The sequence below is a fragment of the Haliotis rubra genome, unplaced genomic scaffold, assembly GCF_003918875.1.
Source record: "Haliotis rubra isolate DU_JTF1 unplaced genomic scaffold, ASM391887v1 Scf302, whole genome shotgun sequence".
NCBI classification, from domain to species: domain Eukaryota; kingdom Metazoa; phylum Mollusca; class Gastropoda; order Lepetellida; family Haliotidae; genus Haliotis; species Haliotis rubra.
In genome coordinates this window covers 694,698-766,786 of record NW_025766972.1, presented here as the reverse complement: position 1 = coordinate 766,786, position 72,089 = coordinate 694,698, and the positions used below count along the sequence as shown (strand labels likewise).

General features: G+C 41.1%; 1 protein-coding gene across 2 annotated transcripts; it reads left to right on the top strand.

The window, feature by feature from the left end:
• Positions 1-12,729: 12,729 nt before the first annotated feature.
• On the top strand, positions 12,730-60,802 carry LOC124282747. Of its 2 annotated transcripts, XM_046718770.1 has the most exons (16): positions 12,730-13,102; positions 13,994-14,693; positions 16,711-16,755; positions 17,767-17,879; positions 22,657-22,724; positions 23,781-24,013; positions 27,130-27,180; positions 28,100-28,219; positions 31,268-31,435; positions 32,150-32,485; positions 33,369-33,701; positions 44,658-44,807; positions 45,681-46,019; positions 48,617-48,937; positions 50,167-50,334; positions 59,028-60,802. In XM_046718770.1, the coding sequence occupies exons 1-16, from the start codon at positions 13,019-13,021 to the stop codon at positions 59,237-59,239; spliced, it is 3,441 nt and encodes a 1,146-aa protein (XP_046574726.1). In that variant the 5' UTR covers positions 12,730-13,018; the 3' UTR covers positions 59,240-60,802. The 2 variants fall into 2 exon arrangements, with proteins under 2 accessions (XP_046574726.1, XP_046574727.1); XM_046718771.1 differs by lacking the exon at positions 27,130-27,180.
• Positions 60,803-72,089: the final 11,287 nt, after the last annotated feature.

Below are 72,089 nucleotides of genomic sequence, written 5' to 3'. Positions count from 1 at the left end.
AAGAGCATACAATGACATGTGTCAACCAAGTCCCCGAGCCTGACCAGCTGATCCATGTCTGGACCAGACAACCAAGAGCCTACGATGGCATGCATCAACCAAGTCCCCGAGCCTGACCAGCTGATCCATGTCTGGACCAGACAACCAAGAGCATACAATGGCATGCATCAACCAAGCCAGCGAGCCTGACCAGCTGATCCATGTCTGGACCAGACAACCAAGAGCATACAATGACATGCATCAACCAAGCCAGCGAGCCTGACCAGCTGATCCATGTCTGGACCAGACAACCAAGAGCATACAATGACATGCATCAACCAAGTCCCCGAGCCTGACCAGCTGATCCGTGTTTTGACCAGACAACCAAGAGCATACGATGACATGTGTCAACCAAGTCCCCGAGCCTGACCAGCTGATCCATGTCTGGACCAGACAACCAAGAGCATACCATGACATGTGTCAACCAAGCCAGCGAGCCTGACCAGCTGATCCATGTCTGGACCAGACAACCAAGAGCATACGATGGCATGCATCAACCAAGTCCCCGAGCCTGACCAGCTGATCCATGTCTGGACCAGACAACCAAGAGCATACAATGACATGCATCAACCAAGCCAGCGAGCCTGACCAGCTGATGCATGTCTGGATCAGACAACCAAGAGCATACGATGACATGTGTCAACCAAGCCAGCGAGCCTGACCACCCGATCCCGTTGTCGCCTCTTACCACAAGCATGGGTTACTGAAAACCATTTCTAACGAGGATCTTCACGGATGACCAAATATACCTATAAATAGCCTTACCTAGGAAGGAATATATAACCCATCTGTTGAAAGGATGCTTGGAAAGGCTCATCTTCAGCCTCATCAAGGTTGAATCAATTTATAGAAAAACATTCTATTCTTATTACAGCTCATCTCTCATGATGTAGATCAATCTTGCAGATCACCTTATTTTATTAGACAGAACGTATTCAAACTGTACTCTTACAGGGTCCTCTTACTGTAAGCTTGAATTAGCGTGTACAGTCTCTGTCGAATGCTTGGTGTTCATAGGCTCCAGTACGTCATGTCATTCTCTGATATCGACACATGTTCTTTGAAGATGATTGATGCGTCAAATGTGAGTCGAGCTGTTGACATATTGGCAGTGTTCGCCGTGGCCTGCTTGTTTCTGAATATCTAGGAGACGACATGGTACGTACAGGTGTGTGAATTTCGACAATTTGTGTGTTTGTTGTGTTTATGTGTGTTTATGTGTGTGGCGTGGCGTGGCGTGGCGTGGCGTGGCGTGGCGTGGCGTGGCGTGGCGTGGCGTGGCGTGGCGTGGCGTGGCGTGGCGTGGCGTGGCGTGGCGTGGCGTGTATGTATGTATGTATGTATGTATGTATGTATGTATGTATGTATGTATGTATGTATGTATGTATGTATGTATGTATGTATGTATGTATGTATGTATGTATGTATGTATGTATGTATGTATGTATGTATGTATGCATGTATGTATGTGTGTGTGTGTGTATGTATGTATGTATGTATGTATGTATGTATGTGTGTATGTATGTATGTATGTATGTATGTGTGTGTATGTATGTATGTATGTATGTATGTATGTATGTATGTATGTATGTATGTATGTATGTATGTATGTATGTATGTATGTATGTATGTATGTATGTATGTATGTATGTATGTGTATGTATGTATGTCTCTCTCTTTCTCTCTCTCTCTCTTTCTCTCTGTCTTGATAGGTGGATATTTCTACCTTGCTCTTTCCATCCAGAAATGAGCCCTAGGTAGCCTGTGATTGGGGGCAATAGTTTTTACCCCAGCTCCCAGGTGGCGCATTATGCAGATCTACATCCTTTAATCGCACCATAATCCACTGTCTGACATTTCCTGTCAGTGCGTGTCCTTTTAAACCAGGTAAACATCTCTGACCTAAATATCTCTGACGTCGTTCCAATATCGCACGACTTTAAAACACTCAAAAGTGTCGTTAATCCCAACAAGCCAGTCACCAGTAGGCGTGACATTAAACCTGTACAGTGTTTATCCTGTACAGTGATTGTTGGGTTCAGTATACAAAAAACAACAACTTTCCATTCCATAAACAAAAAGCCTATAATGTGCATAATAATGAATGCCTATGAAATTAACAACTATAGTAAAAATGCCAGGACGCCCAGGCGCTTAAACAAATTATTACTTCAGGCATAACGTATATAACGCAACATTTTGGATCAGTCAGATGTTATGTAGTTTTAATAGGCCTTGTACTCTTCCTCAACAACCGTTGTTTGACGCAGTGCATTCCATATGTAAAAATTCTACCTTTGATCTCGTCACTATGGAAACGAATAAGTGCCACAGTCTAAAATTTGATTATAATCTTTGAAGAACATGATATAAGCTTGTTAGGCTTGTTATGATCTAATATCAAATTATCGACTTGAATTACATAATTATTTTATTTTTGTTTGTTTGTTTTGGCACTAATTGTTTGGATTTTGAAATGATTACAGCTAGTCGTGAAAATACAGAAAATGCCAAATGAAACTATACGATTGACATGCTGTCATAATTTAGATATACATTGTATTATATTTATATCTGTATAAACTATGTGCGACGTTTGTATAAACTCTATCCTGCTACAGCACAATATCACGTTCTCAGAAACAATTTAAAATATGGCGATGAAGGTATACTCGACGTAGATGAAAGTAAGTAGATAAAGTATATTCTATGTAGATGAAAATATCTTCCATATTTGTTTCAGGATATGCAGTGTTTTCACAGTACCACCCGGTCTGTTCCATATATACTGCATATATGAGAGTAGTTTCAACATATTTCGTTTTTAGTAAACATAACGGTAAAAACTGTGTCCGTGACAGTGACTCTGATTTTTCCTTTAGACTTGCCATCCGGTGACATTCGTACGCCAAGAGCCGCTGGAACCTCCTGTAGACTACAACCGAGATTGCACGAGAGGAAGACTTGGCTTGTGTGTTCTGATTGTGCTGGGTGTCATGGCCATCCTGATGGGCATCTCAATCATTGTCATGGGCTTCCTGGTGTCTACTGGAGGTAGGTGGTGTCAATACTTACTTGCTGGTGTCGACTGGAGTTAGGTGGTGTCAGATCTTACTTCCTGGTGTCTAAAGGAGGTAGATGGTGTCAATACTTACTTGCTGGTGTCGACTGAAGGTATGCGGTGTCAGATCTAGCTGCCTGCTGTCCAGTGGTGGTAGGTGGTGTCAGATCTAGCTTCCTGGTGTCCAGTGGTGGTAGGTGGTGTCAGATCTAGCTTCCTGATGTCCAGTGGTGGTAGGTGGTGTCAGTTCTAGCTTCCTGGTGTCCAGTGGAGGTAGGTGGTATCAATATATACTTCCTGCTGTCTACTGGAGGTAGGTGGTGTCAAAACATACTTCCTGGTGTCTACTGGAGGTAGGTGGTGTCAGATCTCGCTTCCTGGTGTCTGCTGGAGGTAGATGGTGTCAATACGTACTTCCTTACTTAGTCAGATCTTACTTCCAGGTATTTACGTTTATAACGAACATGGTAGTAACGAAATGTTTTGCCACTGCCTACGGTTATAAGGTACTACGGGTATAACGAATTACGGTTATAACGAACTACGGTATAACGAACTACGGGTATAACGAATTACGGGTATAACGAATTACGGTTATAACGAATTACGGTTATAACGAACTACGGTATAATGAACTACGGGTATAACGAATTATGGTTATAACGAACTACGGATATAACGAACTACGGTTATAACGAATTACGGGTATAACGAACTAAAACATGTAGTCCCTTTTAGTTCGTTATACCCGTAGTTTGCTGTGTTTATGTATGGTTTCGGTGAACAATATACACATACATACGTTTGTTTATTTCTCTTCAGTCCCCTTGTTTATAAATAATGCAATTATATAAATGGAAATATGGAAAAATATAACTTTATGTACGAAGGCGATCTACTTTGTACCCAGTTCCTGAGAATATGAATAAACCCAACTCATATATCGACAGAATGTCTCAACACATACGAATCACAACACAACGTCTCAACACATACGTATCACAACACAATGTCTCAACACATACGTATCACAACACATGTCTCAAAATATACGTATCACAACACTATGTTTCAACACATACGTATCACAACACAATGTCTCAACACATACGTATCACAACACAATGTCTCAACATATACGTATCACAACACAATGTCTCAACATATACGTATCACAACACATGTCTCAACACATACGTATCACAACACATGTCTCAACACATACGTATCACAACACATGTCTCAACACATACGTATCACAACACAATGTCTCAACATATACGTATCACAACACAATGTCTCAACATATACGTATCACAACACATGTCTCAACACATACGTATCACAACACAATGTCTCAACACATACGTATCACAAGACTTGTCTCAACACATACGTATCACAACAGATGTCTCAACACATACGTATCACATCACAATGTCTCAACACATACGTATCACCACACAATGTCTCAACACATACGTATCACAACACACTGTTTCAACACATACGTATCACAACACAATGTCTCAACACATACGTATCACATACGTGGGACGTTTCGATACCGATTCTTATACCGTTGTCCTGCTAGAATCTGTATCGAAACGTCGCACTCCCGAAATAAAAAAAAGTTGTTATCCATGAAGCATGTCAATATCGTATCCCAACTTCTAAAGTGCCACTCCGAGATGTTATCAAAAACACACCCATCACACAACCACTGTGTATCTATGATTCGTTACCTCATAACATCTGTTCCAGCTTCCTGAGCTGACCAGTGACCTGCACGACCCGAGGGTATATGTGTGGCGGATATGTTAATTCGGGGCGGATATACGTCGGATATGCCGTCCCGTGGTTGGACGTGGAGATATCTGAGTGACATAAAGACAGTTTGTGTTCTTCATCTTTGTTGAATCTTCACATGTACATTTTTCACAATGTCAATAAACATTCCTTTATAGAAACACACTTTCATGTTGTGTTTGAATAAAGAGTGATCGGGTATGCTTTTATGCCGCTTTTAGCAGTATTCGATCACAATCACGGCGGGAGACACCAAAACTTAGGCTCCACAGACTGTAACCAAAGGGGAATCAAACCCGGGTCTTCGGCGGGACGAGCTACGCTTTAATCACTAGTCTACCCAACCGCCCCTTGAAGTAATAACGACAACTCCTGAGCGTATATTCTAGGGATTTGCAGATCTTATTCAACATAAAAAGCGCCTTCAGTTGTGTCAACCTGCTCATGATACCGATCACATTATTACCTGGCCCAGACACGACTGTTTTAAACGATCATGTTATAGCAAGTGTACTACCGAGGCGTGTGGCGTGATGAGCGAGCTGGCTAAGGCGCCAGGCTAGTGATCCAGCGGGCATGAGGTGCCGGGATCGAGCCCAACTGTGATTGGGTATAAAAACCTTGGAGTCAACATTGTGTGCAGACTCTTTAAGTGTTGTCACAACCCCTGGTGTACAGTACACAACCCCGTGCACTTAAAAGAACCCACGAATCCGTTGGTATATGACCAGATGGTGGCCACATGAATACGTGCAAGCACCTAGTTGCGGGTACAGCAACGTGCAGTACACTTGGACAAAGTACTGTGACTATGTGTCCCAGTCCACACAGCTGTGAATGGATACCTCGTAATGATGGGAAAGCCGCAATAATCTCGGTGCGCCTTGTGGCAGCACGAGTTGTATGATCTCTAAGGAACTGAGATTGATAATACAATGTGCCGTTGAGATCGATATCCAATGATCGAGGGGGAAAATCCGAGCGCCTTGAGCATGCACTAGTGCGTGGATATGTGCGCTATATAAAATTAATATCCAATAATAATAATAATAATGATTATCGCATGTGGCAACAAACAAACGTAACTGTGTAAGTGACAGGTGTCACCGGTCGAGTAGGACACCGCAACCCTTTTCGCGAACACCTGGTGTCACAACTGACTGTCAATGATTCATTCATAAAATTGTTGGATTTTGAACTTTGACATGTGGACAATCGAAACGTCATTAATCCTGAATATACTTTTATTGAATTGCCCATGTTTTAAAACGGCATCATCATCATCATCATCATCATATTAATGAAATATAGAACGGGAAGGATAACAATATATGGATGAAATGTCAACGACAACGACAACGAAACAGATTCAAGTGGTTGTTAAAGGCAAATAGTAGTGAAACCGATGTGAATGGTACACTGGAAAATCAATGCTGACACCGGGTGTTCCTGAAAAGGATGAACACATTCCTTCATACCGTCACACAATTAAAAAGAATAGGCTTTTGTGTCTCATTTGCTTGACACACTAATATCTCACATAGACAAGAAACACCTTAAACTAACTACAGTAATATTTAATGTTAAAAACATCGTTACACAAAATGGCTAGAGGTGTCTCTCTAAGCATTTGGAAGCCACAGAGCACTAAATTATCATTTTTCAAGTTCCTATGTGAAACAGACCAGCCGACAAAGTAAATCTGTAAACCACCCTTGTGAGTCAGCCAGCGCTCGGACGGAAAACAACATCCTGTCTGCTGAAGATATGATCTCTCGTCAACACCGCATTTTTATCCTCATTGTGTTTTTATCCTTTTAAATGAATTGTCCTCTCAGTGTTTGTGCCTGTCACAACAGAATCTTACCTTTATTATCATTCCAGGAAATATTTTAAAACTTTTCGAGCAAATGTGTGATGTATGCAAGATACCTTGTTTTACTACTAAGATTTATGGTTTACCTGTATAAGATATATGGAACGGTTTCACCTAAACCGTAAAAATGATATATATTACACGTATAATGTAATAATAAAATAGTTGCTACATGTTAACAATGTAATATTAAGGTAGACGATTGCATGTATAATGTGAAAAGGAGATGGTCGTTACATCTATACAATGTAATATACTACTCATACTTTGCTAAGGATCACAAAAATTCACAACTGTACTTAAACGTAGATTCATAATTTGAAATTGTGTTCATTTAAAACCGGAAAAATAATGATATGGTAACCCCTCTTTAGGCAAAAAGTCACTTTAATCTAACCTTATGCACCTGATATATGAATAACCATAAAAATGGTTTTCATGGCACCAATCATTTGCACAGTCATTGATAAGTACACAACACCTGTCAATAGCAGGTATGGGATCCACAAGATGCAATGACATACTGAAACCTAGGGCCCATGCTTACAATAAGCTTAGATATTTAAACCAAATTTGACCCCACATCATAGTTTTCTGTTGAATCCATGATTTGATCCTTAGCAAAGTGTGAATAGTATATAACAAGATAGTCGTTACATGTACAATGTAATAATCAGACAAGAATCGTATAATGTTATAATCAGTTAGATATTAGATCTATAATGAAATAATCAGTTACATGTATCATAAATAGTACGATAGTTGGTTCATATAGGCAATGTAATAATGCGATAGTCGACACATGTATAATGTAATAACGAGATAGTCCTTACATTTATAATGTAATAATGAGATTCCATTACAGGTATACAATGTAATAATCAGACATTAAATTGCATCATGTAATAATGAGATTCCATTATAGGTATACAATGTAATAATGCGATAGTCGACACATGTATAATGTAATAACGAGATAGTCCTTACATTTATAATGTAATAATGAGATTCCATTACAGGTATACAATGTAATAATCAGACATTAAATTGCATCATATAATAATGAGGTACACATTACATGTATAATGTAATCACCAGGTAGACATTATATGTAAATTGCGCACGGGTACATATACATCTAATTATAATTATTTATTGAGTGTTAAATTAGATACTTCGTTCTCTGGTTTTCATACACATGATTTTATAGTGTACAAAATGACAAATTTGAGATAAACACATTGAGACAAATGTATGTTAATATTGACATTAATAGCTGCCATCATGATACATAAAGATCGACACGACTTATACACTATTGACGTACACTTTTTGTACTTGTCACAAAACAGCCATCACATGTACATGGGGATATGATGTGGACAAAATCTGTTTACCTCTTCATCACTACTTCTTGTAGAACTTGTTAGCTTTAAGAATATATCAGTTGTAATAATGAAATTGCTTTTGAAATATTAATTATCATCTGACTGTACATTAACCTTGGGGTTTGTCATGTGATTATCTTGTATGATAATTTCGGTTTATTTACCTCTGTAAATTGTATTGGAACGGCATTAATATAAGCTTGTAGCTTGTTTGCCAATTCATTTGTTTCACGAATAAATATGTTTAAACCATATGATGTGGACGTCATCGCCTTATGTACTTCTACAGATGTACTTTTCAAAAGTTAACAAACACTCATTATTTTAATGAACCTAAAGCTATTCTGTCATGACTGTCACACCCTTCCAATCGTGGATGTTCTTTAACATGTTTTTAGGATTATATGTCGTCATTTCAAATAAAATATGATCCTTCTTTACGGTTCCGTCTTAAGGACAGCCGTTGTGACAAGTCCCTTAAAGACAACATCAATCATGCTTAAGAATACATATGTTGTTTACAACTCCCGATAAGTGATAAACAGGAAGCACATAAAACATAACAAATGCTCCAGTGTCCTATTAGGCTGTTCAGTGACACCAGGTCAACGTCGTTGATGTAAAAATACTTCGAGTAGTTCGAGACAAAGAATTTGGCAATACAGTGAATACATAACGAACACACTTATGAGGAACTCCTTAATAGTACGAGTTATCCTTTTTAGTCCAGGGTATATTTAGGTCGAGATGTGTATAACGAAATACGGTTATAACGAACTAGAATTAGTGATAATTTTGAGTTCGTTATAACCGTAGTGTACTACAGTTTGACCAAAGTGTACCTCGGGGTTGAGAGGAAATGAATTCATTCTGTTGAATTCATGCTTAAAACATCTTAAAGAACCACTCATGTTGTTACTATCGTTCATAACGTCAGTGTCGAATGAAATAATAAACATTACCTTAAATAGTAGTTCGAGGTGAGTGAAGATGGTTTTACGTTCCTTTTATCAACGGTAATGTGACAATAGGACACGGTATGCCAAAGCATAACGGAGAACCACTAAACAAGACGGGAAATCCGTACTACTGACTGACTGACTGAGTTTGGGTTTATGCCGCTTTTAGCAATATTCCAGCAACATCACGGCGGGGGACACCAGAAATGGTCTTCACACATTGTACCCATGTGGGGATTCGAACCCGGGTCTTCGGCGTGACGAGCCAACGCTTTAACCACTGGGCTACCCCACCGCCCGGAAATCCGTACTAACTACAATATACAGTAAAGTATGTTTATAACGAACACGCTTATGACGCACTGACGGATATAACGAACTGTAGGTCTGGTCCCAGCCACTTGCTGTATTTTTTAGAATAAATGCTATGACGAACTGCGGTTATGACGGACTGTAATTATAATGGTCCCTCACATGAGTGAGTGAGATTTACGCCGCTTTTAGAAATATTTCAGCAATATCACTGTGGGGGACACAAGTAATGGGCTGCACATACTGTACCAATGTGGGGAATCGAACCCGGTTGTTCGACGTGACGAGCGAACGTTTTAACCACTAGGCTACCCCACCGCCCGATTTCGTAATAACCGTAGTTACATGTTAACAATATAAAATTAACAAACTCCCAGATTGTTGTTTGTTACATTTTATCTTCCTCACGAATGGACTTCTTTTGTAAAGAATCCTTTATGCGATGTTAAAGAGGTGTCTGATTCAGAATAATTGCCCTGTGTGTATGTGTGTTTGCGTAATCTTGTTAAGCTCTACGCATGAGCATTCGAGGGAGTCCGCATGCAGTAGCGAGTGTGCGTGTGGCATGTGTGCGTGTGCGTGTGTGCACGAGCGTGCTTGCTGCGTATGTGACTGTACGCGTATGCTTTTTAGCATTTTTGAGCACTCAACACAGTCACGGGTTGGAACAGAGGTTTGGTTTGGTGAGGCACGGTGAAGGTTTGGCTTCTCATCAGACAGCGATAATTTATGCCCCTCAGAAACCGGCCCATATTTTAAAAACACAAAGGTTTCATTTGTTCACGAGGCACTATTTATAACGAGATAATATCAGTAGATGCAAGAATTTCAGTCTCGTAAAGACTGAGACAAAAGTGCGTGTAAATCCGAGAGGTGATGTATGGAGGTGTCAGGTCGCACCTTAGTTAGATGTTGTGTACTGACTCCTACAGACACGGTAGTGCTTTATTGTTACCTGCCCTAGTGTCCAGCATACTGATGGAATAAGCAAGGTGATAGTACAGGTACTTGTCACATCACCGGGGACATTTCCATTCTGGTCACGTGTCTGTTCTTGTAGTGTTGATCGCGTAATGATGTGCCTGTGTGCGCGCCTCCCCCCCCCCTTTCTCTCTTTCTCTCGCTCTCTTTCTTTTTTCTCTCTCTCTCTCTCTCCTTCTCTCTCTCTCTCTCTTGTGCATGTGTCTATTCATATGCGTGTGTATAACGGTGTACGTTGTGCCTGTCTGTTCACATGCGTGTGTATAACGATGTACGTTGTGCGTGTGTCTGTTCATATGCGTGTGTATAAAGGTGTGCGTTGTGTCTGTGTCTGTTCATATGCGTGTGTATAAAGATGTACGTTGTGCCTGTGTCTGTTTATATGCGTGTGTATAACGGTGTACGTTGTGCGTGTGTCTGTTCATAGGCGTGTGTATAAAGGTGTACGTTGTGGGTGTGTCTGTTTATATGCGTGTGTATAAAGGTGTACGTTGTGCCTGTGTCTGTTTATATGCGTGTGTATAACGGTGTACGTTGTGTGTCTGTTTATATGCGTGTATAAAGTCTACGTTGTGCCTGTGTCTGTTCATATGCGTGTGTATAAAGGTGTACGTTGTGGGTGTGTCTGTTTATATGCGTGTGTATAAAGGTGTACGTTGTGCCTGTGTCTGTTTATATGCGTGTGTATAACGGTGTACGTTGTGGGTGTGTCTGTTCATATGCGTGTGTATAACGGTGTACGTTGTGCCTGTGTCTGTTCATATGCGTGTGCGTGTGGATACCGGTGTATATGTGCCTGATGTCTGTGTATGTGCATGTGTCTCTGCATGGACGTGTATAATGGTATGCACGTACGTGTGTGTGTCAGTGCGTGTGTTTGTAACGGTGTGCGTGTGGGCGGCAAATCGCCTACCTGCATGTCTCCTTGACATATGCCTGTGTATAAAGGTGTCCGTGAGTCTGTGCATTTTCGTATGTAAAATGGTGTGCGTTTAATTTGTGTATAGATATCTTTCTGTCTATCTATTTATCTATCTGTGTGTCTCCTTGTGTGTGTCCTTGTGTGTCTGTACGTGCGCGCTCCTTTCCGTGTGTGCTCCTTTCTATCTAACTATCCTTTCCGTGTGTGACCCTCGCCGACACTACAAGCGTACCATTCGTAATGACACGGGAGAGATAACGGGAAGGTGATGCTTAAATCATAAAAACCGACGTGGACAGCTGTATATCTGTTTGACAGACGGTGTGTCCAATGTTCAGGTATGCGTGACGATGAATATAAGAACCTGTGACAGTAAACGACAAAACTCCAAGCCTGGTCAGGGTGTCCGGTGGACGGGGTATACATTTATATATACTCATGGAAACGAATAAGGGAACACCTGAAAGTACAAAGTGACTGCACCAATATACATGAATTTCGAAAAACATCCATCAAAAGCAAAAAAAACAGTGTAGTTCGTGTGTTAAGGCTAATGATTCACATGTTGTGTGTTTGGTATATATCATACCGACCACAGATTTCAAGTTTACATTATGGGTTTTCAAAAAATATTTTCGAAATTACGGGTGTAAAGTTTCTTTTGTACGTCAGTTTATAAACATTTGCTTAAATCTAATCCTCTTTGAAATTGTCTGGCAAAACATACATGTGCTCTGTAATAAAGTGACACACTCATATTGAGCGAGTAATGAAGATGTCCTAAGGCAAGCTCAACGGGGATTTATACCTTGCGTCGTGGAGTATAAAGTCAAAGTTTAACCTTTTGTTTCAACTTTGAAGCAGATGTGGTTGATATGATTCAGGGACATTTATCAACATTAGAAGCATTTTAAGTGTAGATATCTCCTAAACACATGGTGCAAAATATATAAAATTACGGAGGATTCACACTTAACATTTTTAGGATGAATATAACCACGACTTTCACGCCTATGATTTATGTACCTTCTCAAACTTCACTTCTAACTGAATATAAATACGTATGAATTTAAATACACAGCGCTAATTAAACCATAATAAATACATCAAAGATACATGATTGTCTCTAGGCTTCCAATTATCCTCCATCTAGAAAAGCTCATTACCTCTTACAGAGGAAGGTCATCATTTCGCCAATAAAAGTGTCACACTGTTTTTTGTCCACGTCTCCTGTCAGCCTTAAAAAAACTGTGCATCGTTGCTTCAACACATTAAACAACGAATCGTAGTCAGCGTTCAAGAAAGAGGAAGTTAAAAAAATATGCATGCATTTAAAGTATTGATGCATTCGCTGGCGCTGTCAGATTAAATGGGATAGTGACGTCAAGCTGAATAACTGGTTTGCAACTGGCGTGCGCCAAGGAGGATTTCTAAATGCGGCACATTTTACATAGATATGTAGCCACGAAGAAAGCAGTACATTAGAATTCAGAGGACGCGTGTGTTACACGGGACTACATGGTCCGTGAGTTACCTTTGGCAGAGACGTATGGTGGGTCACCTCAAGTTAACAAGAAGGATGTTTATGCATTTCAGAGGATATACACGACACAATTGTGGACATGTGCCGCCGGGGATTTGAATATTTCACAAAGTACATAATTATACAAGATGGAAATACCTCGTTGGATTCGTTTCTTTAGTGATGAGGATTTTCGAGATTACCAGCAACAAGCAAGGATGTACAGGGGTAAGGTAAGCGAGGGTATTTTACTTTCAGATCAAGGTATTTACTGACCAGATATTCCAACTTTGTGAGGCGTAACTTATGTGACAGCGGTTTGGTTTTTTTAATGTCAAATATTCATAATGTTAAGAAGAAGAAATGAAATAATTTCACAGGCAGCGCAATTAATTGTGCACGAATAATGCACGGGGACGTTGGAGGGTGTGACGTGTTTATGTCACTATGCCACTGGTCTGCACAGTGATAGACCTCACTGCTGCCGTCTTCCATTGTTGCCGTCTACCGCATTTCTGACGGTATGCATTGCAATATCCGGTACAGTACCTACCTACCTACCAAAATACATGCATGCATGCATCCAACCATGCATGTATGGATGCATCCATGCATGCATGCATACATACATACATACATACATGCATACATACATACATACATACATACATACATACATACATACATACATACATACATACATACATACATACATACATACATACATACATACATACATACATACATACATACATACATACATCGAAGGTGCCTACTTACATACCTACGTTTCTTTCAACATATTCTAACTCCTCGCCTATCTATCTACCTACCAACCAACCCCAGCCACCTATCCAACACACCTAACAAACTAGGTCGCCGTGATATTGCTGGGATATTGCTAAAAGCGCCGTGAAACCAAACTCACTCACTCAATCACTTGGTCGCCTACGACCTGCATACTTTGATCCATGTCTTGTCTATTTCCTGTTTATAGTCACCATATGACTGCAATACTGTCGATGTCACTAAATTTTAACTCACTCACTCACTCTATGTTCTGTTGACGTAAATACATGTCTACCTATCAAATCTATCGCATGCTTACTTAACGCACGATCTAGATTTGTCAGGCGATGGAGGAAGACTGCAGTGAGTATCAGCTAAGTGCCATCACTTCTTTGGGGGAGTATTCCAACACACCAACTCAGGCAGAGTACACTTCGTCCTGCACAGCGCCCCTCAAGGACATGAGAAATGAAGCACAGCCTACAGTCAACAGGAGATGGGGTCACCTGGATCAGGGGCATGAACGCATCTCCATGACACACAAAGCTGAAAGACCTGGGCACCAGTCAAATTCCAAAGGAGGGCCCGAAAGCAGGACACCTTCCAAGAAGGTTTTGGCACGTGAAAGCCACTCTGCTCCCCACAAGGAACGTCGAAGTGAACGTCGAAGAGAACGTCGAACAACGTCATTCAAAGAGCGGACACAAGAACGTCACCAGATTCCATACATAGAAGGGGGAAATGAACGTCGTTCAACGCCCAAGACGGGAGGACATGATCGTCACCCATCGTCCCTCAAATTGGGCGGACAAAAACGTCATCTAACGACCTTGACACTGAACAAGGGAGATAAATCAAATGGCCAGGAATTGGACCATAACTCGAACGAGACGTCAGGCAACTCCACCTTAGAGCTTATCAACTTTAAAAACCCAAAACGAAATCCAGTAGTGCTGTCTTGCCTAATCCTACTCGTCGTGTTGATCCTTGGTGCGACAGTACTGGTCATATATTTTATCCTGAATCAAAAACAAGGTAACATATTTCATTTGCAAAACAGTGTAAAATGCAATTAACAGAAAGATTACAAAGACCGTATTCTGTAGCAAACGCTTAATTTGTTCATAGGAGTCACCTTTTCACCCCCAAAACCTTTTCTTTTCTTCACATTTTTCTTCTTTTTCGTCTTTCTTTCGTTCTCATCTTTTCTTCGTTTTGTTTTCTTTCGCTCTTTCCTTCTATCTTTTCTGTTCTGTTTCTCCCCACCTTTCATTCCTTTTCCTTCTTTCTTGACTTCTTTCTCAAATGTCCTTATTTATTTCTTTACTCATCTCTTAGTTCTTTCTTTCCCATATTTTTATATTTTTTTCGGGGCGGCGGGGTAGCATAGTGGTTAAAGCGTTCGCTTGTCACGCCGAAGACCCGGGTTCGATTCCCCACATGGGTACAATGTGTGAAGCCCATTTCTGGTGTCTCCCGCCGTGATATTGCTGTAATATTGCTAAAGCGGCGTAAAATCATACTCACTTACTCATTATATTTTTTTCTTATTTTCTATCTCATTTCCTTCATATTTATTTCTCCTCATCTTTCTTTCTTTGCTTTCATTTCCTCTTCCTTTACTCCTTTCTTTTTCAAACCCTTTTGATGAAATAATCTAAAGTGGCTACAGAGTGTACATATAATGCATACATTATTATTTTTCATTTATCAAACAACCTTTGTATATGAAGCCATATCCTGAAACGTTTGGCCCGTCATTCGGTCTGTTCCAGTCGCTTGTTGAGATATATTTGACAATTTACACGGAAATCCAGCATTACGAAGCTGTTGTCGTAAACTAGATATTTTTTTATCAGGAATGAATCACAGGGAAGCAAGTCTTTTTTGTCAATCTAATCCGTATTAGGGAAGTATGAATCATATCTATAAGTATATGACATATATGCATAGCTTCTGACATGCTGTCTATCACATTCCATGGATGAAAATGAGTCATTAATTTAAAAGCTTGTCATAAGCTACATACCCAAAATAACGTTTCGGAACATTAGTTCGGAGACTAATAATTTTCTTCAAAAGAACAATTTCTGGTACTTTTCTAACAAATACACAAGTGACTGTTATCACACGACGAACAGCTATATTTCCATGATTGGAAGACCATATAAAGAATATTTTCTTTTCAAAAACACTTTTTTCATTTTTATTTTTTTCGAGTTGATTTAGTTGGATTGTATGAGTTTGCACTGTATTACGCTCGTGTTGGGGTTTCTTCAAATTGTTTAAGTGAGGTTTATATATGCTGAGGGAAAAAAATAAGGCAACATATGAACGCACAAGTGTTCCTTTTTTTTTCCAGGTTTCTTCACAAGCTATACGATTCAAAACTTGTGAAGAAACTTTGGAAAAGAAGGAACACTTGTACTTTTATGTGATCCGTTATTTTTTTCCCTCAGTAGATAATGATTAGTGTTTCAACTTGTAACGTGTCTTGAAGTAATCTTGGCTCCAATGCGTTATTAGAAACCAGACGTCTTTGTGCAGTTGGCCGCCTCCGTGGTGTAGTGGTTAGAGCGTCCGCCCGGAGAGCGGAAGGTCGCGGGCTCGATCCCTGACCGCGTCATACCAAAAGACGTTAAAATATGGCACTTGTTGGTCCCTGCCTGGCGCTCGGCATTAATGGGTACAACAAGGACTGGTCGGCTCGGAGTCAGTATAATGTGTCTGAGTGGAGTATTCATGCTTCACTGCGGCATGGTATCTCAGTGGGCTAGCACTATAAAACCAGCTTAAGTCTGGGCTAGTACAAGCAGCCGCACATACACATACACATGCATGCACGTCGTCATATGAGCGAAATATTCTCAAGCACGACGTTAAACCCAATTTCACCTCACCTCACCTCACCTCACCTCACCTCACCTCACCTCACCTCACCTCACCTCACCTTTGTGCAGTTAATATGTAAGTTATTAAATGTGGGATTAAAACAATTTTTAATTTCGAAATGAAAATAGAATTTCTACAAATGTTCCTCCGTTGTCACCAGGACTACCACAAGTGCCATCTGAAGTTGAGAAGTTCAAAGGAATGCGTAAGTGTACATTACGATATCCATTTCTCACGTAAACTGTCGAGCTCCAGAAAGTGATGTGTAAAACTGAACCAAATAAGACGCCATCATGTCATAGTAATGTGATGGTTATTATATCATAGTTGTGTTGTGTGTTGTGTTGAGGTATGTATGTATACTATTCCAAAAAAGAAACGCACTAACCCAGAAATCTGTTGCAAAAATATTGTATTTTCAAACATGTATAACTCGTCCATATTTAGACTTTAGTACATGAATATTTACATCAGTTTAGAAGAAGGAAATGCCTATACAGCCAAGTGGATAATTTTAGATAACGGAGACCCTGAGCGCGATGGTGACGACGTAGCACGGTACCGACGTCGGGTCTCCTGGCTCTCAGTCCAATCTCTCTCAACCTGTTCCGTACAGTTTGACCGGATATCTTCCGAAGTCCAGGCACCCTGGCTGCTGTGCTCTCACCCATGGCAGTACGATCGCGCAAATGTAGTACCCGGATGTACCGATCTTGGGCTGCAGTGGACTCGAGGTCTGCCTGTACGGGGACGGTCATTTGTTATACCTGTTTGGTTGTAACAAGCTGCAAGCCGTGATATCGTGCTCAGACTAACATTCAGACGCCTGGCTACAGAAAATTGGTGATCTCCAGCGTGCATTCTTTCAATGGCGATGTTAAGTGTCGCAGCGTCAAGACGTGGCGTAGTAATTTGACCTTGAAACGCCTATGCGTTTCTTTATTTGGATAGTATATGTATGTATGTATGTATGTATGTATGTATGTATGTATGTATGTATGTATGTATGTATGTATGTATGTATGTATGTATGTATGTATGTACGTACGTATGTACGTACGTACGTACGTGTGTATGTATGTATGTATGTATGTGGGTGTGTGGGTAGGTGTATGTACTGTGTCTAGAGTTTCGAATCGTACATGTTACATATGTACAGTTTACTCTATACTTATACTGAAATATATCTTTTCGTTGGCTGTCTTCCCTGTTTTAGCTGCTGTAACGGCAACTGTCAGACTGAAGATTCTCAACAAGTCATACAAGCCATCTATGAACCAATCTATCTCTGTAGAGTTCAAGTCCATAGCAGAGCCATTCGCCACAGAGGTAAAATCTCGCCCTTTCTATGCTCATGCCAATAATGGTTGTCACCCCTTCAATTTTTTTAATTGGAGAGGGGTGTGGGTGGGGAGTGTGAGGTGTGTGGGGGTTGGGGTGGGGAAGGGAGTGACAACCATTATTGGCATGAGTATAAATAGATTTGTTACGTGGTTGTTGTCGAGGTTGCAGTCGTTCACAGTAGCATCATTCCGGACCAGCAACATATCTTAACGACGTGCCTTCCTACTGTGAACGTGGGCTTTTGTGATGTAAGTTTCCAGATAGTGGTGTTTCTGGATTAACGGGGATCGCGCTAAGGAGATTTCGCTGAATGTGATTCGACAGTTTGGGTTTATTTTCTCAACAACATTCCATGACGGCGGTCTGTATGATCGACTCGGGAACACGTATTTCCAATGACTGATATCATGAGCATCTGTCTACGCAGCTGGGTCACGATGACATGTATTTGTTGTATACAGGCCCTGTATACAACATGTATTTGTTGTACACAGGCATACAACATGTATTTGTTGTATACAGGCCCTGTATACAACATGGATTGACCAATCATTGGGTGCTGAAGACCCATTCTAATACAGATCACGGTATGCAAGTATGGACACAGTAGGGTGGTGACGTCAGTGCGCTGTGTGGTGAAGTGATATTGAAATTCCATACTGAAACCCATGCTGGGTCTCCTTTGGCAAGTACCCGTGAACATCCGGGTTAGAATTGGTGTTCAGCAATGTCTGCTTGTCGTAAGAGGCGACTAACGGGATTAGGTGGTCAAACCCTCTCCAAATGGCGTGGATCGATGCTCACGATGTCAATCACTGAATTGTCTGGCCCAGATTCAATTATATACAGACCGCCGTCATATAACTGGAACATTGCTGATCATACAAACAAACAAACAAACAAACAAACAAACCTTTGAAGAGTGAATGGATACGAGCAAGTATAACGTTATCTTCATGACGCGGCTAGGCAGAGTTCTAATCCCCATTGGGACCTGATGATAGAAAATGCTGAAACACTCCGAGCCATCGTGTAAATAATGCATCGCTTTTGATCATGCTTTAAAAAGATGGTTAAGGCGCACCATAAAAGTAAACATTATTACATTCTTAAAAGAAAAAGATAATCCACCACAGATACTGAACATTTCCTATTCTTTTGTCTAAAATAAATAATTTAGCCTCAGTTTGTAATATGTATAATTGCTGCTTAAAGTGAGATCAAACTCACTCACCCACAACATAACTACCTAGCCGAACCGCCATTTTGTTTCGATTTACTGTCACACCTTTTTTTTTTTCTGTGTGTGTGTCGCATACTCTCTCTCTTTCCTTCTTTCTCTCTCTCTCTCTTTTTCTCTCTCTCTCTCTCTCTCTCTCTCTCTCTCTCTCTCTCTCTATATATATATATATATATATATATATATACGCGCAAAATGTCCAAAATAGTACAGGTGTTCAGTCATAAATATTACATAGATAAATATTACATAGATCTCCCTGAAGAGTAAAGAACGAAACATGTTGGAGAAAAAGGCATTCTGTTTTTATTTATCTATGTAATATATATATATGTGAGTGTGTGTGTGAGTGTGTGTGTGTGAGTGTGTGTGTGTGTGTGTGTGTGTGTGTGTGTGTGTGTGTGTGTGTGTGTGTGTGTGTGTGTGTGTGTGTGTGTGTGTGTGTGTGTGTGTGTGTGTAATTCTTATAAAAATAGGGCGCCTTTGGGTAATACAAGGAGATTCAAAGTTAAGGTACTTTGTCGTCATGTACCTCAACAGTCAAGTCCTACGATTTTTGTCACCATTGATTTCATTCGAAGAAGCAGTAAAATCTCTAATTTGCAAGTGAACATGAATGACAGTGACTGAGTGAGTCAGTGAGTCAGTGAGTTTAGTTTTACTTCCAGCTGCATGGCGGCGGAATATCACAGTGAAAATTGTTGAAAGCAGTCTGATGTCTGAAAGATGTCTGCCTTTGATAAAAATCTGTGATGACACTGTGGATTAATGAGTGGATCTTTTCATACACTGATTCATACACACGATCCTCGAGAACCAATTGTACAATATAATTACGAAAAATCACTTAGCAAAGCATTATAAGCTTAGTAATTTGGTTTACGTAGTATTGCTGATTTTGATTGCTTGTTATTTTTTAACAGTCCGTGGTCGGAAAACTGATTAAAAATAAATATTTTTTCATGTACAAGTCCTTTCTCAAATTCTTTTTAATATGTATAGACCTAATAAAAAGAGCGTGTTTTAAAACGAGTCAAATGGATTGCTTCTTTCATATTCGATCAAACTTCAAGTGGTATCTGATTTTCATTACTGAACAGACCAATGCTTGTCGTAAGAGGCGACTTACGGGATCGGTGGTCAGGGTCGCTGACTTAGTTAACGCAGGTCATAGTATCCCAAATATGTAGATCGATGCTCAAATGCTGATCACTGGATTGTCTGGTGCAGACTCGATTTTTTTACAGACCGCCGCCATATTGGTGGAATATTGTTGAGTGCGACACTAAACAACAAACAAACAAACAAATAAACAAACATTAGTGAACTAATAACGTATGATACATTTGGGATGAAACATTCTCAGTAAAGTACAGATTCTAAAAAGTACAGATTCTACAAAAAAATAAGAATGATGGATGAGTGGGTTAGACCTCTGACTTTGTGTTTGTTTCTCCATTCTATGACATCCTATACATGTAGATTTGACCCATTATCTGTCACAGCTTCGATTCACAAATATTCACATATATCCTTCTCACCTGCCACATACCTGAACTAAACTCCCGAGACTGGGATTTTTTGAATTCCAAACCACGCACGAAATTTGTCCTCGGGCTAGACAAAGGCGTCAAAGCCCCTTCCATATGCATAAGAAAGCTCTGCAGAATGCAAGTATGATTGTAAGACTATTGTTCCGACTATATTGTGAACCTGTTTACGAATCACTGTCAAACTGAGATGACACCAGGTGTTGGCGAAACAGTGAACATAACCTGCCACCCGAGATACTCGTCAAAAACACATGAAAAGGCAAGTCAAGTTTACAATTGAAAAAAAATGTGGTTCAAGTCAAAAATGGGAATTGTTGCGGACGTCATCTTGTAACTGACGCGTTAAACGCGGAAATGTCTGAACACCATAAAACTTTCTGAAAAAGGAAAACTACTGAAGCCTTGTAACGTTGATCAGAACATTTATTGTCAAGAATCACACGACGCTCCTTGAAATCCCCGCGTAAAGAACATTCTCCATCGTTAACTGGTGTCTCCGATTTTCATGTGGTCCATACATATTGCTTCCTTTCTGATGTCAAGAGTTGGCATTCCTTAACATTGGCGGATCCAGGGTAGGGTGGGGTGGGGTGGGGGTTACTTAAGACCATATTGAAGATTGTTTTTGCGTTGGTGGAGCTAATGGCAGGCTCAGAAAGTGAACACCCCCCTTTCAAAATTTCTCGATCCGCCCATGCTTAACACGGGTGTGTTATGTATATTATATGCTTGTTAAGCACTGACTTATATTATCATCTGTCATCACTGTAGAAGAGGGTCGGTCAAAAAGTACGTAGCCTAACTATATTCTCGATGTCCAATGTTTGAAAAGCTTCCATTTTAGTTTGTAGGAATCATTAGCAAAGTCGTAAAAACAATTTCACATATGTGGGTAATGTGATTAACGAGATATTAGTCGTCACAACACATTGGGGTATAATATTTCTAGAAAAAATGCAGAAAATGAAAAACGATCCGTCATTTAGTACCTCTTGGATAATGGTATGCCCTCAGATAATGTCATATAAAATATGTTAGTATAGTATTGGATGACTTCCCGTCATAATCAACATTCAAAGATTTGGATTGCTTGATTTATGTTTAGACAGGGCTGTTTTTTTAAGGACACACCCATTTTAGTCTTTCAAAAATGGTGTCCAGATATTCAAGCTGGCCCTGTTTACAATATACTGAGAGTTGACACTTGTGTGACCATTCAGTATTTACTTTGAACCTTTAGCATCATGTGTGAAAAGCCGGTTAGTGAAAACATTAGAATAAGTTATGTCCTTATGAATTCGTCATCTGAACGGGGGTGGGTAGTGTCTCCAAAACAAGCTGTTTCAGTAAACATGAAAGGGGAATCACTTTAACAAGCGATTGTACTTTCAAATTGCTTTTTTATGCACTTTAATATCTAAGTTTGATTCTAGAGGACGTCTACCTATCTCAAACACACAAAATGTTTCTTGCATATTTTGTTACCTGAAGTTTGTGGTGCATTTATTGCAGATTTTGCGCTTTTGGGGGGTACCAAGATAAAATTTCAAACAAAATGGGGATCGTAAGGCTGGAACGTAGCAAAACCAATTTGCTTGAGGTTGACAGATAATATGTAGAAAAATAAAACATAAAAACAGCTGCATTTGTATCATTTACTATGTCAGGCTCACTACTTTTTGACTGTCCCTCGTATCTGAAAGGAAGGTCACCTATATCAGTCTGTTTTGAAACCTTCAGCAACAACGTTTGAAATTCCACATACATTTACACTGTGTGTTTGCATGTTTGACCATTGGTATATTTAATAAAATAAATCAGTGATTATAACGAGGTTGGTCCAGTTGAAAATTAAAAAAGTTCAACAAAACTGGTGAAGATGGAGTTGAAGTCCTCCGTAAAATGTGTCGGGATTTTAGTGACGGAATTTGAAAAGATACTGTCTATTGTAACCATCTTGTTTTTTCAGCTCGACAAAATCTTCCTACTTTCCTCTCTGGAAGAAGCCTATTACGGAGCCAGAGTGCAGAGATTAAAGTGGGTGTTACAAGAAACAAACGAATCACAAAACAGTTGTAAATGTGAATGAATGCAATTTTGAGGCCAGATTAGAGTTCATAATCATTACATCAACATATTTATACCTAACACAATAAAACAAAATGAAACAAAAACAATCAGAAACCGAAAAAAACCCCATGCCAATCAAATATAGTCTTGAAAAAATATAATCAGATATTGTTGCTCTATTAAATAAACACGTAACATATTATGATAACAGTAATGACACACATTTGCTTTTCATGCGGAGATAAAGGATTTCCATAAAAATGTAGCAGCATATTTTATAGAACGGAATACGAGACATGTCACTTACGGCCATATGGTGCACATGACAACTGGCTGATTAGGGACCGTTCATAATTTATGGCTAGGGTTTTGATGATGATATAATCATGAACATTGTTGACAACTATTAAATATACACTTTATGTATAAGTAAGTGACCACTGTGTATGTACAAAATCAATGACCCCCTGCTTTTCACGTTTTAAGCATGAATTTTTTTCCATCAAAATTGTAGCGGCTACCTATTTTAGAACAAAATGGGTGATACACCACCACCCCATTTAAAATCATCATCACCCCCTAGCACATAAACTATGAACGGTCCCTTAGAGTCATTGCCCTCTGGTTCCAGAGGAGTGGACCAATCGCCATAGGCACAGTAACTCGCAGCGCTGGGTTGTGTCCATTTGGCACGCCAGGAACCTAAGATTGAGGATTCGAATTCCGATTACATTTCCGAGTTAGTTAGGTAAAATACCATGCTGTTGGGTTTGACTCACTCACTCACTCACTCACTCACTCACTCACTCACTCACTCACTCACTCACTCACTCACTCACTCACTCACTCCTCACTCACTCACTCCTCTCACTCACTCACTCCTCCTCACTCCTCACTCACTCACTCACTCACTCACTCACTCACTCACTCACTCACTCACTCACTCACTCACTCACTCACTCACTCACTCACTCACTCACTCACTCACTCACTCACTCACTCACTCACTCACTCTACTTTCAGTCCAGGGAGTATCCGGACTGACACAGATCTTCTCCTGCTGGACACAGGACTTGTAAAGGATGCTGAGATGATCCGGCGCACCATCACCGACTCAGCGAAGACAGTCACATACCGCGAGGTGCCGGCCGTTGCTATTGGGGATTTCATCGTGTGCGCAGACTGCATCACCGTGGACATGCACAACATCATTCTAGACGTGCTGCCACCAAAGCCTCGATATCCAAATACCAGAGGTGAGAACTGCTTGATCACGTTTCTCTAACGTTTAGATGCCTGTAGGGTTAAGCGACCGACCATTTACTCCAGGAGGAGTGAGTGAGTGAGTGAGTGTGTTGAGCTGAGTTTAACGCTGCTTTTAGCAATATTCCAGCAATATGACATATTGTACCCAACTGAGGAATCGATTTACAGGAATACTATATATAAAGACATTGCTATCAGCAGCAAGTTTTTACAAAAAATAAGAATTATTAACCAATATCCTGCATAAATTGTACTGCTGCTATGAAAACTAATACATGGACGATATATACTGAGGGAAACAAATAAGGGAACACCACTTCATGGCAGTGTTCCTTTATTTGTTTCTCTCAGTATAGTATTAGATGCCGATGTTGGAGATCAAATTCAAACATCGGCTAAAATCACCCCAGAGTGAGTGAGGCTGAAACCGCCTTTAGGAAGCGACACGTGTCATGTGTCAGTCGTCATGAACAGGCACGATTTTATAAAACTCTTTTTTAAAACTTATGCATAAATCAGTCAGGATATTTATCAATGTTATGAAAGCTTACAGTATGTGATCATCATGTTTTCTGTACACGGGCTGCGTATTTCGTTGTGTCCTGACCTGTGAAGATCCGGGTTAGAATGAACCTTCAGCAACCAATGCTTGTCGTAAGAGGCGACTAACGGGATCGGGTGGTCAGGCTCGCTGGCTTGGTTGACACATGTCATTCGTTCCCAATTGCGCAGATCGATGATCATGCTGTTGATCACTTGATTGTCTGGTCCAGACTCGATTATTTACAGACCGCCGCCATATAGCTGGAATAGTGCTGAGTGTGGCATAAAACTAAACTAACTCACTCACCCGTTGTGTCCTGCCTTTTAGGTTGGAGTCCCTATCCGCATCGAATATGCTGTTCAACACAATTATGTCCCTGAGTTTCAGAAACATCAGAAACAACGGGTAGTTCACAACCTCCAAAAAACTTTGGTGATGTACTCTGATCAAGCAAACTAAATCAATCATTATATTTTCGCCATATAATATTAACTATGACATACCAAGAAATACTTAGTCAAGACCTTTCATAGTCTCCACGAAAGATGCATACACTGGTGCTGCCATTTTATCACGCGTGTGAATGCACCAACCCAACACTTGATAATAACCCTGTACGCATGTATGCATATCGTCCCATGTTTAGGACGCACTTTTGCGGTGTTAAGAAAGTACGGTAAAAATATTTACTGGTAAAATGACACCCTATTGCTTTCATTGCTTGCCAAACGAAACAAGCTCACAAACCTTGATGAAAATCTAAGACCTTATGCATATGGGTTAATCCAAGTTCTGCAGCTGTGGTTTAAAATAAACCCGGGAAAAAACAACAGCATACTCTTTAAAACCTAATTTGAACAAATCTTAATCTGACTGAAAACAGTCGCCAAAAAACTGAAACCCGAGATACAATACACAATTATGATTGCGATTTCAATGCATCCCTTTTAATAAACATTTATCATTTTTTTTATTTTTCGCATAAATGTAATTCTGTAATTTCATTTACCAAAGACCTTACAGAATTACGTCAGAAAGAAATTTTGTCTTTGATACTAACCATTCCAATTGTCCTTCTGTGAAACGATCCGGGTAACGTCACAGCATATTTTTTACACAGGTTTAACACAATTCCTGCTTAGTCCGTTCCCTATTGGCAATGTCACGCGATACAGTAATTCCTCCAAACAGATGGTCTCCTGGCAATATTTGACCTACATTTGCGTGTTTGATGTGAAGCGAGGATTTCTTTCCGCGATCTATTTTGATTGATCTATTTCTATTAAAGGGAAAGATTTTTTACGAATTTCCTACTGCTTTGGTTGTCATAGAAGTGAACTGATTTGGGAAATGACAAGAAAGAAATGAACTAAAATACAGAACTAGGGCATGTAGCTCCTAGTAGAAACTAGGACAAAAGACAATACGTGAAACAGATTAGATCATGCAAAAGGAGATATATAAATAACTGCAACGCATACTTTCTACTGCAACAATGCTAAAAAATATGGACATGCCATCAGTATGGAATCCTGGAAGGGACATTGTCGCGTTATCGACCCTTCAAAAACAAGCAGGTGTCAAATTTAGGAAAGTGCGACATTTGTTGCATTGTTACAGTGTCGCATTGTCGCATTAAAAAATATTGTTTTATTCAACCAAAGGACGATTATGCGACAATGTCCCTTTTGGGATTCCATACCCAGGTGACGTGTGCAATCGTAAGCACGAGTATTATACAACTTGGTCAATCTCTGGGGTCTCTAAGGGGGTGGGGTGGGTGGGGTAGGGGATGGGGGGTGTAGGGTTGTGTCGTGGGGTAGCCTAGTGGTTAAAGCGGTATCTCGTCACGTTGAAGACCCGGGTTCGATTCCCCGTACAATGTTTGAAGCCCATTTCTGCTGTCCCCCGCCGTGATATTGCTGGAATATTGCTGAAAGCGGCGTAAAAATAAATCCACTCACTCACTGGGTCTCTAGGCTATTTATACAATGCCCTGTTCGTCCCGTACAGTGGATTATACATATCCTGGAATGAATTCCAGGACTCTTCGATCCAAGAACCAGCTCCTGTTTACAGTCCCCAGAGGACCCGCTTAGATTCATTAGCAAGCGATCTTTCCGACATGCAGCTCCGTGTCTGTGGAATTCTCAACCTGTCAGCATTAAACTTTCTGATTCTCTGACAACTGTTAAATCTAGCTTGAAAATCCGCCATGAATATTTTGTATATCATCCTAGGATTTTATTGTTGGATATGCACAGGCGCATTATAAATATCCATTGATTTGTTTATTATTATCATTTATTAATTACTTTGTTCATAATTTCATGTATAGTGAGAACGTTTGGCTTTGACGTCGATGTGAACAGTATTGTATTTCTTCCATGATAAAGGTAGCCATTGACAGATGCCTAAGGGCTTGAAGACCGAAAGTAATGCGTGACCCAATGCGTCACATTAGAATTCCCTTTCTGCACGCCATACCTTTGGTACAAATACCATAGGGCATGTAGCGAGTGTTCATCAGGTTTTATTTATTTTCTGTGTTTTTTTTCACAGTGCCGACAACAGGATCCAACATTTCTGCCGCAAACACTACACCTGAAAAACGTAATGTTTTGTTTATTTCCCTTTTAAATATTCCCCAACCAAATGTTTTCAAGTGATTTCATTCTCTTCTACAAGACTTGAAAGCGATCCATGTGCGTGTGGGGGCGGTGGGGTAGCCTAGTGGTTAAAGCGTCCCGTCCAAGACCCGGGCTCGATTCCCCACATGGGTAAAATGTGTGGAGCCCATTTATGGTGTCCCCCGCCGTGATATTGCTGGAATATTGCTAAAAGCGGCGTAAAACCTTATTCACTCACTCACACGTGCGTGTGTTTTGGCACATTACAAAGTAAAACCGAGTTCATCAAACGTTGACGAAGACGTCTTTGTATGTGACGGTTGGCGGCATTTCAGTCATTGAGGTCGTAAAACATTGGACCGCATCTGTCAACCATTGGCCAAAATGATTGCAAGACCCAAGATTGGAACCAGGATGTCTGTAGATTGCACCTTGAGGAACAGATTCCGGCAGCTGAAGCACAAGCCCTTGTGTCTTTGCGAGATGTAAAGATTAAAAAGTTTTTGAGACCCCCCGACTCGAAATACTTCACAGTATAATACCTCATGATGGTTAACGCGTCGGCTCGTCACGCTGACGACCCGGGTTCGAGTCCCCACATAGGGGCAATGTGTGAGGCCCATTTATGGTGTCCCCGCCGTGATATTGCTGGAATATTGCTAGGGACGGCGTAAATCCCAACTCACTCACTCACTCTAATGTCGGAGTGGCTCATGGAACACTCTCCGAGAAATTTGGTTTTGAAATTACTTGTGTCACATATGGGTATCTCTTTTTTGGAGAGGATATTTTAAGCATTCTGTTTAATCAGCTTTCGTCGTATATTCGGTTTGTCATTTAAAGAAATAACGTTTACACTGTTACAAATCTGGATCTGTTAATTATCTTTCGCTCGTCAACAGCTAAAATTCCCACCACTTCGTCGACGGCCCGCACTACACAGGGTGCGACTGTTACAACAAAACAATCAGGCATCACACCAACAACGGTGACAACACCAACTCCAACGGATCGCATGACATGTGAGTACACAGTAGGATAACTTAGCTTGTTTTTCACTTCCGAAATTATCCCCAGTGTGTCTCAGAAATATACAGGATATTGTCACGTAGTATTATTCGGAAGCATATTGTCGTTTGACTTTGTGAAGATCCGGGTGAACTGGTCTTTATTGTTTTTAGTCCCATGTGACAGTGGTAGCAACCCATGCTTGTCTCACCCGTGAAGATCCGGGTTAGAACTGGTCTTCAGCAACCCATGCTTGTCTCCCCGTGAAGATCCGGGTTAGAACTGGTCTTCAGCAACCCATGCTTGTCTCCCCGTGAAGATCCGGGTTAGAACTGGTCTTCAGCAACCCATGCTTGTCTCCCCGTGAAGATCCGGGTTAGAACTGGTCTTCAGCAACCCATGCTTGTCTCCCCGTGAAGATCCGGGTTAGAACTGGTGTTCAGCAACCCATGCTTGTCTCCCCGTGAAGATCCGGGTTAGAACTGGTGTTCAGCAACCCATGCTTGTCTCCCCGTGAAGAGCCGGGTTAGAACTGGTGTTCAGCAACCCATGCTTGTCTCCCCGTGAAGATCCGGGTTAGAACTGGTCTTCAGCAACCCATGCTTGTCTCCCCGTGAAGATCCGTTAGAAGAAACTCATGTTTGTCCGGAAGTTAGAACTGGTCTTCAGCAACCCATGCTTGTCTCCCCGTGAAGATCCGGGTTAGAACTGGTCTTCAGCAACCCATGCTTGTCTCCCCGTGAAGATCCGGGTTAGAACTGGTCTTCAGCAACCCATGCTTGTCTCCCCGTGAAGATCCGGGTTAGAACTGGTCTTCAGCAACCCATGCTTGTCTCCCCGTGAAGATCCGGGTTAGAACTGGTCTTCAGCAAACTCATGTTTGTCTCCCCGTGAAGATCCGGCTTAGAATATGTCTAGAATATGCATTTATGTGTCACAGCAGTGTGGGTATGCGACAGTGCAAAGAGCATGTCACGGTACGTGAACGTCCTGTGGGGGTACGTAACTCCCAAGACATTCAAAGTTAAAGAATTTAAGCTTACCAGATTTTTAGACGTGGTATATTTGTGATTATCTTGCCTCACACATAAATGTCGTTTTCTGATTGGCTGAGCGCTCTTCTATTATTTTCAATGTACCCCGCTTACAAGCGAGTAACATTTTCTGTGTACCCCGCTGGGTATGCCGAACTCATTTGGTACTTCGTAGTAGTAATTCTTTATCTAGAATAACATTGAATCACGTTTGATGTACGGAAATTACCGATGTTTTGTGAATGCAAATCGATGGAAGGGGATAACTCTAAGTTTGTTTTCTTGTCGTCGAAACCCGTGCTTCAAACAGTTAAAAATTACCATTGAGGTGTTCGGCAAGATAAATACGTTGTTCAGGGTTCAGGGAACATAAACAAACGTCGAGGGTACATCAACCCATGTCCCCCTCGAGACCAGTGAACAACTTAGATTGTAAATGATGGCTAAATTTGACTACAATCGCTAGCGACTGAAGGGATGTTGTAAATCCAGCTAGGGCCCTGACAGGTATAGCAAAAGTACTGTAAGTCCCCATCAACCTTCAGTTCCTGGGGATATCCAGTCCGTTTTTATATTGTATTATCCTCAATAGTTGTTTAATTTTAAAGTTACATGCTAGTTTTAATTGTTTTCTGTGATTATCTAGTTATTTTACTGTCCTGTTTTTTATAATTAACTGTATTTATCATGAATGTATAACGTTTTAGTCACGATATATATAGCTGAAATATTGCCGATGTGACTATAGATCCTCACTCACTCACTCGAACGTGACAGTGGTAGAAGTATGTGAGAGTAATTTAAATATGAGACGGTTCTGTCTGTACCTGAGAGCTATTTTTATGTAAAACTTGTGTTAGTTCCTACCAATGGTTTTAATGTGTGATTGGTTAGTGCAAGACGTAAATTGATACTGACTTCATATACATTTGTCTCTAATTGAAGAGTTGGAAGAAATACTGCCATTTGCGAGTTTGAGTATAGATCGAGTGGTCTATCCTTGAGTGTATCTAATGTTTAGTTTGATCGCTTCGTCCCCTCATCGGCCATTTGGTCATAGCTTTAGGATCTGAACAAATTAATTCTAATTTACTCTATGTAGACCGCCGTTTCCTGTGTCGATCCTCTTCCTCGTCATACCGAAATACAAACCCGATTGTGTCGAACGCGTCGGGACCAAGGGAACAGTTCGACTTATCAGAGTGTTCGACACATCCGTCAGCATAGAAATAATGATAATCTAAGGAAATTGGCAGGGACCGAGAGATGAGTTCGACACAACCGAGAATTCGTCTCAACCGAGTTCGAGACATTGGGGTTCGAAACATTGTACGTTAAAAGATGGTACTTGTTGTTGCCCTGCCCTGCAGTTATAAAGGACTGGTCGGACTGGTGTGTCAGAGGGGTAGCCATGTAACGTCATGGTCTCTCAGTGGGCAGTGAAAAGGAACCCATATGGTTCTGGATTATGCTGGCTGGCAATAGAAAATATGCACGTATGTGTGATGGCGGCTAAAAGTGAGACAGGAAAATCAATGATCCACACCGTGCCACATACACACAGCGCACACACACACACACACACACACGCACTCACACACACACACGTACGCACGCACGCGTACAAACACGCGTACGATCGCACGCATGCGCACACATGCACGCATTCACACATGCTTACGTTCGTATGCATGCTCACGCACGCACGGACACACAGATGACGATTTTTATATTATATTATGATGCCACGTTTAGAGTCTTATACCGTTGTCAAGCGAGACGTTTATAAGCTGTGTGAATTATAAGTACCCTACCTTTCTGACCGCACGTGAGCTTCTGAAATGCCAATCAAACAGATAATGAACGCGGTATTCAACTCCATCGTCAGATCGTCGTAATGGTGCTTTGATGTTGACGGTGACAGCATTATACCCCTTGAACTCCTGCCTCGTTGTCAACGACGTTTAGATATGTTGCGTTGCACAGTGAGCCCTGGGACCATGACGTCATTCCATTGTCTCGTTCCAGCACCACTAACAAGTCACGACATTTCATCAACGACCAACGAAGAGGCGTCTTCACCATCGACCATCACCATGAATGAAGCTTCAAACATGTCAACAACGTCTGTGTCTACGTTACCATCAGCAGCAATGACAGCAACCACAAGTGTTACGACAACGACAAAGACACCAAGTACGTCTTCATTCAGAACATTCATTAATGAAGTGTATACTACACCACTATTGATAAGGATATATTTACCTTTGCATGAAACACACACCTGGTTCTGATAATATGTCAAGTGTATGTCTAAATATAATGAGTGAGTGAGTTTAGTTTTACGCCGCACTCAGCAATATTCCAGCTATAGGGCGGCGGTCTGTAAATAATCAAGTCTGGACCAGACAATCCAGTGATGAACAGCATGGACATCGATCTGCGCAAAGGGGAATCGATGACATGTGTCAACCTAAATAGAATGAAACATCTCCCTATGAAATGTTGAATAGTATAAAATAGTTATAAATGCACATCCAGAAAACGCTCAAGAACATGTATGTATAATTACGGATAATAATATGAGATGATACACATGTAGTTTATACACTGTCCCAGCTGCACAGCGACTGCTTGAGCATAGTTATGTCCCTTTGTTGCGTGAGGATCCGATATCGTATATCTTACGTTCCTCCTCCTTAGGTCTGATATTTCATTTGTACCATTCCCTACCAAAAGAGGCAAAAATTTAGATTCCATGTCAATTTTGGCCTACTCTAGATCAGTGGATATAAAGTTTTAACCCCATCCTCCTAAATAAATAAATCTAAAAATTAATAAAAAAAAAACTCAAAAAAAAAAAATCATACAAATAAAAAAGAATAAATATAGTTCCTCTCCTGTTTTCAGCTATCCATATGAGCAGCACGGCGACCTCTATCGGTACTGATGCCGCAAAACTGACATGCGCAGTGAAATTTGTCGACGTTTGGAACTACCTCCTCGTTGTACACGATACTCCCACCGAGGTGGTCCCAATTATCACCCTTAATCCGAATGGGAGTTATTCAATGGCTAAGGAGGACATCAAATCCAATTTGATTGTCACGGTCGACGCCAGAGACGAGAGTGTAATTTTGACCTTGACATTCAAAAACGTCTCGTGTAGTGACGAGGGGAATTACGCCTGCACATTGTTCACTTCCGAGGATATGTACACTGCGCATGGGCTGTTGGAGATCGTAAGTAAGTAGAAGGCGTACGTAAGAGAGTGAGGCATCTGTTTAAAAGGAAATCAATTCTTCCAATCTTCTTGAAGGTCCAATTTTAAAGCCAGGGCACTCTTGCACAAAGCGGTCTTAGAACTACGATGATCGTAACTACCACACTCTAATATTGACTTAAGGGAGTCGTAGCGCAAAGTTCGCTTTGTGCAAGTTGGTCCAGATCGAGATGCTGCAATTACTTGGTTTGGTGACGTAAGGTAAAGTGAAACGAAATTTAACGTTCAGCGTTGAGTAAGTGGGAAGGTGTATTGGTGGATGGATGTGAGTGAGTGAGTGAGTGAGTGTGCGTGCGTGCGTGCGTGCGTGCGTGCGCGCGTGCGTGAGTGAGTGAGTGGATTGGTCGGTGGTTGTGTGCTTGGGTGAGTGAGTCTTCGGGTAGATTCATTGGATGGTTTCTGTGTGGTCGGGCGAGTAAGTGTGCGGGTGGATTGGTGGGTGTCTGAGTATCTGGGTGAGTGAGTGAGTGAGAGGTGGGTTGTTTGAGCGAGTAAATGAGCAAGGGAGGGAGCGAAAAATAGTGTTGAATTTACTTAATTGATTCTGTAAACTGTCATAGCTTGTCCCCCCACCTATATTTTATTCAGATGATACCTGGTAGGTACAATACCCTACCGTAACCATACAACAACTACCTCCTGTTTACAAGAATGGGTGGGGTAGCCTAGTAGCTAAAGCATCCGCTGGTCACGCTGAAGACGGGTTCGATTCTCCACATGGGTACAACGTATGAAACCCATTTCCTGTGACCCCGTCGTGATATTGCTGAAATATTGCGAAAAATGGCGTTAAACCAAACTCACTCACACCTGTTTACCGACTGAAATTGTATTTTCTCTTGACAGACATCCCCACGCAGCCTCGTCTTAGTCTTCCAGTTGAGCTGATTTCAAACCGTAAAATCAAGGAACCAATTAGTTGCGTTGGCAACGTTGGTTACCCAGAAGGCTTTCTGTTTCTGCAAATGAAGTCCAAATCTTCACCTCATTTCACTACACTTCCGGCCCACGTGACCTACGACCGCCGGGAATGTCACGTGACAGCGACAGCCCAGCTGACAGGTTTCTCCCCAACGTTGGAAGCCAATGGAACTATCATTCGTTGTGCGATAGAAAACAGTCGTCTGCTGTCCCGTGACGATGACGTGTCCACTGCTGCCGTCATGGCGGTACTGCCAGGTAATAAATGTCAAACCATATTTAACCTTTGTCCATCGTCCATTGTCCAGTTCAATCTTCGATATCGGTCTGAACCTAGATTAGACTAAGGGTAGAAATAGCCTCCCAGAGAACGGTCACGTTGTCTGGACGTTGTGGCAATGTTACGTTAATGCAACCTGATTCTGCTGATGTCCAGTAACGTTGTGGAAACGTTGTATGTTACATCGTGGGTAACGTCGTGTTCAACGTTGAAAAAAATCATGAAAAATATATATCTGCTTGATACATTGTTCATTGATGACTAAAGTGAAAAAACTCACATCCTCAACATCGTAACCCAAGCTTGTCGTAAGAAGCGATCAGGCTCGCTGACTTGGTTGACACATGTCATCGGTTCCCAATTGCGTAGATCGATGCTCATGCTGTTGATCACTGGATTGTCTTGTCCAGACTCGATTATTTTCAGACCGCCGCCATATAGCTGGAATATTGCTGAGTGCGGCGTAAAACTAAACTCACTCACTCATCATCGTCGCCATTGTATCCATTATCATCTTTCGCCTCCTATGTTGATGAGGGGCAGGGATGGCCCAGCCGCGTGAAGTACCACGATTCACAGACATCTATTATTGATGGTTTCTGTCCCATATTCGCCGTGATTGTGTATCTAGTTTTATCAGTGTTCCATAAACCTACTTGAGGCTGTCATCAAATCGGGAGGACAAGCTTAGACTACTGTAGAACTATATATGTCCGTCTATATGTCGGTCTATGTCCCACTTCGTCACGATATGGCTGAAATATTGCCGATGTGACGTTAAATAGTAACTCACTCACTCACTATGTCCCACTGGTTACGAACCGAGTTAGAACCGGTTTTCAGTAACGCACGCACGTCGTAAAATGCCACAAACGGGATCGGGATGTCGGGCTCGCTGACTTATTTGACACGTCATCGTATTCAATGCTCATGATGTCAATCACTGGATTGTCTAGTCAAGACCATTATTTACAGACCGCCGTCATATAGCTGGCATGTTGCCGAGTGCGGCGTTAAACAACAAACAAATAAATCCGGTGATTGACACACGATCTTTCGTCATGAGAGACACAAATCGTTGGCGCAAAACTCCCATAGCACGTTATAAACAAATACGCGCCTGTGAAATCAATATCTGGCTAGACCTTCAATGTAGATCCTTGTCGCTATACACGAGGTAATGATGAAGAGAGACGCTGTAATCCGCCTGTCTCATTCCATCGACTGAGTCAACGGGCATGTGTATTTTAGCAATTGAATCCTTTCCGAGGTGTTTGTTCGTATATTCTCTCTATGTGAATGTTTGTAGAAGAGAATGATACAGAAAATGACCTCTGTTATCAATGATTTTCGAGTGTCCTTTTCATAAAAGTTTCACAGTCAGGTTGCCCTTGACGCCAAATGGAATCAGTTTCCGTGGGTTGTCAAGACAGGTTGTCCTCATGCAGTGACGTTTTATATTAACTGGTGTAAGCGTTCGGAAAGGCATCCTCGAGTGTGTTTACAGGTTAACGCTCAAGGGCGATATGAACTTCCAACGTTCGAGACCTCACCGACTGAAAGCTTTGGAATATCGACAGGGATGGGCGCCAAGTGGCTTACACAATGTAGGCTGCGGATTTTTCAGAGGTGCTAACCCTTTTCAGCTCCAAATAGTAACTTTCCTGGGTAAAATAGTATTTTAGGAAGACTAATAGTAACACATTTCACGATGGACATGTTTTAAAAAGTAAGATCATGCCGTTTAGCATATATGGGGGTAGGTGAGTAAAACTGTAGCAGTGAGTTAAACACGTCGTGAAGATCTGGGTTAGAAAAGATCTTCAGCAACCCATGCTTGTCGTAAGAGGCGTCGGATGGTCTTGGTTGATTAATATCATCGTATCCCAGTTGTGTAGATTGATGCTCATGCTGTTGATCACTGGATTGTCTGGTCCGCTGCCATATAGCTGGATGCGGCGTAAAACTAAACGCACTCACTCTAAAAAATAATATCAAATAATTGCATGCAAAAAAATTCAGAATTCTCAACGAAAATATTATCCTGTGTTTGGTTGAAATAACTTCCACAGCTGTGTGTCATCTGCATAGAAGTGGTCAAGATTAAGGTTTGCTGCAACAGAGCCAAGTGGAACAGTGTAGAGGGTGAAGAGGATCGGACCAAGCACGGATCCTTGAGGGACTCCGCACTCAAGCCTAGATGCGGTTGACACATACTCACCAACAGCAACGGTTTGAGTCCTGTCCTGTAGATAGATGCCAGCCAGGATAAAACTGAATCCAAGTTCTGTATCAAGGATTTTGAGGAGTCTCTGGTGATCAGTCGTGTCAAAGGCACTGCTTAGGCCAAGTAATGTGAGGTGAGGTGAAATTGGGTTTAAAATCGTGCTTGAGAATATTTCGCTCATATGACGACGTGCATGCGTGTGTATGTGTATGTGCGGCTGCTTGTACTAGCCCAGACTGAAGCTGGTTTTATAGTGCTAGCCCACTGAGATACCATGCCGCAGTGAAGCATGAATACCCCACTCAGACACATTATACTGCCTCCGAGCCGACCAGTCCTTGTTGTACCCATTAATGCCGAGCGCCAGGCAGGGACCAACAAGTACCATATTTTAACGTCTTTTGGTATGACGCGGTCGGGGATCGAACCAGCGACCTTCCGCTCTAACCACTACACCACGGAGGCGGTCGCCAAGTAATGTGAGCAGGGCCACTTGTCCTGTGTCAATACCACATCGTAGGTCATTCGGGATCTTCAGCAGGGCCGTCTCTGTGCTGTGGTGTGCTCTGCAGGCTGATAGGAACACCTCATAGAGGTTATGCCAGGAAAGGTGGCCCATGAGACGACTGGAGACTGCACGTTCAATGAGTTTGGATATAAATGCTAAGTTTGAAACAGGCCTGTAGTTTTTGGATCCTCCTAATCAAGGCTTGATTTCTTCAGATGTGGCCTAACTAGAGCTGACTTGAGTACACTTGGGACATAACCAGATGAGGTAGAAGAGTTAATAATCAGCACTAATGTTGGTAAATATCAGTGAAACTATCAATATGAATAAGAGGCGTGCCATCAAACATTTTTGGAGGAATATCAGCTTCATCCACAGCCGCAGAAGACGAAATCTTGTCATGAATGTTCTTGGATCTTTTTGTAGAAATAATCCGAAAATGTTCATTGTCATCAGATGTCGGAAGTGTCGATTCAAAGTGTTTACTCAAGATACTGAACAAAAGTTTGAACAGCAACTTTGGACTTGACTCGGCTTCAATCTTAGAATTGAGATGTTGATTTGTCTGATGACCGTTCTTGAGTGATTTTTGGCTGAAATATACATTTGGAGATGAATCTCCAGGAAAGATTGGTTTCCATCTGCGTTCTGCCTTCCTCTTGTCTTTTTCGCTTGTCGAACTTCAGGTGTGAAGTCCCAAGCAGATGTTTTAGTCACTGGTATGACTCTGTCCTTCACTGGTACATGTTTGTCTATATAGCAGCTCAGATAGAACTCTATTGTATAGCAGAACGAGACTCTCAGCATCAGATGGTGGCTCAAGTATAAGGTCTGAGTTTAGCAAATTGTCTTTAAAAGTATCCATATCCAGGGAGCGCATGTTCCTACAGCGAGTAATCTTCACATTTGGACTGGGTATTGAGAGGTCCAAGCTCACAAATATATGGAAATGGTCAGAGAGCTGTAGATCCTATACAGATACACAACTGACACCCGCGTCTGAAGCACGGGTAACTATCCAGTCCAGAGTGTGTCCACCTCTGTGGCTTGCCTCTGACACGAGTTGTACACAGTTGTGGACTTCAAGAAGATTAAGTATTCGTTTAGTGCCATGGTTATCCTTGTTGTCAAAATGGAAATTGAAGTCGCGTACGATGATAAGAGCTACTTCGTCAACTTATCCAGTCTGTGCCGAGACGGTGCCGAGCAGTAATTGCTGCCAATGATGGCCATACAAAGAACTGACTTTGACGCCATCTTGTGGACTCAAGAGAACAGAAACACAACAGTAAAGGCTTTGTCTATAGACGTTTGAATTTTCACCTTTTTACCATTGGGATTACATGAAATAATAGCTCTTAAACTTATGCAAGAAATTCTTCTAAAAAATGGCTTGTGCGTTTCTTTTTTTGAAGAGTATATTTCTGGATCGCAGTTTCATGTAAAGACCTTCTATAGTTGATAAACAGGGTAAAAAGTATATTACTTTTTCATATTGTACTAGTTCTATACAAAATATATGCCTTGTGAAGAAATGGGGTTTTTATTCATCATTATAACTTTTAGAGCTAAAAATGACTCTTTAATGTAAATTTAAGACTAAAATCAAACTAAAAAGATCTGGTGACTTACAGCATTTGAGAAATATATTCCGTAACCAAATATGCATGGTATTTGATATTAAAACCATTGTTTTGTTCCGAGTTTTTGCAACTTTTTCAGTTCCCGGTTAAATTTTGGCGGCCATCTTGGATTTTGAGCTAAAAATAGCTTTCGCATCAATATTCAGATTGGAACCAAACATTTTTTTAAACTCCTTTAACATATAAACACAAAATAAGAATATATGATTTGCTTAATTATGCATCAAAAAGGGTGGTGGGGTAGCCTAGTGGTTAAAGCACGCCGAATTCCCATACAGCTCCTTTCTGACTAATATTGCTAAGGATGAAACTAACCCTAACAAAAGTACTAGAATCTGTACTTTACTGAGAATCTGTACATAACATATGTCACATCAATTATTTTATCCATTAACTCCAAAAGTCTTTGGTTTTGCTGTTATTAATATAGAGTATTAGGACAACTAGGAATGGTCCATGCTAGTCTCATGTGACTTGTCAACTCCACTGTTCAACACATAGGAGTCAACTAACGGGATCGGGTGGTCAGGCTCGCTGAAGTGGTTAACACATGTCATCGTATTCTAGTTGCGTAGATCGAAGCTGATCATGTTGATCACTGGATTGTCTGATCCAGACTCGATTATTTAGAGCCCGCCATCATATAGCTGGAATATTGCTGAGTGCGGCGTAAAACAACAAACGAACCAAATCTCTCAAATGGGGTATAACCATGAATAACGAGCCAGCCCAATATTGGACTTGGCGCCCCTGTGTAATCTGTTATAAAGACTCCGGAACCATTCGATATTTTACTATGGTGTTGGGCTGGATTGTACTACTCAGGCGTCCAGTTATCCAACATACTCTATTCATCTTGCATACAAACTCGGATACCGGAACTACCAAAAGTAAACATTACCAGACTCGCTATGTGCAGTACAAGACAATCATCGGAACCGACTCAAGCTGTAGGCCAAATAAGGTCAATAATATTCTATATGAATATACAAATTTGGGGATCAAGGGAGACGGGGGAGCTTGGTTGGGTCCCCTCTCACAAAGACATTCTTGGACATGAAAAAGCAGGCACACTAGCAAAAATAGCCCAGCCAAAGGGGAGGTAAGTCTGTGCCCTTCAGCAAACTCGCGGTAAATACCAAACTAAAAGCATCACATGACATGACCAATGGGGCGCGCGTAAGATCAGCAGATGGTTACACAACATGCAACTTCAAATCCACAGCCGTAATCATGTTTAAAAGAATGAAAGTTGAAGTTTTGGAAGTTATGAGGGGCTATCAAAATGAGCCTGAAATACTTCTGATATGTGTATGATAAAAATAACTGTATGATATTCCCACAACCGTAATATTTACATGTACATGTCGCTTGTTTCCGGTCACGTGACATCTATTCACATGTGCACTGCGTTCGAAATAGCTGCTGGCCCGCTAGCCAAATGCTAGCCCATTGTGAATCGGGCCAGTAATATATACTCATGCCAATAATGGTTGTTACCCCTCCCCACCCCAACACCACACACACTCCACACCCCCACCCCCTCTCCAATTAAAAAAACTGAAGGGGGTGACAACCATTATTGGCATGAGTATATATTGTTAAAGCTATCCCGACTGGCTAGCTGAAAATCTCAGATAATTTGTTCTTTATTAATACACATGAATATGATGAAGTCAATCATTAAGGTGTCAAAGTCCGTCCACAATAGTCACGTGATAGTTATTATCTCTTGTCACGCGAAGATCTCTATATAAACAATGTTAATAGCGTTGCGCAACAGAGGGTAGGAACCATTACAATACAAAGGTAATGGTTTAAAAGGAGCGACAGTAACTTACCATCTTCAATTACCAAACATCACACCAATTCTGACCGATGTGCATTTTGATATTGATATTTCGCAAGGCGAGTGAAGTATGATGTGGGCAGCAACATGTTTACTTTTCTAGCCCTCCTGGCAGTGACTTTTCAAAATGAATTCATACACTGCATGTGCCCCTATGGAAACGGCATATGTCATGATACCCATGACGGATACGAATTTATTTACAGCCGTCATGTAGCTGGAATATCACAGTCTACGGCGTTAAACAACAAACAAACAAAAACGAAGCACACAGCTAAACAGCCTTATCAGAGGATAACTAATTATGGCATAATTACTATGGGCTTGGCAGTATCACGCTGAGGATAGGCTTATGTCTATGCACGCTCATTCATCGAACGAGTAATACGTCATGCGATTGGCCCTGTCCCACAGATCCGTCGAAGATCCATGCTATACCTAAAGTCTGTTTGCAGTGAAAACGTACCGATGAATTTCACTTTAAACAAAACGTAAATCAAATAAAGTGAAATTAGAAGTACGAATCCTCATGATTTTACCTTGCCAATTGAACATTTAAATCTCAGAATTTTATTCAACTTAGGATAAAAGTTGTTTAACAAACGATCATAGTTTCAAATCGCTATTATTGGTTTGTATTACAAGGGTGTATGCACATTAAATGAAACACCGAGAAGAAGTAGGGTTGGTCTAAGTTAACGCTCATCACGTACTGCGCGTGCATTTGTATCACTGTTCCAATTACTGCGTTTACTCCCTTGTAATACAAACCAATAACAGCGATTTGAATCTATGATCGTCTGTTAAACAACTTTTATCCTAAGTTGAATAAAATTCTGAAATTTATATGTTTAATTGGCAAGGTAAAATTATGAGGATTCGCAATCTTAATTTCACTTTATTTGATTTACTTTTTTGTTTAAAGTGAAATTCATCGGTACGTTTTCACTGCAAACAGACTATAAGTCAAATGACCTTAACCCTCAATACTTAGTAAGTATCACTGCAACTATTTAGTAATTGGGCTGATGATTTTGTTGTTATTGTTCATCTCCTTCTACTTATCATTATCGTCAGTTATACGCCATGTCGTAAACACGAGATTATTGATAATATGTCCTCAGTAATCCCTCGTTAAATCTCCGTGGTCCAATTATATGAATTATCATACACGCCATACAGGGATGCCGCTTCATCAGCAGGTTGAGCATCTTCCCATCTCGAGGGGCGGTGGGGTAGCCAAGTGGTTAATGTGTTCGCTCGTCACGCCTAATACCTGGTTCGATTTCCCATGGATACAATGTGTCTAGCCAATTTCTGGTGTCATCCGCCGTGATACTGCTGTAATATTTAAAAAAAAAACGGCTTAAAACTAAACTCACTCACTTCCCATCTCGTCGATCTTCAGAACAGGAACATAGTGGTTAAAGCGTTTGCTCGTCAGGCCGAAGTCCCGGGTTTGATTCCCACGATGGATGCAATGCCCATATCTGTTATATCACGAGCATTGCTAAAACGCGGCGTAAAACACGACTCACGTATCCAATATTCAATAGACCATGCTGTCATATGAATGTTTTTCTCTTTGAAGCGAACTGTTTGCAATTAAGATTTAACGGAATGTGTAAACCACTGAACTTCAATGTAACTGTTACATATATGAGTCTATGTAATAAATTCTGTTGGCACCACCATCGCAACCACCAGCAACAGCTACTTTCATTTGGCTTCAGTGTCAGAACTATGGCGTGATGTAACAAGAGCCATGGGAAAAACATACACCAGTTATAAGTTTAACCGGAGCTCAGACATACTGAAGCCTTTAGGTCCATTCGTTTCTTTTCATTTGTTTTTCTTGAAATTTCAAGTTCGCGTCTTGCAATTACAAGGTACGTAAACATATTCAAAAGTAGGTAATTATTTTGAAATTTCAAGTTAGTGTCTTGAAATTTGTACGTAGCATCTTGAAATTTGAAGATTCCTTTCAGTATCTTAAAATTTCAAGAACGGAATGGCCCCAAAAGCCTACCACACTTCCACACAAGTCAGACATATACTGAAGAAAGGAGTGAGTGAGTGAATTTAGTTTTACGCCGCTTTTAGCAATATTCCAGCAATATCACGGCGGGGTCACCAGAAATGGGCCTCACACATTGTACCCATGTGTGGAATCGAACCCGGGTCTTCAGCGTGACGAGCGAACGCGGTAACCACTATGCTACCCCACCGCCCCTGAAGAAAGGAAGAACACATAGGCATGACAGCAAGTGTTCTGTCCTGGATTACCATGGAGTGATGCAGAAATAATCCATCAGTTACAAGTGTTTTAGTTTATTTTCATGAGTATCTTGTATTTTAGCATGTATTTGATATTATTTCAGCCAACCAAACACTTATCCACAGGAAGCGCTCGTACAATCTCAAACGTCGCTGTCATCAACTGTGACTCCTTTGTTTGCACCAGATCCAATTAAAGTCACATCGTTTTAGTTTTTTTTGTATACGATACCGCATTGCGTTGGGATCTCTGGCACTTAAACCCCGATGGAACTCAGCCTAATTACAAGGATTGTGTAACCGATCAGTTATCGTAATTTTCATATTTTTGACCACTTTCGAAAAATGTTCGAATTGTTAAAGCAATATTCACAAAGATGAAAAACATTCTTCAATGGGACTCTACTGATGCAAGAAGTTTCCACAATAACATAACTGGGTTGCTATACTTGTTTTTTTGAGATACAGAAATCTGATACAGATATTTCGTACCGAGATATTTAGAGGCCTTCATAGTGTTCTGCCTGACAGGACCCCGTGAAGGTCCGGGTTAGAATATTGGTCTTCAGTAACCCATGCTTGTCGTAAGAGGCGACTAACGGGATCGGGTGGTCAGGCTTGCTGACTTGGTTGACACATGTCATCGGTTCCCAATTTGCGCAGATCGATGCTCATGCTGTTGATCACTGGATTGTCTGGTCCAGACTCGATTATTTACAGACCGCCGCCATATAGCTGGAATATTGCTGAGTGCTGCTTAAAACTATACTCACTCACTCACTGCCTGACAGGAAAGTTTACCAGGCGCGATCTCCTTCGGGGATGTCGTCAGAGATGTATTGGAGCTTAAGATCAGTAAAATATTGAAGAAGGCAAAAGGTGATGACGAAATGAAGAAAACTCACGATGTGACAACGAGAACGATGAAGAAGAAATGACGATAAGGATCTGGGAATCAATAAAACATCATTACCTGATACATCTATAAACACTGTTAATTATCTTAACCAGTTATAAATAGCTAATGAGGGATTTCCTTGTCCGTCGATGCACGTGTGCTCAAAGCGTGTTGTGCATGTGACGAATGAACGTGATGGAGGATTTGTCGTCGTCTTAAGCGCATCCTTCTTATACCAGGATGAACAGGCAGAGAACAGTTCTGCCTTGTCATACAATATACAGAGATATGAGAACGCCCGTGTCGTACGAACACTTGACACGTTTATGGATGACGACTTATTTTTATTCTTTACAACGTTTCAGAGTTAATTCTTGCTCCTTCATCAGGAGATTTCTTCATCAGGATGAAGGAGCAAGAATTAGCTCTGAGTGAGTGAGTGAGTTTAGTTTTACGCCGCATTCAGCAATAGTCCAGCTTTATGGGGGCGGTCTGTAAATAATCGAGTCTGGACCAGACAATCCAGTGATCAACAGCATGAGCATCGATCTGCGCAATTGGGAACGGATAATTAGCTCTGAAGCGTCGTATAGAGAATAAAAGGAAGTTGTTATCCACAAACGTGTAGTGTATTCATATGATACAGTTATTCATGTTCTTCCAATTTCTAAATACCAGTATGTTTGGCATGAGGAAGGGCAAGTGGATGGTCCAGCATCTAAAGCGTTTGCTCTTCGCGCTTAAGATCAGGATTCAGTACAAACAATCTATACTATCAACTAAAAATGGGTCAGTTATCCAGTCTTTGAATCCACAGTTCAATTGATCAACTAATCGCCAGGTCATTCGTACCAGTTATGCCGTTCAATAGTTCACTCACTCACTCACTCACTCACTGAGGCAATTGTGCAATCTCTTAACTAATCATTAAACCAAAAGTTTATTCACTCTACTCACCATTTTATATCACCCAATCAATCGTTCAATCAATCATTCAACCGATCGTTCAATCAATCACTTAACATATCGTTCAATCAATCATTCAACCGATCGTTCAATCAATCACTTAACGTCCCGTTCAATCAATCATTCAACCGATCGTTCAATCAATCACTTAACGTCCCGTTCAATCAATCATTCAACCGATCGTTCAATCAATCACTTAACGTATCGTTCAATCAATCATTCAACCGATCGTTCAGTCAATCACTTAACGTCCCGTTCAATCAATCATTCAATGATCGTTCAGTCAATCACTTAACGTCCAGTTCAATCAATCATTCAACCGATCGTTCTGTCAATCACTTAACGTCCCGTTCAATCAATCATTCAACCGATCGTTCAATCAATCAATTAACGTATAATTCAATCAATCATTCAATGATCGTTCAGTCAATCACTTAACGTCCCGTTCAATCAATCATTCAACCGATCGTTGAGTCAATCACTTAACATCCGTTCAATCAATCGCTTAACGTATCGATCAATCAATCATTCAACCGACATCAGACAACAACTGCTTCTCTTTCCAGACAATATCTGTGGTCAGACGGTCAACGGCAGCATTCGCCACCCGTACTCCTGCAGCAAGTCCATCGTCTGCACCAACTCTGTCCCCTCCGTTGGACAATGTCCAGGCGAACTCTGCTTTGATCCAAGTAGTGGGGAATGTGGCCAAGTGGGTAAGCTGATAATACCACACGCGAGTACGCGTTAAGGTGGTTCCTCTCCTTGTGTGCAGGGAGATGTCCATGTTTGTTGTTGTCCAATTCCCAACATTCCAGATATAGGACGACGGAGAGTGTGGCGACCCGGTGATTGATAATATGAAGGACGACACATGGCGTCGGTATGGCAACAAACAGTCGACCTCACCGAGGATGACCCACTTCGTCGCATCTAACCACTTGCTTTTGAGGGAGATGTGATATATATGTGCACTTATTGCTTTTACCTGTAAAGCAAAAAACCCCAACAGTATGCAGCGCTTCTTAGTTTTCCTCTTAACACTTCGGATAATATCCCAAATTGGCGCAAATGCAATGTAATTCTAGAGATTTCCACATTCAGCACTGGAGATTCAAATACCCTTCTCTTATCAGATAGAAACAATTGGCTACTACTACTACTACTATATAACTACTTCTACAAACATCACTACTACTACTGCAACTACTACTACTACTACTACCACTACTACTACTATTACCACTACTATAACTACTACTACAAACACCATTACTACTACTACTACTACAACAACTACTACTACTACTATCAACACCACCACAACAAACACCACCACCACACAATCACCACTACTACATGCAACTACTACTACTACATCAGACACGAGTTGTATTTAGTGTAAAAACATTTCATTCTAAAACAATCGTGTACTAATGGCCGGGGGAAGACAAGGACAGTTTGCATGGACCGTTGCTCTAGTTTCGGTTACAACCCTATCTACAGCCGATAATTTGCGTGAACCGACGATAGTACGGCGTGATACAACAATCATTCACTAACACACGAAATTCTGTTTCATATCCTAGCCCTGTCACTACGCACTTCAACGGGATCCTTGAACGAAGGCCTCACCGCCATCGCTTGTCGTCTGCTTCACCTAGGAACATGGGACATCCTGTCAGTGAAGAGGCAGACGACATCCGGTTACGAATATGACATCATGCACGTGCACAACAACGGAAGTGTCGACTGGCTTGATAGCAACCTCGAGTCTCGTGCCCTCAGCGAAGTGTTTATCTCCAAATATGAAGCAGAAGTCCTGATATGGATTTCGGTCCTCAAGTGTGCTGACGAAGGGCGCTATGTTTGTGGGGCGTCTGGCATCCCCAGCCTAACACAGGCACAGTCAACACTGAGTGTCATTTGTAAGTTTGTTAGGATCCTCTAACCCGATAACTGTGCGCGGAAATATTAATGAAGCGTCGTCTCTCAACGCTGGCTTGTAATCTTTGACCAAATATCCACACAAACGTGTCACGACTGTTAGACCTTATTATCATGTAAGCAATAATAGATCTAATAACGCGTCGAGCTTGTCAACACTGGTCAACATGACACAAGTTAGTTGTGAAAGAAGTTGAACTTCAGTGAGAGTTTGAGATGTATTCGTTTCTGGCACATGTCATGTGAGGTCTTTTGACGTTAAGTTAGGTTAAACGTCGCATTTAGATATTCTGGTCAAGACGGAACAAATGTGAGTCTATGTTAAGAGTGTGGAGAACAAGGCTTCAGTTTTAGCAACGTGTTTGCTCAGTTAAGGGTCGGTGGGGTAGCCAAGTGGTTAAAGCGTTTGCTCGTTACACCGAAGGCCCGGGTTCGATTCCCCATATTGGTACAATGTGTGAAGCCCATTTCTGTTGTCCCCCGCCGTGATGTTGCTGGAATATTGCTAAATTCGGCATAAAGTAAAACCATACTCACTCACTCACTCCAATTAAGGCCACTATAAAGTGGTATTTAGGTAAATAAAATGCTATTGGTCTTACATGTATACGAGATCTGTAGCAGTTCTCCCTTCAAATCGTCAAATCGTCCATACAATATCACACAACACCTAATAGTTCTTAAACATTCAGAACCTTTTTCAGTAAGGAGCACCAATCTGTAGGGGTTTAGCTTCATGGGTTGATAGTAGCTGACTTCATATGTATCATCATCATCATCATCATCATCATCATCATCATCATCATCATCACCACAACAATCCCACTACCACTATCATCGTCACCATCATCGCGACCATCATCATCATCACAACAGCACCAATCACACCACCACTATCATCACCATCATCATCCCATCACCATCATCACCATTATCATCACCACATCATCATCACCATCACAACCTCCACCATCATCATCACCATCATCATCATCATCATCATCATCATCGCGACCATCTTCACCTCCACCAGTAGAAGCAGCACCGCCAGCACTGCATCTCCGTCTGTCATCTTTCATCTCTCACATCCTCTGTTCCACCCCTCATGTAGAAACTCATCTCCCAGAACCGTGCATGATGCAGTGGTGTAACTCAGTGCCACACGATCCATACACGATAACGTAGACTCAGACAGTCAGCTGTAATACTATCAGAGTGTTAAGACGAACTTTATTACCTATCCCTTACGTGACCAATGACAGTCATGGGAATTCGTATAAATCCCCTCTCTCCGCGTTTTTGCATTCAATGTGGACGCGAACAAATCAATCAAATCCACTGGTTTGTCGTTTGTCTGCATTCAAAGTATTTAACCTTTTCTGAGAAAGGTATTTTGAAAGATCTGAGCGATTTTATCGCACTGTTCAAACAGAGAAAAGGCCCGCTTTGCATAACATTGTGTTTGTGTACATATTAAAAAATGAAAGTTTTGGGAGCACGCTTTTCCAAATTGTGTACAGCGCCTCACAGTCGCGGTCCGAAGGCGTGGCTGTATTGAACAAAATGTGCAGTTGGCGGTTTGGATCGTTGGAAACTAATGATCTTAAAGAATATATACATTTCAATTACGAACATGTATGAGGCCCTTCTAATTCAAACATCAGTTTCTGCAAAGTTTTCAATTAACGAAATGAGAAGAGTTGATTTGTACATTAGCTTTACAATCAACGATATAGTAGATAAAACTTAAGGAATTATTACCCATCCGTTGTGAAAATCGTGGGGATAGAGCGATCAGCTGCATTACATATCTACCATTCCGTTTTCTGATTCCAGTGCAGAACTGTTGCATATTTCGTGTTGAAATGTACTATGCTGACCAAGATCAGGGCCCACTTGCACAAAGCGATCTTAGCGCTACGACTATCTTAAGCCTATGTTGGAGAATGGGAGTTACAACCACTGTAGCGCTAAGATCACTTTGTGCAAGTGACCCCAGGGTAGTAATGAACTGTGGCATTTTGGGGATTTGCCCAAAGTGGTGTATATATTGCCAAATTCCGCCAGATGAAGGGAATGTGCCATCTCCTGATGACTCTTGTTGCCATTAGATATATCACCACCGTTGAGCTGTCCATACTCGTTTAGCCAGTGTTTTACTTAACTGCATAGATTGAGTGAGTATGAGTTTACACGCTTCAGCAACACTCCAACAACGTCTGACTGGCAACATCAGAACCATTATATCCGATGAACCGTTTGGGAATCGAACCCGGATCTCTGATATTACGCTTTAACCACACGTCTACCCCTCCGTTCCCTAGTGGACTACTGAAGTACACATGGAATAAAGTTGATGAGTGAGTGAGTGAGTTAGATTAGTTTTACACAGCTTTTAGCAATATTCCAGCAATATCACGGCGGGGGACACCAGAAATGGGATCACACAGTTTACCCATGTGGGAATCGAACCCGTCTCTTCGGTGTGACGGGCGAACGCGTTAACAACTAGGCTATCCACCCCACCTCCCCTACAATTGATGAACAGATATGATAGTTTACTTTCTCGGTTTTTCAGCTAAACCGGAAGAGCCTATTTTGACGGTTCCTGCTCAGGTCGTAGAGAATGACCCCTCCCAACACGAAATCACTTGCAGGGCAGAAGTTGGTTACCCTGCTGGAAGGCTGGGTCTCAAGTTTCGCCTCAAGAATGAGACGGACTTCCAGCGTGTTGAGTTTGACAGTACGGAAACCAAGACCCACGCCTGCCGTACTCAGATAGAGGGGAAGTACGTCATGACAGGCGGCTCCAACCTGAACGAAACGTTGGTCATCTGTGAGGTGGAGTCCAATCTGACCCAGGCCAAGTCGGTCACCGAGATGTTGTTCATTATACCAGGTGAGTTATACCAGCTGTGGTCAGGTGAGGTAAAGCGGGGTGAGGTGAGGGAAGGTGAGGCTGGTGTGGTTTGGTTTAACGACGAGTTTAAGATTACTGCACAAGTGCAGTTTGTTTGTTTGGTTTTTAACGCCGCACTCAGCAATATTCCAGCTATATGGCGGCGGTCTGTAAATAATCGAGTCTGGACCAGACAATCCAGGGATCAACAGCATGAACATTGATCTATCAATCAGTTGGGATACGATAACATGTGTCAACCAAGTCAGCGAGTCTGACCACCCGATCCCGTTAGTCGTCTCTTACGACAAGCATGGCTTACTGATGACCAATTCCAGCCCGGATCTTCACGGGTATTTTCCCTCTTCGGAAGTGGTTTTGGTCAAGTTCAAGCAGTGGGGCCAGTTTAATTTTCGAGTTTTGACCAGATGCAGTCGGTTAACTTCTGATACAACACATTAGATTGGTCTGTTGTTTCCTGGGTACCTTTGACTTACGAATTCAACTTAATATTTCCTAAATTATGGCAAAATAACTATCGAAAGATTATTAGAAATGTGGACATTGAAAAACACATTTTTATCTATTGGAGTGAGTGAGTGAGTTTAATTTTACCCTAGCAATATTCAACCTATATGGCGGCGGTCTGTAGTCTAGACTATCAATTGTCCGACTTCCATTTTGTGGAAGTCGCGGTGACTGAGCGGATTAGGCGTCTGACTTTGTGTGCTGGCGATTAGGTGCCTGACTCTGAGGGTGTGGGTTCGAATCCCGGATGGGACTCAACCCCAAAAGTTAGCATTGTGTAATGATGTGAATAATCGAGTCTGGACCAGTCACAGTGATCAATAGAATGAGCATCGATCTAAGCAAGAGGGATACGATGACATGTGTAAACCAAGTCAGCGAGCCTGACCACAAGATCCCGATAGTCGCCTCTTACGACAAGCATGGATTACTGAAGACCAATTCTAACCCGGCTCTTCACGGGTCTTATGTATTGGAAACATACAATCAATTCTAGCATTGTTTTTGTGTCTTTCGGGCCGGTGGGGTAACCTAGTGGTTAAAGCGCTGACTCGTCACGCCGAAGACCCGGGTTCGATTCCCCACATGGGCACAATGTGTGCAGCCCATTTTTGGTGCCCCCCGCCGTGATATTGCTGGAATATTGCTAAAAGCGGCTTAAAACTAAACTCAGTCAGTCAGTCAGTTTTTGTGTCTTTCAGAGAACTACTGCGGAAACGAGAACAATACATCCCTGGAACATCCATTCGACTGTCGGTACTACATCCAGTGCCCCGGCGGAGGGATATATGTGTCGAAGTGTAGTGTTGGACTTTGTTTTAATCCAGTCAACAAACAATGCGATTTGCCTGAACCCACGGAAAAGAAAGGTAAGGGCATATTTCTGTTAGTAACACATCAAAATAGAGAACAACCTTTGATTGTGTTTCTGACGGGTACCCCCGTTGGGCAGGACGCGCTCACCTTTTCGCGAATACCTGGTATCAGCACTGTTTATTAATGATTCGTAGCACATGATCTGTCATCGTATCTCATGATCTCAATCACCAGATTGTCTGGTCCAGACTAAATTATTTACAGACAGACGTCGTACAGCTGTTTATTACTGGGTGTTGCGCTAAACAAACAAACAAACAAACCCATGCTCATAATATAGTCGGAATTGTACAATCAATTCTGCTCTTTGAGAGATTTCTTATGGATGTTGAAGGGGTCTTTTCGCTTTTATTCCAATAATTATCCAGCAATATGCCCGCAAAAGAGGAGCATCACTGATTCCTCCTCTCCAAGGACTCCAGCCATGGCCTTTGAATGCCAAATCAAATATACTCTCTCTATGTGGGGGCGGTGGGGTAGCCCAGTGGTTAAAGCGTTCGCTTGCCAAGCCGAAGGTCCGGGTTCGATTCCCCACATGGGTGCAATATGTGAAGCCCATTTCTTGTGTCCCCTACCGTGATATTGCTGGAATATTGCTAAAAGCGGCGTAAAACCACACTCACACACTCAATGTCCCCGTACCCTGGATCTTTGTTCAAAGTGACAATCACTTTCTCGTCTGGTCCACGTCTATTTACGGCACGCCGTCATACAACTTGTTTATTGCACACTAACAACAATCAAGACTTGAATACACACTGCATTTAGAAAGAAATAATTTGCACCGTGTTATATTTGGTATAACACATTCTTTTATCGGTAAAGTACGGATTCTATTATTTACTGTGTGTTGAGTTCACTCCCAGATTAAGGCGCCTAATCGCCAGCACACAGAGTGAGCGATCTAACTCAGCGGGTGTGGTTTCGATTCTCGGACGGGACTCCAACCCCCCAAAGTACGAGAACCTGTACCTTACTGAGAAAGTGTAATCCCAGATAAAAAATTATACAGTACAACCAGAAATTATTGAGAATTTAAGATTGTATTTTTAAAAAAAATTTCACTCATTACTCACGTATTAAATGTGAATATTGGCAGAACATAACTCCAGATTCAAAGACAGGTGAACAGGTAGTATTTTGTCAAGTCACCATGGGCAGCAATGCAGGCTTCAATACGGCGGGGCATACTACTGATCAGCGGTGGGGCATACTACTGATCAAAGAAGTTAGAAAGTCGTGGTCCCAATATCGGACCACCTCTTCTTTCATTTCAGCAATATTTGTCAGATTTTTCTTATTGACACTTTCCTTCATAAGTCCCCAAACATTTTCTATTGGATTTAAGTCAGGGCTATAGCTTGGCTAATCTAATAATGTCATATTTTGGGTCCGAAACCAGGCCTGTGAATGCTTTGAACGATGTTTTGGGTCGTTGTCCTGCTGGAAAATCAAAACATTTCCATAGAACACGTGAGCAGATGGAAGTAAATGTCCCTCGAAAATATCTGTGTACCGCTCACTGTTCATATTTCCTTCAAATACACAGAGGGGCGTTGCCCCCAACACAGATATGCCACCCCACACGTTAAATTTCGGACTGTACTTTAGGCGCTGATACAAAGGTTTTTCAGTTTGTTTGGTCCAGAATTTCAGTGTATTAGGAAACAGCCACACAGAACTTTCATCTGAGAAAATCACATTGTCCCATTTAAAATTTCTATGCTGTAAGCACCAGTTCAACCTTCGCTCCTTTTGGTCAGGTTTCATGATCGGTGATGGAATTCCTCGACTTTTCTGCCAACCCATTGCATGCAGCTCAGTTCTAATTGTCTCCTTACAGACAGCCACAGTTCCTCTATCAATCATATCCAGCCTTAAGTTTTCTAAACTCCTTCGATTGTTTTGAGAAACAAGAATACCAAGCAGCCTCCTGTCACCGACAGTCAATTTTCTGGGCCTACCTGCGCCTCCCTGGTGCTCAGTGACATATCCATTTGCAATATTTTTCAAAACACGATAAACAGTGGACAAAGGGATGCCTGTTCTACTTGAAATCACTTTAGCTGATCTGATGTCCTTGTTATAATACTCTAAAATAAACTTCCTCTTCTCTAAATCATCCATACTGAGGATCACTGAAAATGTCGTCTGCTAGCAAGTAAACAAAGGGGGTAACTCTTCACAAACTAATGAAAAAGGATTAACGGAGTTGTCTCTCTTGAATGAAACCAAGCACTTGATAGCTGGTCAAGGTTGTTTATACTAAAAATCCAATTAAACATTTTCCTAAAATTCTCAATAATTTCTGGTCATACTATATAGCACATGCTAAATAAGCCTTTGTTGAACAGACACATGCATCAGGGACGACACTGAACAAGAACGAAGCTGCAGATTTGAACATGTCCTGCCCTATTTCATCAAATATAATTAATCACATGGCTTTTTCATACAACATCCCAAAGGTGTTGTACGTCTTCGTACAAGAAAGGCATATTCTGTAAAAGAGGTTAAAACATGTTTCTCCAACAATGCCTGTAATTAGTCTTCGGCGGCAGTAGAGATTGGTTAATTGGCACGGACAAATCCGAATAAGTCCGATTGTCAAGGCACATATTAATTACCCCTCGTCCATCATGGGAAATCTTGACAGAGCAACATGCAAATGAGGGCACTGTCCTCATGGACTGGAAATGTGTTGTCTTTTAATCATTTTTTTTCAAAAGTCCTTGTTATTGGAAGATGTCCTTTCTATCCGTTCATAATTCGTTACTGTATATTCTTTGGTGTCCGTGCCTTCCCCAATCAGTTAAAATCTGTCCGAACAAGAAAGAAGAAATGTCACTGGCATTGATCGAAGAGATAGCATTGATGGGAACGAGCTTTTACAACTTAGCGACGAATCGTAACTCCTCGCGTGTTTCCGCTCAGCATATGAGAATGGCGATCAGGCTCGCTGACTTGGTTGATGCACGTCATCGTATTCCAGTTGTGTCTCGCCATGCTCATGATGTCAGTCACTGGTTGTCTGTCGAAGACTCACTCAATTACATACCGAAGAGACCGCCTCCGTGGTGTAGTGGTTAGAGCGTCCGCCCGGAGTGCGGAAGGTCGCGAGTTCGATCCCCGACCGCGTCATACCAAAAGACGTTAAAATATGGTACTTGTTGGTCCCTGCCTGGCGCTCGGCATTAATGGGTACAACAAGGACTGGTCGGCTTGGAGTCAGTATAATGTGTCTGAGTGGGGTATTCATGCTTCACTGCGGCATGGTATCTCAGTGGGCTAGCGCTATAAAACCAGCTTCAGTCTGGGCTAGTACAAGCAGCCGCACATACACATACACACGCATGCACGTCGTCATATGAGCGAAATATTCTCAAGCACGACGTTAAACCCAATTTCACCTCACCTCACATACCGAAGTCATACAGGTAAATACCAAACAATCAAACAACACACAAACCGTAATATTCTCTCAAATCAGCTAGATCTGCCGCTTGAAATTTTATGCACCGTCGGGTCGTCGCAATCGCTCGTCGAGTCTGTTTCTGCTACATGTCTGTCCTTTTATTTTGTGATTTTGGTTATGAGCATCTGTCCACCCGAAAGAATTGAGGAAAGTTTACTGTTCCATTGTCAATTATAGTTCGACCACCTATAAAACTAGTTTGACAAATACAATCCTTCAAGCAATCAAAGGTCTTTGTACTTAACGCTGTAATTCGATCATTTCGCTTTGTCTGACTTTCTAAACGTATTTCCGTTCCCTTTGACACACAGCCAGGTGTTGCACCAATCGATTAATCACGGGTCGTCTCCGGACACTTGCAAATAATTCGCCAGACTTTCGCGAGACATTCGCGAGACATGCGCTACCCACCCGGGACGAACGTGCTTTTCACGTGTCACAGACCCTCCGGTCATCCGCCACTTTCCCGTGTCACCTTCGCGATCCATTCGCTCTCATAGCATTAAAGGATCATGCTTACAAGCAGTTATGTTGGTAGTTATGGTGGCGTGTGGTCCTGTGCACAGGGTTCAGGTCACGAATCAGGTGAAGTTAATCAACGTCGAGCGCGGACAGTCCTTGGATGGGTGACCGTGTTTGGCAGCTTGACTCCTGAGAGTTTCTTGGACTTCAGTCCTGCCCCACAACGAAGCACATGTGATATATGTGGTCTCACCATAGGCAAGTGAGTTCGTTCAAAATTGCCTCTGTCCACCCAGCAGAAAATGGGTACCCGGTTGGATAAAGTCATGTGACCATAACCTTCTAGCGCCTAACAGGCAGCTTGGATTATCCGGGGTAATAAGAATCAGATTCTGATTAAGCAATCACTTGGTGTTTGGAGACTGTGCGCTGTAGAAGATGACTGTTTATTATTATATAAGCTGTCCCCTGACTCTTCTAACGGCTGATAAGATTGTCGTTCTTTGGTCTACATTCTCATGCCTCCTCGTGACTTCCTCTGGATATCAGGGCGGTTGGGTAGCCTAGTGGTTAAAGCGTTGGCTCGTCACGCCGAAGACCCAGGTTCGATTCCCCACATGGGCGCAATGTGTGAAGCCCATTTCTGGTATCCCCCGCCGCGATATTGCTGGAATATTGCTAAAAGCAGCGTAAAACTAAACTCAGTCAGGCAGTCAGTCCTCTGGATATCGTGTTGCAGACATTGTTTTCTACTCCAATTAGAGAAAAATAATCGGATAAAATATCCCTATGAAAACTGTACAATTAGAGCGTCGTTTGAAAGCTTCATATGTCTCTGCTGAAGCGAGTAAACTGGTTACTTTGTTTGCTGTTGAACGCCGCAGCCAGCAACGTTCCAGCTATATGACAGCATGAGCGTAGATCTACGCAACTGGGATACAACATGGGTCAACCAGGTCAGCGAGCCTGACCACCCGATCCCGTTAGTCGCCTCTTACGACAAGCATTGGCTGCTGAAGACGAATTCTAACCCAGTTTTTCACGGGTTGCTACCTTCGAATGCGAGATATGTTTCTGGTGTAGCAAGTGTAATGGTTTCTTGGCAGGTTATTTACCATGTAATGAATGGTGATCAATGGCGGATCCAGGGGGTCCGCCCATGCTATATAGGTGCGATCATCACTTCCAATAAACTTGATATCACGAATAGATAACTATCCTAACGGGATCACTTATCAGGAACTACTTTAAATATCCTTACATCAATTCAGTGGTATTTAGCGGTAACCGGTGCAAAATCTGAGCAGGTATTTTGGCTCGAAATTGAAAAGTCAGGATATTTACAGGCTGTGCAGACCTTCGTTCTCGAAGTACGACTTTGGTTTTCTTCACCTATGACTCCTTTTGTAGCTAGATCTATTGACCTGAAATAGAAGTATATGTTGTTTTATAATGGTAAGGACTGTTAAATTCGTCCTGGAACAAACAGGCTGAAGTTCGTGGGTTCCGCCAAGAATGGGAAACACTACTTTCATCACTGTGGGCTTTGCTCCCACCAACCCGAGTCACCTTTATACAACTGGAACGCACTTCTAAGCAGCACTACATCCAATTCACCCACCCACTCACATTTGTTGCGCTGAAAGAAAGGTTAAATTACAACGATGTATAACAAATATGAACAAAACTCAGTTTTATTATCCAATCAAATATTGCAATCGATTCAGCCACTATTACGTAGAAGTACATTTTTTTCAGATAAGATAAAATTATACTATTTACATAAAATTCGAATTAAAACCGAACAAAGGGAAGCAATCTAAAACTTTAATGCATACGTATTATTCAAATTAGCCCAGCTCAGAGAGATTTAATTACATTGCAAAAAATGGACGGAACTTTTAATTTTCGTTTCTGGGGCTTAGTCTTGTCTGTGAATTAAGCACAATGGATCGGCAAATCCCCGTGCAGGCTCCTCCGACAGGGCGCAACTACAAGATCTATACACCCACGGTGCTTTGGGGTTTAATGACAACTGCACAGGCCTCTGGGCTGGAGAGAATACGAATATTTTATTAAGCAGATAAAAAAAGTCTTACATGGATTTGAAGGGCTCCCTGCTTCCCAGACTCTTGCACGGTAGGAATGAGATTCCAGTTGAGTTTAGATTAGGATTTTCGGCTCTCTCGAAAACTGAAGTAATTCATCAATAGTGTCTTCTTTGATCAGGGGTCGACAGCCATGGAGAGACGTTTGATTCGATTTTTTATTTTATGGGTGTCCTTGAGGATATTAATATTCGATAATTCCTATAGAACTGTAACCAAGAGATGAGTCGGGGACTGGAGTATCTTCCAACAATTATTTAGTCTGTGGGTACCGTTTTTGTGCATGCTATTCATTATAGCAAGACGGGTTGGTTAACGTTGGTCAGCTAAAGATTCCAGGAAATGGGTTAATATTGGTCAGTTAAAGATTCCAGGAAATGGGTTAATATTGGTCAGTTAAAGGTAGTTGAACGTTTTCTTTCCGGGACTGAAATATTACAGCCTGGTGGCCATGTAGACAACGTTGACGCCAGGTTCGATTCCGGACGGGGACACAGTAGGCGTGACGCCAATTGATCATGTCCTCGAGTCATTGACAAATAAACAATAGCAGTCAATAGCAGGAATGGGATCCACAAGATGACATACTGAAACCTAGGAACCATGCTTACAATAAGCTTACATATTTAAGCCAAATTTGACCCCACATCATAGTTTGCTGTTGAATCCATGATTTGATATAGTATATATACGCAAAATATTCTTTTCATGTTTTGTTCTTCGTAGTTAAGGTATGTCTTTGTACTTACGGACCTTACTTTTATATCCAGTCTTTGAGCATAATCCGTACACGACTTACACTGCAAAATTAGTTCCGGGATGTGCAACTCTTCACGTACACCATCATCTCCTTCTTAGATGCTGCTTCTCTCGAATGTCCATGTGGTAAATGAGTGAGTGTGGGAGTTAAGTTGTACACCGCTTTCAGCAACAATCCAACACTAAAACGGCAGGGGACACTAATGGGCTTCACACAATGTAGCCGGGGAGGGGGGAGGACTGAACCCTTGGTCTGTGGCGTAACGAGCGATCGCTTTAACCACAATACTGTTCTGTAAGTAACAGATTAGTAATATTAAAGGTACATGTAATAGACTAGAGGGGTTCGAATGAGCTAAAAGAATCTAGAGGCTGAATCAACCAATTTGAAGAGGAAAATCGGAAAGAAAACGAATCTGCCACCTAACCATTTTGCAGACCCGGGTTTGCTAGGTTTAGTCCTGGACAACACCATGACAGTTCGGCATTTGTAGCCAATTTCACCATGTACATTTTGCTGGCTGGCTGGCCACATGTACTGTCACCTTACAGTAACTCCAGAGTTCGTTCCAGTAAATGTCGCAAGGAAATAAGAGCGCTATCGGGAATTTATGTTTGCCGGATAAAACGAGTCTTTGGAGATGTTATAAGAATGCTGATGTAAACTAAATAATTTTTTGTCGATTACCGCCAAGCCTTACGAACCAGTTTGATGAATTTCCTAATTTACTTGTGAACGAAACGGTGCTTCCATACATAAATCCTTACCTTTTTTAGGTTCGTGTTAAAATTGTTTACTGGACAAAAATGCATTATTTGTTTTCTTTGCGCGTGGTTGGCAGCTTTAAGAGGATAACAAAACGACTATCGTGCTCCACAAATCAGTACAATGTGTTAGTGTGAGGTATCTATATATGCGGTATTATTGAGGATCCGTGAAGATCCGGTCGAGAATTGATCTTCAGCAACCCATGCTTGTCTCCACCCGTGAAGATCCGGGTTGGAATTGATCTTCAGCAACCCATGCTTGTCGTAAGAGGCGACCAACGGGATCGGGTGGTCACGTTCGCTGACTTGGTTGACACATGTCATCGTATCCCAGTGGCGTAGATCTACGCTCATGATGTTGATCACTGGATTGTCTGGTCCAGAGTCGATTATTTATAAACATAGCTCGAATATTGCTGAGTGCGGCGTTAAACAACAAACAAATGGAAACAAATAATGTTTTATTGCCACACGAACTTTGAATATTGTAGAAATCTATAATGTGTTATATATTCTTGTGCGTGTAATATTTTCTTAATGCCTACCGATAATGGTTCAGGAAGAAGTACTTTCTAATATTTACATTCTGCGGCGTTAAGAAACAAACAAACCACAACCCGACCACACCTCACCATTGCTTCAAGGGGAGGTAACTAACCTTTGAATAATATGAAACCGCCAACATATCTAAAAGAAAATAACCATTAAATATTTGGTTCATATTTCTGCTGAAAACATTAGCCTTTTCTTATCCCTTTTGCATTGCATCATTGTAACCTATAATAGTAAAAAATAACCATTAAATATTTGGTTCATATTTCTGCTGAAAACATTAGCTTTTTCTTATCCCGTTTGCATTGCATCATTGTAACTTATAATAGTAAAAAATAACCATTAAATATTTGGTTCATATTTCTGCTGAAAACATTAGCCTTTTCTTATCCCGTTTGCATTGCATTATTGTAACTTATAATAGTAAAAAATAACAATTAAATATTTGGTTCATATTTCTGCTGAAAACATTAGCCTTTTCTTATCCCTTTTGCATTTCATCATTGTAACTTATGGTTTCACCCGTACGACTTGGAAATGAAATGATGTTTTTTTCTTCCAGATGACCCCTCCCACCCGTGTTATCCCAATCGCCACGGGGAGTACCTGCCCCACCCCTTCATCTGCAACAAGTTCTACTGGTGTGTGGGGGGTCGGGAGGAGGTGCAGCACTGCCAGCAAGGAACCCTATACCTCGGGGAGGGGCAGTGTACGTTCGACGTGGAGGAGTCTCACTGCTACAACGCTCTAAATACAACCGTACCAGCTGTGTGACGTGTATAGGCAGTGTCTGTCGTAACTCTGCAGTTTACCAGGCTTACGAATGACGTAGCGCTGCGATCGCTTAAGGATCGGGACCCAGTACATTAAAAATAACTGAAGACCCAGTGAAACAGAAAAGGCAAAAACAACACCGCCACCAAAAAAAGGAAAGCTCTGTAGCTGAAAATTCATTCTCTTGCAAAATATATATGTGTGGAAAGTAACGCCTGATCCTTTCAACGTGAAATGGCTTCACGAAATCTGGGGACGAACAGACGAGGCGTATATAAATCTGGGGACGAACAGACAAGGCGTATCGGCTATCGGAAATAGTATTTACGAGCTCTATAGCAGTGCAGGAATGGTATTAATAGAATGTAATGCGATACCTATTGCACTGAGTAGAGTGTATTCAAACTGGTCTCATAACTCTGCTCCGCTTGGTGTCTGCAAGTGTTCGGACCATATGGCTGATTACTGTGAAGAGTACTGATTAACTGGCGGGGTACTCTGAAGCTGGACAATGATTAACAAATATATATTTATATATAGCATTGTTATGATTACTTTTCTTACCATGTCTACAGCTTAAAATAATCTGCAGGTCGAAAGGGCCTGCTGAAATCGAAACTATGAGATCGAGAACACATCCGTCGGCCATGGGACTACTGGACGATGTCTATTTTTGATTGGTGTTCGAGTAATGAGGTTTTATGCCGCTTGTAGCGATGTTCCCTATGGAAGGGACACAATACATAGACTTCAGACACAATACATGAGCGTGATGAAGGAACGCCTTCATCACTTGGATATTTTATCGCCGTGAAGCTGAAAAAAATCCGTAGACAATACGTGGCATATGTTCCTTTCCGTAGTAGCCGGTATTCGTCGAATATATATGACATAATGGATGCTCAAAGGGAAACACTCAGTTCAACTCCATTGACTGTCACAGACTTCGTGTTGTGTGAAGTTATACGGTCATGAAGCTTTGCTATACGTCTTTCTCTGCTTTGCCATTAGGGACCGTTCATAATTTATGGCTAAGGGGGGTGATGATGATTTTTATGGAGAAGCATGTACAATGTGAATGACAACCCCTGAAGTTTATGTACATAATAAGTGACAAACCCCCCGGCCCCCACCCCCCAATCAATGAATGAACTATAATGAGTACCCGTTGTTCGAGACATGCGGAGTGCAGATTTAAGTCCTTTCTATTTCGGCTTTAAATCGTCCTAAACGTAACAAAATAAAAGAACTAAACAACACGTTCATTGAACTCATTATATCAACGACAAATATGTGTAGACAACGTTCACGATACAACGTCACTGCCGTCGCTCATCAGCAACAATAAATCAGAAAATGTAATCCCAAATATAACATATGTTGAATAAATAACTAACAATAATGCTCAGACTGTTCACTTATTAGCCAATCAGGGAACAGCAGTCGTGGGCGCGGTCCTATTTTCGTTTAGCTAATAAAGACATATACACAGAATAATTTGCTTTTAGTTAGCCAATCAAACATGTAATCACCTGCGATATATTGATATGAAGTTCCATTTTAGTTTAGTTTTCCTGTTGTTTTTGCATGGTAATAATAATATAATAATATTTATTTGAACTGAGAAGGCCACAGGCCTATAGTACATAAAGTTATGTTACATTTGAGAGGAATTTAGATCGGGTAATCACAGCATAGTAAATGAACATTGAAATATTTTGTAGAAGGACTGGATTTTTACTACTTAACAGTGAGGAGAATTTTATCACATTTGGATGGACATAGTAATATCTTTTAATATATTTTGTTCGCAACCGGCCATAAAATGGACATATTAGGAGAAAATGTAATTCATCTTCTATTTCGTTAAAATTACAAAGTGTACATATTCTATTTTCTCTTGTTACATTCATATATCTGCCTCTTTCAATCAACAAATCATGAGAAGAGCATCTGAATCGTGCCAGTGCTATTCTAAACGTTTTAACATTAACACAGGATAGATATGACTCAAGAACTATGGCATTTTGTTGCATGTTATTCGATGCCTCTGGCTCGGGTCAGGTCACCATTTCCCCTCCAACTTGAAGTTGTTTTCAGGAGAAAAACATCATTTAAAGGAAAATCCATATTAAATTATCCTAAGATGGAGCCTACGATTCACATAAGATTATTCTGAAAGTGAAATAAAAAATTCTACCAGAAAGTTCTGCAGGAATAAAAAAATTCCGCCAGAAATGTCTGCAGGAAAAAAATTCCGCCAGAAATGTCTGCTGAAAAAAATAAAACATCCGCCAGAAACTTCGGCAGAAATGCATTTTCAGAGCCAGTTTGTGAGCTTATGAACACGTGAACACACTGGCACATGATTGTTTTAGTTCATCTCCCCGAGATCTTTCCAATGATATATCATTGTAGCTTGCTTCCTTCTGTGTGTCGCTGGCCATTCCGACCGGCCTTTGGTCGATAATACGAAGCAGAATTTGCTGTAGGGAGTTGCGTCCCTTGGGCACGCCAGGAACCTGCGTTAGGATCAAGGATCGTCCCGATTGTGCGTCTAAGTTTGTGCTACCGGGATTTACCGGAGTTGTAAACATTTTAGACCTACGTTATTTCTTTGCTCATACGCAGTGATAAACTTGAATACTGCTAATATCGCATTAAACATTATTCATCATCTTCATAGTTGTTATTATGTAAGCATATTTGTCCGGCTACCTGAATGGTGTAGAGGCGGTCACGTGACCGTCGACAGAAAAGCATATTGACTCCAACCAAGGTCGGACCAAAAGTCATCTTGACTTGAGTTACTAAAAATAGATTTTGACATCAAGCTATGACTTTATTCTATTGTTTACATGTCACAGTATTGTTGACATAACGTTATTGGTTTGTAGCGAAAATAAAATGACTTTTCTTGACTAAATGGACATGTTTTGAATTTTAGAATATTTTTTTCAGTAATTACATAATTATGGACTGGTGAATTCGGTCAATACCAGCTTTATTGACCCGCGAAAAGCAATATTGACCGAGGACGAAGTGTCATCAACGTTGGGTTGGACCTCGGTTGGAGTCAATATACTTTTCTGTTGACGGTCACGTGACCGCCTCTAGACCAATCAGGTAGCCGGGAAAATATGCTTACATAATAAATATAATTATCGCAAACGAATATTTAATGTAATCAGTATGCTTGCTTATTAACCATAGTTTTGAAAGGAGCAGTTTTGGGTTTAAGAATGTTTAAGATGATGTAGACTTCCACTAACACACCTGTAAAGTGTTATTTGTAAATTGGCTCTTGGCTTTCACACTGGGTAAAGTGTTGACTCACGTCCGGTTGATGAGGCAGGAATGCCCTCAGTGATACCTCTGTTGAAACCATCGGTGGGGTAGCCTAGTGGTTAAAGCGTTCGCTTGCCACACCGAAGACCCGGGTTCGATTCCCCACATGGGTACAATGTGTGAAGCCCATTTCTGGTGTCCCCCGCCGTGATATTGTTGGAATATTGCTAAAGGCGGCGTAAAACAAAACTCACTCTGTTGAAACCAACGAACGCTCTCACGGTGCTGACAATTACCATGAACGTGACTCGAACACACGACCATTCGTTTCTGTTACGCCTAACAGGGGCGTTGATTGCCGTACTACACTTCACGTACTACATCTCCACGCGATACATATTTTTATGTCTGAATTCATCTTTTATTTTAAATATTCCCTGTTTTTGTGGCGATTATAGTTAAGTTGCTATGGGCCTATTCGATTATGCTAAACCAGTTTGGGTTTCTGGAATACCATGCACTCGATTTTGTCGAACCTAAAAATGGGTTCTGAAACTTCGAAACCATCTCCGAGGCAGGTTTCGCAGTTTCGGTTTCGCGTTCTCTCACAACAAACATGGCGGCAACGAAGTTCAGCTGATCCTGGTGGCAAAATAGAGCAGCAGTTTCTGTAACCAAAATAATGATAAAAATCAACTGAGAACTTGGAAAATATTATTTAAAACCTCAGTCTATTAACATGAGTATTTTATGTAACTTGTAACATATAATTACTTGTAACAGTGTAATTACATATACGCAAATATTTACCTCCAAAAGCATCTCATCTCATTATTATTTGTTAATTCCCTGATAAATATTACCTTCGGCAATGTTGTCATTCAATTCGTTCCACATATATAGTAGCTGAGACATTGATTTTGTATCATTTTTGAAACCGGATGGTGAAACCATCTACTCGTTTATAAAACTAGAAACTAGTTTCACTTTGAAACCATGTATCCGAAACTAGACTCTCGTTTATAACAGGAGAAACCAGTTTCAGAAACCAAAACCAGTTTCGCAATAATCGTACAGGCCCTATCACTCGATACTTCGTCATACGTTCGAGGAGAGGTTGGGTAGCCTATAGTCTGTTTGCAGTGAAAACGTATCTATGAATTTCACTTTAAACAAAAATGTAAATCAAATATTTATAAAGTGAAATTAAGATTGCAAATCCTCATAATTTTACCTTGCCAATTGAACAATAAAGTTTCAGAATTTATTCAACTTAGGATAAAAGTTGTTTATCAAACGATCATAGTTTCACATCGCTATTATTGGATTGTATTACAAGGGGGTATGCACATTAAATGAAACCCCAAGAACAAGAAGGATGGGTTTCTACGGTAGTATAAGTTAACACTCATCAAGTACCGCACGTGCATTTGTTTCACTGTTCCAACTTCTGCGCTTACCCCCTTGTAATACAAACTAATAATAGCGCTTTGAAACTATGATAGTTTGTTAAACAACTTTTATCCTAAGTAAAATAAAATTCTGAGATTTAAATGTTCAATTGGCAAGGTAAAATTATGAGGATTCGCAATCTTAATTTCACTTTATTTGATTTACGTTTTTGTTTAAAATGAAATTCATTGGTACGTTTTCACTGCAAACAGACTATAGTGGTTACAGCGTTCGCTCGTCACGAAGAAGGCCCGGGTCCGATTCCCCACATGGGTACAATTTATGGAGCCCATTTCTTGTGTTCCCCGCTGCACGGTGCAGGAATGTTGCAAAAAAGCGGCGTAAAACTAAACTCACTCACTGTACGCATAAGTGACACTCATCTGTACAAAGAAATTCATTGTCCAATACCACAGCGACACCCGTGCTCCCACCTACGCTAAGAGGAACCAAAAACTAATCCAGATTGCGACAAAAATAAAATCAATATTTTTTTACTGATATTAATACAAATTATAGAGCAAGAATTCTTGTTTGTAGGAAAGTGAAGAATAGTAATGCCAGAATTCCACATTACAAAATCCCCTGTGCGAAATGACCCAAGGGCGCATAGCAACGGGCACGGTAGGGTTTGCATGTCGGCCACCAGAGGTCGCCCCGAGGTATCATCTTCATTACCCGCATCATTGCGCGTGATTGATAGACACAGGGCGGAGACTCTTTGCCCGAACATTCAGGCCTCGAGTCAACGAAAAACCATGTTCATTAGCCGTGTTCCTTCTGTCACGTTGGACCTTGTCCTCCCGTAGAAACTCAGGTCTAGTGGATAGAGAATGTTTTCTGAGAGCAGGCGATCATTGATTTCCAGCTGAGGAAGTGACTCAGTACAGTGTTGTGACTAAGTTCCTTAACAATGGTACTTCTTATTACCCTGCCTTGTGTTCTGCATTAGTGAGTGAGTTTAATTTTACGCCGTTTTTAGCAATAAACCAGCAATATCAGAGACACCTCAATGGGCTTTATACATTGTACATATACTATCCAAAAAAAAGAAAAAAAAGAAACGCATAGGCGTTTTGTATTTTAAAAAATCTATTAATTACCTATTGTGTTCAAACAATCGTCAAAATATGTAACAAAAGTGTTTAAAACATGATTTTACACAATTGCACAAGTAAAAAATGTTGATTTTGATGAGATTTCTTACAAGGATTAAAACGCATCGCCACAACGCAACAAAAATCAGCTTCCAGTTGAAATTGTACAGCAAAGAGCATGCACTGTCTGGCTATGGAAATCCAGATTACTTTCGGAAATCGGCATTCGTTTTGAAGCAGTTTCAAGGTCAAATCACTACGCCACGTCTTAACGCTGCAACATGGAACACCGCCATTGAAAGAATGCACGCTGGAGATTACCAATCTTCTGTTGCCAGGCGTCTGAATGTTAGTCTGAGCACGTTACAACCAAACAGGTATAACAAATGACCGTCCCCGTACAGGCAGACCTCGAGTCATCACTACAGCCCAAGATCGTTACATCCGGGTACTACATTGGCGTGATCGTACTGCCACGGGTGAGAGCACAGCAGCCAGGGTGCCTGGACTTCGGAAGATATCCGGTCAAACTGTACGGAACAGGTTGAGAGAGAGTCGACTCAGAGGCAGCAGACCCGACGTCGGGACCGTGCTAGGTCGTCACCATCGCGCTCAACGTCTCCGTTATCTAAAATTATCCACTTGGTTGTATAGGCATTTCCTTCTTCTAAACTAATGTAAAAAATCATGCACTAAAGTCTATTTGTGGACGTGTTTGCCCAGATTTCTGGCCTATGCGTTTACTTTTTGGGATACTATATGAGGGGAATCAAACCGGGGTCATCGGCGTGACGAGCGAACGCTTTAACCACAGCGTGCCTTGACCACCCGATCTCGTTAGTCGCCTCTTACAACAAGCATGGGTTATTAAAGATAAGTTCCAACCCGCATCTTCACGGTATTTTGTACAGTAACATGCTGCCTTCCTCCATCGACCATCAATACATATCACCACTGTCTTATGAAGAAATGGCGTCTTCATATTTTAGACAACAAATTAAATAAGTCCAATGACGTCATGGCAGTCACCAGCTCCGATACAAACTTTAATAAATTATATATTTCCACGTACAAATTAAGAGTATTGTCAGTTTCCACCGCTAGTATGGGTTTGTCTGTTTCAGACAAAAACATAATACACAAAATTGAAAATAATGCAATCTAAGTAAAATGCTCTCCTTCACAAAACATCGTCATATAATATCACAAAAAAATTATGAAAAAAGCACACTCAATTTTAATTCACGCGTTGCATGTCCGTTTATCGGAATATACCTCGTAAGGATGGGAAAGCCACATTAACTCGGTGCGAATAGTGGCTGCAAGAGTTGTATGTTCCCCTGGGAGTTGAGATTGATAATACAATGATCGAAAGAAAAACAACATTGTGAAGCGCCTTAGAGAGATCTAGAAGTAGTTCTAATAGGGCGCTATAGAAATGTGGCATATAATAATAATAATAATAATAATAATAATAATAATAATAATAATAATATAATAATATTAATATGATCTTACCTTAGGGTAGACTAGTGCGCATGCCTGAAGTGAAAGCACTCGGGGCCTGTCAATCATTCCTACGAGTCATTATTCGTTCACTAACTATTGTGAAACCATAGATACCTTTGTCAAGATTTAGCACTACTACCAAACTGGAGTACCTATCAACCTGTGCCTCACTTGTATCCCTTTAAAATATTAATTTTTCATTTAAGTTGATTATGGGTGTATTCCTGAACAGATTCTAGACACGCCGAGGACAATTACATCTCATCTGTGTTTGTATGAGATGTGATGAGTCATCAGTTTTACTTATACAGCAGAAAACGACACATGCATTAGATCTGTCTGGCTTTTCATTTGCCTTAAATTGTGATTCTCTAAAACGCAATAACAAGATAAACCCATCTGTACATATTCAAAAACACAGACATAAAACACGCATTTGCATTTCACATTTGTCAGTTCTAATAAAAATACATAATGGACTAGATTGCTATTTTATTTTGTTCCCGTTGCAATGAATATAATATCTATATCTGCTCTTAGCTCATGCATCGTTATTACGCTTTATGATGATGATTTATACAGACGGGATTCATACATACAAATACGTATATAACTGAAACTAATGAACTGGACAGATCACCCAATATTCCAGCATACTCCGGCGTACATCAGAAAAATGGGCTTTGCGCAACACACTTATGTGGGGAATCGAACCCGGGTCTTCAGCGTGACGAGCGAACGCTTTAACTACTAGGCCATCCCTCCGCCCCCTCTTACTATCGGAGCATAACGATGAAGATGAAGGAGAATTAAATTAAAATGGTTTTTTTTATGATTTTATGAATATCTATGTAACTAAAGGGCTAATCAATGCATGCACTTGCACATTTGATCCGACTAAACATTTTCAAACGTCTTAAAAAGCTTAGTAAGCTAAAACAGTCAGAAACTCTGCAAACTTCAATAGGCTGACGCCCTTGTAAAAGTGCATCACCATTGAGTAACCATTTCTTGATATTTTTCACTTCTTAGCCATCATCGAACCTGTGTATACACTCTGTTGCCCTGAGATTATATACAGAATGAATATGACACCATATGTCGTGACTCCTTTCGACGCGTGCCTCCCATGGGCCTTGTATTAGTCAACATATTACTGCGCAAAGCTCAACTCGGAAAACCAGTCAGTAAACTGTGACGCACTTCCGGCTGACGGGTCAAGCCAAGCAAACGCAAAAGCCACTGCGACCTAAACCATCACATTGATCCTTTAATCTAACTCCAATCTTAACTTACCAACAATTGTACTTTTAGCAGAGATTTCGTACGATTGTGGCGCGGGTATTGAATCTGTTGATATTAGTAGGCAAACACTCTGTAATATTCTTTTGCATGATATTTTTTTGTTTATTGTCCAGAGGAATGCGTGTATGGCTGTTCATGTAATGGAATTAGTTGGCTGAGTCAGTTGGTTACTATATGTGACACGGGACATTGAGATACGATATCTCGGTCCCGATCCACAAAGCGTTCGTAACGTTACGACCTGTCGTAACTCTATAGTTTACCATAGGCTTACGAATGTCCTTACATAAAATTGAGATACGACATCTGGGTGCCGATTTACAAAGCGTTCGTAACATTACGACCTGTCGTAACTCTATAGTTAACTATAGGCTTACGAATGTCTTTGCGCTACGAATGCTTTGTGGATCGGGACCCTGGCGCTTATTTTGCAAGCTCATTGACTTGAGATTCGTATCTTACGAATATAAAACTTCAACGTTTGAGAATAACCAGTCTCGGATATCCGTGGAAACAGGTTGTGTTGAGCAAAAGAGGAGAAACTGAGGTGAAAGATTCAAGAACGGAACACTGGAAATCAGTGCAAACCGAAACATGAGTCTCATTAACCAATTCAGACAATGACCTACCTTTCAGCCGATCCGAATTTTCTCATGTGAAAGTGAAAAGAGACACTACAAACAACTATGGTTACACTGAATTCCAATTCCTTGTTACATAAGAACATTGTATTTACAAATTAATTTTAATTTTGAAGTTAAAGAAATCGTGTTTCTAATTTTTATGCCGAGGTTTAGGCAGCATGTCGTTAACTAAGACGTCACAGACTGCCCCTGCTTGATGAGGTCGTACAATGATTCACAATTCACCTGGCTCACTGGTTACACCTGTTATTTGTTTCCTGCGCTTATTCAATGTATTTTTGAAACGTACAATTTGATTAATATAATATAAAGTCCGTACCAGACCACCAAACGTTTCTAGCGTAGTGTTGCAATATACAACTGATTAGATGTATCAAATAATACTGATCAATATTCATATATCCAGCTGAATAAGTTGGTCTAAAAAATCTGGACTGGTTATTGTACTAAGCTGCGGAACCTATAGGACGGAACCCAGTCAGCAGGAATCGAGACTGCTGTGTAATCAATGTTTTGACTTGTGACACTATGTGCTCCCGAAAAGGAGGGTCGATGGGGGTGGACGAGTGGTCCAAGTGTTCCCTCGTCACGCTGAAAAGCTAGGTTCGAATCCCAACATGGGTACACTGTGTGAAGGCCAGTTCTGGTGTAATTTGCTTGACTATTTCTAAACGCGTCGTGAAAGCTTATTCAATCACCCACTCTCGTAAAAGGTACCCATATCCTGTTCTGAAGCCACAACCGTCTTCACACAATTTGCACAGAACTGGTTAGTAGATCTACACTCATTCACAGTCAGTTCTTGATTTAAAATGTCCGTGAAAAATAATATTTTGAATATCCAATTGTGATCACATAAACTGAAACGTGAATGAATGAGGCATTCTTGCCGATACCACGTGTATAAATATTTGTAGGCCTGGTTTTTCGGGCTAAGGTCATCGAGGCTATGTTGAACTGTCAGTCGCGCGCCGGTGAGTGACGACATGTATATGTGGGTACTACGTCAGTTCCTGTTCCCTGGGGATGCAGTCCACCTTCTCGATTCACTGCACGGATTTAATTCCTATCACTTCCTGATAAACACAACCCTTGCCTCGCAAACAAGAACGATGTGCTTTTGAAGGCTGGTGATAGATTCCTTTTTTTCCCGACACCACACACCTAAATCTTTTTAATATTTTCATTTTTGAATTAAAGTACTCTCAAGACAATCATCGCCATAATTGGTTTCATCATTTTCCAAAACGTATCAATGCAGATTGGAAAAAAAAATATCGAGTAAATTTGTGGATGAAAGGAAACACGGGGAGAGCCTTAGATCAATGTTTAATGATATTAAACTTGACAATAAATCGATCGCGGGACATCTTAATTCTCTATGATGGATAATTGTTGATGAAACTAGGGTGACGATACGTCATTCTCAGGAATCGATGACAGCCTCGATACGATTGACCAGAATTGATGAATCCCAGGGTAGTTCAATTTTTCAGGTGTCAATCAATCTATGTAATGATATTTGAATTTAAAAAATGTACTTAAATATCAACAGGGAACTATTTTGTGTTTACTCATCTTTGTAACGTGCGTAGATTGCGCCTCGGGCGCTATAGTATTTTGAATCAAGGGAAAATACTACTATTTTTTTTAGTTCAACGTCAACGAGTACATTGCATTGTGATACCAGAAGACGCGTTTTAGAGCAAATAAATAAAGGCTACACTGGGTGGAGATTGGGAATTTTGTGTATGAGGGAAATCAAACAAAAACATGGTGTGTTTTTTTAAACCATCGCGAACAGAAAGCACTACTTTCAAAAGGGATGAATGGATGCATATAGGGGCACAACGTCACCAAATGTATATTACTCAAAAAGATTCATGGATGACAGATATCATTATAACAGTATTAGAAACGAATTTGAAACAAGTAAACTTCTCTTAAGAACTATCATATTCAGTGACTAAAACACACACGCAAAAAAAAGGGAAGCCCGCCAAAAAAATCCCCAATACAACGAAAATAACATAACCCCCAAAACATAACACAAAAGAAACCAGAGCAACAAAACAACAAATAACAGAGGATCAAAACAAGACTAAAATTGCCCCACAAAAATATACCACCAAACCCCCTTCTCCAAAGATATCGTTCTTAACTATGTAGTATGGTAAATAGAGATCTCACCCGAGTGTCTTTTGATATCAAATATATCACCACGAGTTGATAAAGTTACAAATATCCGAAGCTTGCTGAGGATATTTTCACTTATTTTTATCAACGAGTGTTGATATATTTGATATCAAATGACACGAGGGTGAGATTCTATTTATCATCAAAAATCACTCTTCATTAGTTTTCAATGAAAAATGTACATCTCTGAACACGGCACAAGCAATATCTCCTGTGGAACACAGTTTGGGATGATAATTTCAATTCTACCTAGGTTTTGGAAAAAACATGATTGTGATGGCTACATAAGATGTTTTAAACCACAATCTCTGACTGATTGTGACAACTGCAGCATCACAAAGTTAATAGAAAAAGAAAAGTATGATTATTTTATTCACATCCATATCAGGGCGATGGAACAGAAACAAGCATTATACATTGTAGCCGGAGCCTCGAAAGCGGTTATTCGGAGTAATCCATCACTTTAAATCTTGTCTACCCCTATTTATTAAAAAGAGGCTATCTCCCAAGTACCCAAATGAAAGTGTATCCATGTTTGATGATGGCTAAAATGAAACAAACACGAAGCGGTTATTCGATGGTGATGTATGTGATACAGGTATCGTATTGATGCTGCTGCTGCAGATGGTGATGATGATGATGATGATGATGATGATGAAATGCAGTTATAATGCGTAGCAATCACAGTCTGTTGTGCTCTGTGCGCTAGCAATTTGTACATTGGAAGGCATCGCTGAAGAGATGAGTATATAATGTTGTTAGTGTTATGGGTCTCAACTGACTGACTGAGTTTGGTTTTACGCCGCTTTTAACAATATTCCAGCAACATCACGGCGGGGGACACCAGAAATGGGCTTCACACATTATGCCCATGTGGGGATTCGAACCCAGGTCTTCGGCGTGACGAGCCAACGCTTTAACCATTAGACTACCCCACCGCCCCTATGGGTCTCAAGGTGAGGTGAGGTGAGGTGAGGTGAGGTGAGGTGAGGTGAGGTGAGGTGAGGTGAGGTGTGAGGTGAGGTGAGGTGAGGTGAGGTTTGACGTGAGTGCTGAGAGAATAGGTTTCGGTGAGGTGGAGGTGAGGTGAGGTGAGGTGAGGTGATATGACGACGTGCATGCCTGTGTATGTGTATGTGCAGCTGCTTGTACTAGCCCAGACTTAAGCTGGTTTTATAGTGCTAGCCCACTGAGATACCATGCCGCAGTGAAGCATGAATACCCCACTCAGACACATTATACCGACTCCGAGCCGACCAGTCCTTGTTGTACCCATTAATGCCGAGCGCCAGGCAGGGACCAACAAGTACCACATTTTAACGTCTTTTGGTATGACGCGGTCGGGGATCGAACCCGCGA

Bases quoted from the DNA above. Each gene is read 5' to 3' on its own strand.
- LOC124282747 (XM_046718770.1), top strand. From the start codon at position 13,019: ATGGAAATACCTCGTTGGATTCGTTTCTTTAGTGATGAGGATTTTCGA. The intron at 27,181-28,099 runs GTAATGTTTTGT...GCTCGTCAACAG, and splicing joins AAACACTACACCTGAAAAAC to CTAAAATTCCCACCACTTCG. The intron at 46,020-48,616 runs GTAAGTTTGTTA...TCGGTTTTTCAG, and splicing joins GTCAACACTGAGTGTCATTT to CTAAACCGGAAGAGCCTATT.